This window comes from Nicotiana tabacum, chromosome 19 (assembly GCF_000715075.1).
Source record: "Nicotiana tabacum cultivar K326 chromosome 19, ASM71507v2, whole genome shotgun sequence".
NCBI lineage: Eukaryota > Viridiplantae > Streptophyta > Magnoliopsida > Solanales > Solanaceae > Nicotiana > Nicotiana tabacum.
In genome coordinates this window covers 44,348,818-44,420,485 of record NC_134098.1, presented here as the reverse complement: position 1 = coordinate 44,420,485, position 71,668 = coordinate 44,348,818, and the positions used below count along the sequence as shown (strand labels likewise).

The window sequence follows — 71,668 nt, the reverse complement described above, 5'->3', positions numbered from 1 at the left end:
GAATGTATTATCTTTATCTCATTTGGATCCTCATACAAATCAATGTGAACAAGAAGTTCAAAAGATCAATTATATGAAAAATATTACAAATCAATTGCCATATACATTTACTAACCTTCCATAGGTTACTAAATCAGATATTCTAACGGTAAATGCTCCGATTTGAGTTGATGCCCCAGTTGGACAGTATGATAATGAAAATAAGTCTACGCCACACCTTAAACGTGGTAGACCAATCGGGTCCAAGGATAAGAATCCTCGGAAAAGGAAAGGAGCAAATGATCAAGTTGATCATAACGTGGAGGCAATTGCTCAAGAGGAGCATAAAAACATAACAATTGATAAAACCTCACAGGAGGTTCTAATACCTGGAAATAATGAAAATGAAGAGATCTCAATAAGTTATGTCTCTACAGGAAAAAGGTGAAAACGAAATAATATTTTTGTTGACAACAATTTTGCATATAATGTTGCAGTTGAAGTAATGCAACAAGATGAGGATCTTGAGCCAAAATCTGTCAATGAATGTAGACAGAGAAATGACTGCCAAAATGGAAAAATGCAATTCAAGCGGAATTGGCTTCACTCGAAAAACATAAAGTTTTCGGACCATTAGTTCGAACGCCTGAAGGTGTCAAGCCAGTGAGGTACAAATGGATTTTTGTGCGAAAATGAATTGAGAAAGGTGAAGTCGTAAAAGCACAACTTGTGGCACAAGAGTTTTCGCAAAGGTCTGGCATTGATTATATAAAGACATATTCTTTGTTGGTAGATGCAATTACCTTCAGGTATCTAATAAATCTGGCAGTCCATCAAAAGCTTGATATGTTGTTGATGGATGTTGTCACATCCAACTTATATGGCTCATTGGACAATGAAAATTTTATGAAAATCCCTGAAGGATTTAATGTTCCTGAAGCACATAAAAGTTCAAGGGAAACTTGTTCAATAAAGCTTCATAAATCCTTATACGGATTGAAGCAATCACGGAGGATGTGGTACAATCGCCTTAGCGAGTATTTGCTAAAGAAAGGGTACAAAAATGACCTTATTTGCCCTTGTGTCTTTATTAAGAGGTCTGGATCTAAATTTGTCATCATAGTTGTGTATGTTGATGACTTGAATATCATTGGCACTTCGAAAAAGCTTCCAAAGGATGTAGAGTGTTTGAAGAAAGAATTTAAAATAAAAGATCTTGGTAAGACAAAATTTTGTCTTGGCCTACAAATTGAGCATGTAACAAATAAATTTTTTATCCATCAATCAACATACACTGAAAAGGTTTTAAAGCGATTTTACATGGACAATGCACATACATTGAGTACCCCAATGGTTGTGAGATCGCTTGACATAAATAAAGATCCATTTCGGCCTCAAGAAAATGATGAAGAGCTCGTTGGTGATGAAACTCCATATCTTAGTTCAATTGGGGCGCTGATGTATCTTGCCAACAATACCCGACTATATATTGCTTTTGCAGTAAGCTTATTAGCAAGATTCAACTCCTCCCCAATAAGAAGACATTGGAATGGTGTTAAGCATATATTTAGATATATTCGGGGAACTATAGATATGGGATTGTTTTATTCTAATAAATTCAAGTAAGAAATGATCAGTTATGTTGATAACAGGCTATTTATTTACATATGGAGATACAACTATATCATGGCGTTCAATGAAAAAAACAATAGCTGCCACATCTTCAAATCATGCTGAGATAATAGCCATTCATGAATCTAGTCGGGAATGTATTTGGTTGAGATCAATGACTCAGCATATTCAGAAAATGAGTGGTTTTCTTATGAAAAAATATAATCCAACTACACTATATGAAGACAATATTGCTTGCATTGCTGAACTGAAAAGAGGATACATCAAAGGAGACAGAACAACGCACATTTCACCAAAATTCTTTTTCACGCATGATCTTCAACAAAATGGTGAAATTTATATTCAATAGATTTGTTCATGTGAAAATTTGGCTAATCTGTTCACTAAGGCATTACCAGCTTTAACATTTGAGAAGTTGAGACAGAAGATTGGAATGCACCATCTTCGAGAAATAAAGTGATATTTTCATGAGGGGGAGTAAGATACGTGTTGTACTCTTTTTCCCTTAGCCTAGATTTTGTCCCACTGGGTTTCCTGATAAGGTTTTTAACGATACAACAATAAACCGTATTACAGATATGTGTTTTCTTTTTCTTTCACTAAGATTCTTTTTGGCGTGCATATATATATATAATATATTTGACATAATGCAATACTACTACCTAGTTTGTTGTTTTTTCAAGAATTGATAATGTTTTTCATACATGTAAGTTGCTAGCACATATGTTCCTACCAATAATATTGCTTTTATATACTTATGTTTTATATTGAATCAATCTTTAATATATATTACTTTGTGTTTTATACTTTAATTACATAAAAATAAAAATAATAATTAAATTCTTATATAATAAATATTAAAATTTCTCTTTTTAAAATAATGCTAATTGTAAGTAAATCTTTATTGTCCTTTATTGTAATTTGACACTCAAAAGTATTTTTAGGAAAGATTGCCAAATAAAGTTTGCTTATTCAAATATTGCAAAAAGTACTTCTCAAACTAATTGGCCAAACACAAATTGCTTAACTCTAATAGTACTTTTTCGAAAAGTACTTTTGAACAAAAGTACTTTTCAAAATAAGTATTTTTTGGCAGCTTAGCCAAACGGACTCTAAATGAAGTAAAGTTTTGTCAAATGAATACCTAGTCATACACATTGTAATAATTGATTAATATCTAGCAATGAATAATATCTATATAATTCATGTGTAAATAACCACAAATTATTTATGTATATCTGTTAGAAAAATAAACAACGAATGCGACCGGTTATTTGTACGAAAATTCCAATTATTCAATGTTAATCGTGTGTGTGTGTGTGTTCCAATTATTCAATGTTAATCGTGTGTGTATATATATATATATATTTTATCAACCGACGAAACTATATTATATTAAAGATGAGTAAGAGTACAAGGAGCACTGGGTCTGGATGGCCTTGGGTTACAAAAAAAAGTACCAAGTAAGTGGATGGGCTGATTCGTATGGGAGCACATGCTATTACATCCAATAAATTGTTCTTCTATACAAAAAGATATTGGAGCTATTGGTGCACGACTATTTATTTTTCTTAAGTATATAATGTCGTTTTGATCTGCAAGTAGTTCATTTAGCAAAAATGTTGGCAGTTGGAGGAGATTATTTGAAGTCGCTCATTGCCTTAGTTGCTCCATATTGTGCTAACTTTTCTGCAATTTGGTTCTACTCCCTATACGTATGCACTATACGTGGTCTACCCTGTTAGCGGAGTACGTACCTGCATTCAAACAGTAGAGAGGAGTAGTGCATGTTTTGGTTTTATAGCATAGATATTACCTCTATGGAGTTCACATTGATTTCCAGTGGTATTAAATTGTATCTCCAAGCAATTTGCAATCCCTCTAGTAGAGCACAGATTTCCATGTAAGTGGAGTCTCTCGCTGGCCTGTTTCCAGTATACCCTAGTATCTAGTTACCTGTTGAGCTACGGAATACTCTTCCCAATCCATTTCTAGGCGGCGTACCCTTGGAAGAGCTATCTGTATTGAGCTTAAATATGCCTCCAGTAGGATGGTGTCATTTGACGTACATGGATTTTACTGGTGCTCGTGTAACTTCCTTTTGAATAATGTAGTGATATTATGCCGCTTGAGATATGATATGTTAAAGAGTAGGAGTTCCTGCAACGTTTTCGAAAATATTTTTATTGTGGCAGTTCCAAATATGCCATAGGGCATAGGGTAAAAGTAGTTTGGCGGGGAGGTTGTATGGCAGAGGTTGTGGAATATGGATGAGGGTGTGGATGTTTTTTAATGGTGGTTCATCGTTAGCCCCAATGGTTTGTATTATACTTGTGATGCCCTTGTTATTCCAAAGAGGTTATGTATAAGGACAATTGAATAATAGATGGGCAATGGTTTCCTCGTCTTGGTGACAAATATGGCAAATTTTGGATGCAGTAATATAAAGTTTGTATAGGTATGCATCAGTTGGTAGGCGATTGTGCCCAATTAACCAAAGAAAGTATTTAAATTTGGCGGTAACTGTAAGGCTCATATCCACTTAAAATTTATAATAACTTGTGTGTTCTATAGTTTGTAGTAAGAGATTGTAGTGTAAATTTTCCGTTAGGTGTTAGTCCTCAGATAATTTGGTCATAAACTTGTGGATTTTGTAATGATGGTACATATACTTTACGCAGAAGACTAACAATAGATAGTGGTATCTCAAAGGGTAAGTTATTGATATTTATCATATTTTGAGTCAAATGTTGCCTAACCGTTGAGCTTAACTCTTGGTTTGGTAGTGGGCCTTCGATAAGGTTTATGAGTATGATGTTTGGCTCAATCCACGGTTCCATCCAAAAACGTATATGTTGTCCTTTGGCAATGTGCCACACTATGCCTTTTTGGCAATATTCCCAACCTAGTTTGATAGTTTTCCATATATTTGAATTTTGAGTTGGGGTGGGATTGCATTGTGTATTTATTAATTAGTATAGAGGCCCACAGTGTTTATGGCAAAGTGAACAGTCGCCATGCTAAGGCTCCCAGTAGAGCATCATTTTTTATAGTTAAATTTTGGATACCCAACCCCCCTTTGTCTTTTGATTTTTGTATAGTATTTCATTTTAGGAGGTATAGTTTCCTTTTTATTTGAGTAGTACCCCACAAAAGTTACGTTGGTACTGCTCCATAGAAGAGATGATATGTTTAGGAATTTTAATAATTTACATAGCGTGATTTGGTAGAGAATTTAATGTGGATTGAATTAGAGTAGTTCTCCCTGCCATAGTAAGCATGTTAATTTTTCCTAGCGAGCCTTGTTTTAAAATTATTCAGGATAAATTGGTAATCAACTTTTATGGGTCTTTGAGTGAATAGTGGGAATCCTAGATATTTACCAAATTTGACACCTTATGTCATACTAAACGAAGTAAGGACGAACTGTTTATCATATTGAGTGGTATTTACTGTTTATCATATTTAGTGGTATTTTTGGAGAAGAATATTTTTGACTTTGTGTAATTGATTTTTTATCCCGGATTATGAGTAAATTGGTTAAGTATATCGATGATTGTATGAATACTGGTAGTTGTTACACGTGAAGTCAAGGTAATATCATCAGTGAAGAATAAGTGTGATATAGGTGGACCTCTACGTGATAATTGAATTGGAGTCCATTGTTTATCATGGCAAGATAGTGTTTCCATGAATAATATAAATATGTACAGTGAGAAAGGATCACCTTGACGGATTCCTTTTGTAGATGTGAATAAGTGAGTAAGAAGTCCATTTAACATGATGGATATTATTAAGGTAGTGATACAAGACATAATTAGTTAAATTAGTGTGGTGAGAAAATTAAAATAATGCAAAGTTTTGTTAATGAATGCACATTCCATTTGATCGAAAGCTTTTTCTAAATCTAATTTTAAAAGAAAGTGGGCTTGTTTCACTTTCTTCTTTTTAAAATAATTAAGAATTTCCTCAACGATTATGGCATTGTCAGAAGCACGGCGTTCTTTGAGAAAAGCAAATCGTTCTGGACTAATAAGCTTTGGTAATAGTGGCTTAATCCTATTAATAATTATTTTTGTTATTATTTTATAGGGAGTATTACAAAAGCCAATGGGTCTATATTGGGTAATGGAAGACGGGTATGAATATTTTGGAATGAGACACAGATATATTTTGTTTACTAGGGGAGAAATGTGTTGGTTAGTAAAAACTTCTTGGCAAAAGGATGTAACAGAATTAGCAATTTGTGACCAATACTTTTGGTAGAAATATGGGTGTAGGCCATCGGGTCCTGGCGCTTTTAGTGGTTTGAAGGAGTTTATTGTGGTAGTGATTTCCTTGATACTAAGTGGCAGTAAGTGCGTGATGATCGTCAGCATTGAGTATATTGTAAGGCATTACTGAATAAGAATTTGTGGAGTAAGTGTGTGGTTGTAAATAGAGTTTTATAATATGACTCAACCAGTTCATTGATTTTGGTGTGTTCAAAAATCCAGTTATCCCCTGAATCTTTTAAAGTCGTGATACGATTTCGTCTCCTTCTTTGGAGAGTCGTTAAATGAAATCTTTTTTGTATTGGCATCTCCATCTTGTAGCCAATTAATATACGACTTAAGTTTCCAGAAATCTTCTTCTACTCGTAATGTTGCATTATATTGGTTAATAAGATCAATTTCTTAATAATGTAGGAAGGTGCTTGTGGGGTATCATGTGACACTTGAATACCTTTTAGTCTAGCTAAGATGGATTTTTTTTCTTAAAAATATTTTCAAAGGAAGATTTGTTCCATTCCTAGACATCTTCAGTGAAATCCTTTATGGCATTAATGATATGCTTATTAGGGGTCCAATTATTAGAGATTAAAGTATTGAATTATGGGTGTAATGTCCAGATTGTTTCGAAACATAATATTTGATCTCTTTTATAATTTTTGTGTAAATTAATTAATAACGGACAGTGATCGAAGTGTGTTCTAGGTAGATGTTGGACATATGCTTAATGAAACCTAGTAAGCCACTCACAATTCCCAACACATCTATCTAGACGCTCAAGAATCTAATTAGTAAACATTCTTTCGTTTGTCCATGTGTATCTACTACCTCTACACAGAGGCAGATGTAGCGTATTACCTACAGGTTCAATTGAACCCATAACTTTTGATGCAGAGTAAAAATTTGTATGTAAAAATTCATTAAAATTACAAAAATAGTAGATATGAATCCATAACTTTAAAAATATAATGGGTTCAATGTTAAAAAAATCTTAAAATTGAACCCACATGATTTAAATCCTGGATCCGCCTCTGCCTCTGCAACCTAAATCAATTAAGTTACAATAATTAAGACATCGTATAAATTTATCACATCTTGTATTGTTAATTGAATTTGCTCTAAATTTTTCCGATGCTCGTACTACTTCATTAAAATATCCTCCTACCAACCATGGCTTGTGTAGTATCATGCAGTGTTTTCATATTTTCCCAAAGAGTTGTATGTGCGCCTAAGTCATTCTTTGCATAAATGGCAGAAAAAAGCCAAGTATTGGGATTTGGTGGTACATATACTATGGAGTGTATATCCCGATGCGTGACTGCCGTTTGGTCCAAGTTGAGTAGTTCATTGTTCCAAAACAAAGTTATTCCTCCAGGTTGTCACTCCGTTGGTGCTTGAGCCATACTGTTAAAGGCATAGTCTTCTTGTAGATGAGTATGATTCTGAAGGTGTGTTTCCAGCGGTGCCACTAGTGCAGGTTGATGGTAGTTAATGAGTGAACGAAAGTTTTTGCGAAAATCTGGGGAATGTGCTCCCCTACCATTCCAAATGATAAACTGCATGGATCTATTTCACTCCACCTGCGTCTTCGTCATCTGGTTCAGTGATGGAATTATCACTATCCCATATTTCTCCTCCTCTGGATTGGTTGTTGGCCTTATATTTAGGGAACAACTCGTGCAAATAATTACCACTTTTCTTTCGTATTGTTCTTTGAGGTTGTAAGACTTGTTCTTGTTACGCGAGCATAGAATTGGCCGTGTTTCCCGTATGTCCTCCATCGTTGCAGCCACGTCTAGTTGTGGGATTTTGTCAAGTTCGTTGAGAGGGTAATGGGGTGATGGTTGATATGATGATGTTTGTGCATGCAGTGGTGTGGGCATGTCTATCACTGCTCGTGGTTGAATCCATGGAACAAGGGAGTGAGTTAGTTGTTGTGGTGGGTAAAATGAAAGTTCCATGGTCTGTTGAGCTGGTGGGTATTGACTCTGTGGGTGCAGCTGAGTTGGCTATGGGTATAATGGTGGAATGTGGGTGGTGTTGTGGTAGTTGGTTAGGGAGGATGGTGGGTACATTGCCCATAAGTATTGATTGTAGAGGTCTATCCCTATCCTCATCCTCTCCGTGACAATTTGAGCTATGTTCGCCGGAATTTGAATCATGATGGTCACGTCTTGACTGTCTATTTCCATTGTGAATGTTAATGCATGGTCTTGTGGACTCATTTTTAGCCATGACCGTGGGTATGCTTGTATGGGTGGGTACTGGGAGATGTATATGGGTGGTGGTTGTGGAGGTTGGTTTGGAGGTTGCATTATGATCGTGTTCAGGGTGATTGGGTGTTGTAGTAGGCTTGTGTTGGTGAAGGAGGTGATCCCTATAGAAGTAGAGATTGAAGTGGAGCTTAATGATGCAGGTCAGTGTAAGGATTAATCTGAGATGTCAATTTGTGCGGTTGATTTGATGTGGGTTTGGGTGGTGTATTTGGTGTTAAAGGGTGGGCACGTGACTGGTCTATAAGTGCAGCTTGTGGTGTTGGATGAGATGTAGGGTGGAGACCGGTGAGGTCATTGGAGTATTTGAGAGGTAATGTTCCATTTGCAGTAGGTGTTATTGGTGTATTGATGTGTTGTGTAGCTTAATGAAGGTATTGGTGCAATTGGGTTGTGAATGAAGTGCTTGGTCCAATTGTGAACGTGTCATTTGGATGGTGTTGTGCAAATGGAATGGCCACGTGTTTGGTAGTAACGTTTGGTTCATTTGACGTGGAGGATGACTGGTATATAGTTTGGGTATTAGGTGGATGGGCTAAGGTTAGGTCTAATGGGGTGACAGAAGAGGTTGGGCTGTCACATGGACTTACTTTGGGGCTGGGAGTGGTCGTTGGAAGTACTGGGCTCATGGGTGGCGAATTTGGTTCTAAAATGCTTATGTCCTCCGTATCTCTCAATAATTCAATGGTGGAATCATTAAAAAATTTTGGAGGGGTAGCTAGACGTTTTCTTTATTTTGTTTTAATAGGGTTAGGGGCTGAAACAGTAGAGAACTTACCTATGGGCTTCGTTGTAGTAGCCGCCATTGAATGGATGGGCATTTGATTATTCTTTAGCTGGTGTCCTCTAGAGCATGGTAGTAGTAACGTTTCTCTTCTTTTGGGAGGGCTTTAGGTTGTATGTTTTTGGGAAAATTGTATTGTTTTCCACTCCCCGTCCAATGAAGTTGTTTAGTTTTTGTCTGGTGTTTGATTAGTGCTTGTAGTAGTATTATTTGGGTTGGTGATGGAGGTAGAGGGGTGAGTAGGTATGTCCTTTGTGCTTAATGGTGGTGTGACCAAGTCTGTCATATATGGTACATAACATATTAAGTCCTTCATATAGAATTTGTTGACGGTGCATACCAATAAAATCATGTGTTTTAAGTGATTTTTCTAGAGGCACTTCAATGCATACGCGTGCGTATCGTCCCCTAGTTGTGGGTTTAATCGTGTGTTTTAGATGTGTGCCTACTTTTATCCCAACACGTTGTAAGATCTCAAAATCATAAAATTCTGTGGATAATTCTGGGAGTCTAATCCAAATAACAGAATATGTGAGTTGTGTAGCTGAAGCGATGAATTTTGGTTCCCATTTGCGAACAGAGAGAAAGTGATTAAATATAAACCAAGGACCTTCATTCAAAACCTCTTTCTGAAATTTGATAAGAAAGAAGTCTGATCCCAAATCTATGAGGGGGAGATCTTCAGTGGGTTGCCATAAGGTTCGAAGTTTTGTACATAGGGTTTGGTGGCCCACTTTACGACCAAAAACCTTAACTATCACAGAATATTTCCAAGTTGAGTATAGGCGAGTTTTATTAGAGGTAGATAATAGGATAAATGTATCTTGATTGTTGTCGTTGGTTGTTTCGTCTGAAAGGTCTATATGAGAGTTAGTTGTGTGACATGTGTTTGGGAGATGATGGAATTGGTTATAAGTAAGTAGAGTTTGCATGAAGGTTTGGGTTGTATTTAATGAATTATTTGTAGTGGGAGCGTCAATGTGCATTGAGCTTAAATCGGGTGGTTCCGGTGGTGGAGTGGTTGTATTCAGGGGCAGACTCACGTATTATCAAGCGGGTTCAGTGTCAATGTGCATCGAGTTGAATCCGCTTGATCAAAAAATAATAATGTATATTAGTAAATTTCTGAAAAATTTATATAATGAAAGTATTTGAACCCACTAGATGCATGTGTGTCCTCTATAAACGTGGTCATGCAGGTTCCATTTTTGAGTGAGGTCATGTGTTCGAACCCCATTTCCTCGTTTGTTGTATATATTGAAATTCTTTTCCCTTTTTGTATTTCAATAGACGATGTGCTAGTTTGGGCCTGGTAAGTTGGCAGGTTAGTCAAATTAACCACAACTTATTGTAAATTTATTACTTCAAATCTCCAATGTCTTCTATTTGTCATTTTCTATTTCACTTTATATTTTTCTTCTACCTAAATTTAATAAAATTACTCTCAAGTTAATTTTACTTCAAAATTAAACCCTTCCACAAAGTAAATTCTCTTTATCTCTTTCATAAAATTTGCTAAAACATGCGATTAATTTATATATATATATATATATATATATATATATATATATATATATATATATATATATTATGTTTAATTTTTTTTTATTTGTCTTATATTAAAATTTCCGGCTTAGGGTGTAAGCCCTCTTTCTTTAATTATTGGCATTAATTGATTTGTAACTCTTTCTTATTTTCTTCTATTTGTAAATAATAGTAACTTGTTATTTTTTAACACAAACAAATTTATATTCTGTCAAATTTCTTAGAGTTAATAAATTTTTAATTTGATTTATTGTTAAAATTTAAAAAAATCTTGAATTCGCTGAAGTAAGATTTTTAAAATTAAATAGATAATTTATTTTAAAAATAAAAGTAAATAGTTTTTTTGTATTTACTTAAGAATGTGTGACCTTGATTAAAAATTAAAATAGAGGCGCCGAATTTAAAATGACTTTATTTTAAGATCACGATTGAATAAAATTAACCAAAAATAAATAAAATAGAAAGAGATGCGACCAAATCTCGGTTGTCGTGCCCCACACCGCTTATACTATTGATTATCGTCGTCTTAGACTGTATCCGCTTGCATAAAATTTTGGGTCCGCCACTGATTGTGTTTGTCGTGATTTTTATGTTATTGGTGGTTATTGGCTGAGAAAGGGAAGCTTGTAGGAAGGACAGAAACAAAATTTAGAGAGAGGCGAGAGAGTCTCGCTCTAACAAATCAATAGAATAATTCTCCAAAAAAGTAACGAAATAATTCACAATTCAACAAAAAAAAACTATCTTTTTTTTAATTTCATAAAAATAAATATGTAAAACATTATTTATAATTTTATATTTTAAAAATTATATTTAAATATATTATACTTAATTTCATATATACTTCATAGGGGGTGTAAGTCCTAAATTGTGTAAGTAAATGATTTTAAAATACAAGGGTGCATCCAAAATCGAGTCATATTATAGAAGTGTTTAATGTAATTAACTATTTTTATATTAAGAATTTTACAAGAACTTACGTTTTATTATTTTTAATATTGAATAATTAAAAAGTGTTGTAAAACTATTAGTAAATGTGGATGTCCACTACTCCCACTACTTTCACCGATTATGTAAATAACCTCCCACTACTCACCACTATTATGATTGTAACTCTCACACCTCCATAACCCCTCCCCATGATCTTCTCCCATGATCTCAATTGTTAATGTCATGTTTAAGACAATTATTTTGTAACCTTCTAAGTAATAGTAAAAATATAGGCATGAAATGTGATATGGGACACACTTGAATACTTGATGAAATAAGAAAATTATCTCTTCTTCTCTTATTCTATTACTTATCTTCTTATTTTATATTGTTACTTTGAACTACATTTCTTAATACGTTAACAGCACGAAGTTGAGCTCTTTTCGTTGTTCAGGTATATTTGTTCATTCTGTTTTCTTCGTTGTATATTTTGATTTCATGATTAGTGTCTTTAATATACAGTTTTATAATTTCTCACATCTCTGGACATGTATAAAAATAAAGAATTCTATGTTTCTTTATTTTAAGTTGTTTGCATGATTGTCACGTGAAAGTTTCTAATTCTCATGTTAATAGAATTAATTGAGAGAAGAATATTTATTTTATGTTGTTCGACAGTTGAAAAAGTTAGAAGACATTTTTGTTCTAGTTAACATCAAAGATATATTAATAATTTAAAAAAATAGTATTCTTTTCTATGGAATTATCACTTTAGTGTATATAGATCACAAATTTGATATTATGTCAATCGTTTCTTTACGCTATTATCCTAATAATCTCTAATTATTTAACTTCTTTGATTGTTTTCACTATGTCGAATTTGTCAAAACTTGAGTTTGGGACACTTGACATCCTAAAAAGAATTACCTATCATGGGCTGTCGATGTTGAGATTTACTTAGCCGCTAAAGGCCCTGGTGACACCATTACTCAAGGTACTGAGGCATCAAGCTAGGACAAAGCTAAAGTCATGATTTTCCTTAGTCATCATTTGGATGAAGGTTTGAAGGTTGAATATTTGATAGTGAAAGATCCACTTGAATTGTGGACTGGCCTGAAGGAAAGGTATGATCACCTTAAGGCTACGGTATTGCCAAGGGCTCGATATGAGTGGATGCACTTACAGTTGCAAGGTTTTAAGACCGTAAGTGAGTATAACTCTATTGTATTTCGAATAACTTCCCAATTAAAACTATGTGGGGATGTTATGAATGATGATGATTTGTTGGAAAAGACTCTTACGACTTTTCATGCCTCAAATATGGTATTACAACAATAATATTATGAAAGGGATTTTAAAAAGTATTGTGAATTGATCTCATGCCTTCTGGTGGCTGAGCAACATAATACCGTTTTGATGAAAAATTATGAAGCCCGTCCCACAGGGTCAGCTTCGATTCTTGAAGCGAATATGGTAGCGAGACGTGATAAATCTGAAAAATGACAGAATAATTATCATGGCCATATGAATGTATGTGGGAATGGCAATGGTAAAAGACGATATTATAATCGTCATTGTGGTGGTCATGGCAAACGAGAGAACAATATGAGTTCTCAAAATAATCCTTCAAGAGGCAAAAGCAGTAATTGCTGACGTTGTGGCATGAAAGGTCACTGGAAAATTCAATGTCGTGCACCTACGCATTTTGTCAGGCTTTATCAAAACTCCATCAAAAGAAAGAAAAATAATGTTGGAGCATCTTCTGCTAATGCCCCAGTGGAGTCTCACTTGACCTTAAAAAATAATTTTGAGGCAGGGCTTTCAAACAAAAATGATGATAATGCCAAGGCAAATCTTGATTTGAATGATGATAATTTTGAAGGCCTTGATGATCTTACTTATTTGGAAGTTGAAGACTTCTTTCGAGATTAAAACTAAAGTTTGATCATTTTACTAGGGAATGCAATTATTTTGTTATTTTTATTTTTAGTATTTTTTTTTGTCTCGTTCTAAAGTTGTTTTTATTTTCAAGTAGTACTTAAGTTGTCTTATGTTGTTGTTGGTAATGTTAGTTTTTTCGTATTTCTTATGGTGTACTTTTATTTTTTTATGAAGAAAATAAAATTTCTCAATCTTCAATTGGATCCAAGATGAGTAATGAAGATTTATGCCTTTTTGGATAGTGTTACAACTCACACAATATTAAGAAAAAAGAATTTTTTCTCTTATTTGGTTATCAAAAAGGCCTATGTTAATACAATATCTGATAGTACAAAATTAATTGAGGGCTCTGGAAGAGCGGCCTTATTACTACCTGAAAAAACAATATTGACTATTAATAATGTATTGTATTGTAGTAAGTCTCAAAGAAACTTATTGAGTTTTAAAGTTATTTGCCAAATGGCTACCATGTTGAGACCTCTAACGAAGGAAAGGTTGAATACCTTTATATTACTACAATAAAATCAGAAAAAAAATATGTGCATGAAAAATTACCCACATTTTCTTCTGGGTTGTACCACACAAACATTAGTGTGGTTAAATCACATGCCATAGTAAACAAAAGGTTTACTACTTCTAATGATTTTATCATTTGGCATGACCGTTTGGGCCATCCCGGTTCTAACATGATGCGCAGAATAATAGAGAATTCAAATGGGCACACATTGAAGAACAACAAGATTCTTCAATTTAAGAAATTTTCTTGTGCTACTTGTTATCAAGGAAAATTGGTTATTAAACCAACAACAGCTAACATTGGAATTGAATCCCTTGCATTTATGAAACGTATACATGGTGATATATGTGGGCATATACGTACCCTCCATGTGGACCATTCAAGTATTTTATGGTCTTGCTAGACGCATCTACAAGATGGTCACATGTGTGCCTATTGTCAACTCGCAATATGGCATTTGCGAGATTGTTGGCCCAAATAATAAGGTTAAGGGCACAATTTTCAGATTATGTAATTAAGACAATTCGTCTTGATAATGATGGGGACATGCTATTTTGCATGTAGCAGCACTTGTGCGCATAAGGCCAACCAGTTATCATGAAATCTTTCCATTACAGTTGGCTTTTGGTCAGGAGCCAAATATTTCTCATCTAAGAATTTTTGGATATGCAGTATATGTTCCAATTGCTCCAGCACAACGCACAAAGATGGGTCCCCAAAGAAGGTTGGGAGTATATGTTGGTTATGAACCTCCTTCTATTATTAAATATTTGGATCCTATGACAGGAGATTTGTTTACAACCAGATTTGTTGATTATCATTTTGATGAATCAGTTTTCCCAACATTAGGGGAAAAAAATAAACAACTAGAAAAAGAGATAGATAGGAATGTATTATATTTATCTCATTTGGATCCTCTTACAAACTAATGTGAACAAGAAGTTCAAAAGATCATTTATATGAAAAATATTACAAAATAATTGCCATATGCATTTACTAGCCTTTCATAGGTTACTAAATCGCATATTCCAATGGTAAATGCTCCAATTCGAGTTGATGCCCCAGTTGGACAGTATGACAATGAAAATAAGTCTACGCCACACCTTAAACGTGGTAGACCAATCGGGGTCCAAGGATAAGAATCCTCGGAAAAGGAAAGAAACAAATGATCAAGTTGATCATAACGTTGAGGCAATTGCTCAAGAGGAACATAAAAACATAACAATGGATAAGACCTCACGGGAGGTTCTAGTACCTGGAAATGATGAAAATGAAGAGATCTCAATAAGTTATGTCTTTACAAAAAAAAGGTGAAAATAAAATAATATTTTTATTGACAACAATTTTGCATATAATATTGCAGTTGAAGTAATGCAACAAGATGAGGATCTTGAGCCAAAATCTGTCAATGAATGTAGACAGAGAAATGACTGCCAAAATGGAAAAAATACAATTCAAGCGGAATTGGCTTCACTCAAAAAACGTAAAATTTTCGGACCAATAGTCCGAACGCCTGAAGGTGTCAAGCCAGTGAGGTACAAATGAATTTTTGTGCGAAAATGAATTGAGAAAGGTGAAGTCGTAAGATATAAGGCACGACTTGTGGCACAAGAGTTTTTGCAAAGGCCTGACATTGATTATATAAAGACATATTCTTCTGTGGTAGATGCAATTACCTTCAGGTATCTAATAAATCTGGCAGTCCATGAAAATCTTGATATGATGTTGATGGATGTTGTCACATCCTACTTATATGGCTCATTGGACAATGAAATTTTTATGAAAATCCCTGTAGGATTTAATGTTCATGAAGCACATAAAAGTTCAAGAGAAACTTGTTCAATAAAGCTTCATAAATCCTTCTATGAATTAAAGCAATCATGGATGATGTGGTACAATCGCCTTAGCGAGTATTTGCTAAAGGAAGGGAACAAAAATGACCTTATTTGTCCTTGTGTCTTTATTAAGAGGTATGGATCTAAATTTGTCATCATAGTTGTGTATGTTGATGACTTGAATATCATTGGTACTTCTAAAGAGCTTCCAAAGGATGTAGAGTGTTTGAAGAAAGAATTTGAAATGAAAGATCTTGGTAAGACAAAATTTTATCTTGGCCTACAAATTGAGCATATAACAAATAAAATTTTTATCCATCAATCAATATACACTGAAAAGGTTTTAAAGCGATTTTACATGGATAATGCACATACATTGAGTACTCCAATGGTTGTGAGATCGCTTGACATAAATAAAGATCCATTTCGGCCTCAAGAAAATGATGAAGAGCTCGTTGGTAATGAAACTCCATATCTTAGTTCAATTGGGGCGCTGATGTATCTTGCCAACAATACCCGACCATATATTGCTTTTGCAGTAAGCTTATTATCAAGATTCAGCTCCTCCCCACTAAAAAGACATTGGAATTGTGTTAAGCATATATTTAGATATATTTGGGGAACTATAGATATGAGATTGTTTTATTCTAATGAATTCAAGTAAGAAATGATCAGTTATGCCGATAGCAGGCTATTTGTTTACATATGGAAATACAACTATATCATGGCGTTCAATGAAAAAAACAATAGCTGCCACATCTTCAAATCATGCTGAGATAATAGCCATTCATGAATCTAGTCGGGAATGTATTTGGTTGAGATCAATGACTCAGCATATTCAGGAAATGTGTGGTTTTCTTATGAAAAAATATAATCCAACTAAACTATATGAAGCCAATATTGCTTGCATTGCTGAACTGAAAAGAGGATACATCAAAGGAGACAGAACAAAGTACATTTTACTAAAATTCTTTTTCACGCATGATCTTTAACAAAATAGTGAAATTAATGTTCAATAGATTCGTTCATGTGAAAATTTGGCTAATCTGTTCACTAAGGCATTACCAACTTTAACATTTGAGAAGTTGAGACAGAAGATTGGAATGCACCATCTTCGAGAAATAAAGTGATGTTTTCATGAGGGGGAGTAAGATACGCTATTTTTCCCTTAGCCTAGGTTTTGTCCCACTGGATTTTCTGGTAAGGTTTTTAACGAGACAACAAATAAACCGTATTACAGATATGTGTACTCTTTTTCTTTCACTAAGATTTATTTTTTGGTAATCATCTATGAATATTACCATAACAACCAAAAGCTTTACATCCTAAGAGCATCAAGTTTACAAGGCATATCCTAGTATATCAAGACCTCAAATACATATGACTAGATATATGAATTCGAACCAAAAAAGAGACATTCTATACAAACTAACTACACAATATTTGTAGCAACATTGGACACTACCTTGCTCTTCTGGACTCTGCATGACTTCTCAGTCTTTCCGTGAGCTCTTTCTTGATTTGACCAATACAGAATTCCATGTTCAAGTTGATTTGTCTGAAAAATTTTCAGTTCCTAGCTTGCCAAATATGATATACTATTGCACCTATTATTGCTCATGCTACTTCCTTCCTAAATTGCTTTCAGTGTCTCCTTCTAATCTACTACAAAGTCTCAGGTATTTCCATGTCTGGTAGATTGGTGTCCGACCACCTTGACAGATCTCCCCTCATGGACTTCACCCAATCGCAATCAACAAACAGATGTTGGTGAGACTCTAGCACTCCCAGTTCACACATGCAACATCCAGCATCTTCTGTATAGGAATATGCACCTGCAGAAGTCTCTCCTTAGTTTGCAACTATTGCTAGTTTGCTAACCACAACACAAACATGTGCCTGGGTAGCATAACTCCACTCCATACCAAACTCATTTCCCAACATCTTGAAACATGATCAAGCATTGCATTATAACTGCTTGAAACAAAATAAGAACCATTTACAGTCAAGGTGTAAGTATTCCCATTGTATCATTAAGCCATGCTATGTTTTAGTCCATTAGTCTTCTTTCAATACCAGCTACAATCTGCATATGGTTGGTGATCCCAAATGCTCCTACATATCTTTATATAAACACCATGCACCCACCTCACCCGCATTACTTCCTTATTAGTCATTAGTTGCCATAACAATTTTTTCACAAATGCCACATTCCATAATTTACATCCCTTGATGTTTAAACCTCCACACTTCTTTGGTCTACTTATTGAGGCCCAAACTACTAGTGCCATTTTTTCTATGCCCTTCAGTGCTATCCCATAAGTACTCTATGCATTTCCTATCTACTTCCTTGATGACACTTTGTGGAAGTATAAAGACAACTCCCCAAAAATTATACACTGCAAAGAGAACAACATTTATAACTTGCAATCTACCAGCATGAGATAGCTGTTTAGAATAGCCAGAATTGATTCTATTTGTAATCTTCTCCACTAGTTGATGGCATTCAACTTTGCTCCACTTCTTTGATGTTAAAGGTAACCCCAAATATATCATAGGTAAAGTACCCACTAAGAAGCCTGTGTTACTCAAGATTGTCTGCTTTAATTCATCATCCATCCCTGCTAGAAAAATATTAGAATTTTCCATATTAGCCACCAATCTTGAGACATCACTAAAGTGATTCACTACTTCCATCATCATGTGAATGGACTAGAGATTTCTTTTACAAAACAACATCAGGTCATCTGCAAAAATGAGACGGGTAAGCTTAGTACTGTTACACATAGGGTGAAACTGAAAGTCTGGAAGATCACTCATTTTGTTCAACATTCTAGTTAGATACTCCATGACTAGAACAAACAACAATTGAGACATGGGGTCTCCTTATCTAAGACCTCTCTTCCCCTCAAAATAGACAAATCCACCACCATTCACTTTTACTGTAAATGTAGTTATTGTAACACACACCATGATCAAGTGTATAAATGGTATAGGAAATCCATAGCCTTTAAGCACGTCCTCCGAAAATTCCCATCTAACCGTGTCATGGGCTTTCTTTAGATCAATTTTCATCAAGCACCTTGGGGTAGTCTTCCTGTTGTAATGCCTCAAAATGTCATGACATATGAGCACATTATGTATTAAAGATCTTACTTCTATGAAAGATTCTTGGTTGTCTGCTACAATCATTGGAATGGCTTTCCTTAATCTCTTACAAATGATCTTAGAAATACATTTGTAGATAACATTGCAACATGAGATGGATCTTAATTGGCTAGCGTGCAGAGGATTATCCACTTTTGGAATAAGTGCAATGACTATAGAATTAATTTGCATTAGTAGTTGCCCATTCTCAAGAAATTCCAGGGATGAGGTAGTCACCTCCTCACTAATAATTGACCATGAAGCTTTATAAAAACCACTCACATACCCATCTGGGCCAGGACTCTTTGTCTCATCAATACTAAACATAGCAGACCTCACCTCAGCAGGTGTATATGGCCTTAACAGCTGCATTTGTTGAGTAGTTGACAGTGCCTTCCCATTCTTCAAAAAGCTTTGAAAAGCATGTGTCCTGTTCTTGCCCTTTGTTCCTAGCAACTCTTGGTAATAGTCCACAAAAATAGCTGCAATGTTTTCTTGATCTGATTGCATTCTCCCATGTTTGTCAGCTAACTGGATTATAGCTTCTTGTAATCTCATGTGTTTAATCACATAGAAGAAGTATCTACTATTATCATCCCCCATCTCAATCCAAGTAACTTTGCTCCTCTATTGTAAGAATACTTCAGCTAGATAAGAGGACCTTTTGAACTTGTAAAACTGCTGCAGTTCTTCTGCCTGCAGCCTAGCATCTAGTGGATTATTATGAAGTTCTGCTTGTGCTTTAGAAAGAGCCAACCTATCTGCATCAGCTGTTGCAACAATGTTATTGAAATGCCTTCTATTTAGCACTTTAAGTTTATGGTTCAGCAACTTTAATTTCTTGACAACTCTGAACATACTGCACCCTATTACTTTTTGTTCCCATCCCTCTTTAACTACATCTAGAAAGTTAGGGTCCCATACATTGCAGTATTTGAAGGCAGCTTTAGCTCTCCTAGTTGTATTTATAGTTGATAACTTGAGTGGACAGTGATCACTGATCCCATATTCTAAATATTGCTCTGTAAAGGTTGGCAAAGAATTGAGCCAATCAGTATTGATGAACACCCAGCCAATCTTGGATAAGATCCTACAATCACCATGTCTGTCATTCAATGTATACATGCTACCACTTGTTGGTAACCCAACTAGCTCACACTATTTTATACACTGATGAAACTCTGTTATTTCAGCCATAGTTATAGGATTTTCTCCCACTCTATCTTCAATGTGCAAGACAGAATTGAAGTCTCCCATAACAATCCATGGACTCCCCATTCTTATACTCCATACATCTAAATAACTCCATAGTCTTCTTCTATCTTCCTTTGTATTAAAAGCATACACTACAGTCATCATAAAAGTAACTTGCAGGTTGTTATGAGTAACATGACAAGTGACTGCTTGTGCATTCATAGATATAAGGTTCATTTTGAAATAATCTTGTCTCCATGCCAGACACATTCTCCCATTATAGTGCTCCATCAAATTTGTTATACACCCCCACTCACCAAATAGCTTACTGGCCACTTGGTCAATTTTCTCAGCCTTTATTTTTGTCCCCAATATAACTATTAATCCTATCTCTTCTTTATTACAAAGGAGTTTCACCTCCTTTTTGTTTGTTAGGGGCATTCATACCCCGAACATTCCAATATAAGATGTTATCCATGATCACGGGGAGGTGGTACTTTTCTCCCCACATTTCTAACAGCTTTAGTTGCACTACTCTCATTGATAGCATTATCATTCATCTCCAAAACTTGAAAATTATTTTGATAACTTTTATCTCCTTCTCCCTTACCCTGTTGTGACCGTCGATTTGTTGGTCTTGCAGCATTTAAAAGTGTCACCCATCCTGCAGTGTCCTGCCTTGGCTGAGTGATTGGCTGCCATGTTGCATTGTTCTTTACTATCATTTGCATGCCCTCTCCTACTACCTCCTTATAATTCTCTTTAACCACTTGTTCTGCTTCTATATCACCCTTTTTACTAGTATACTTTGTTGTTTTGGTACCAGCCGGTTGCTGTTGTTTCCTTGCTCTGCATACTTGGTCATCATGGCCATATTTCCTGCACACTTTATACAAAATTGGCTTCCAATCGTATTGCACTTTCCGTTCCATTAGCAGCCCTTTCTCATTCTTAAAGAAAATTTTGTCAGGCAATTTAGTATCCATCTGAACCTCTACCAGAAGTCGTGCAAAGCTCGGCCCCACCTTTCTTTCTGTGTGGCTGTCAACCATCAATGATATTCCTATTAAACTCCCAATTTTACTTAGGCCTTTTGGGCTCCAATACTTGAAGTCCAACCAGGCAGTTTAACCCATATAGAGACAGTGTACAATTTTTCTCTTGTGAATTCCATGTCTGCACTCTAGGCTTTCACAATGACAGGTTTGTTGTCAAAATAATATATACCCCCTTGTAATACCTCATTCTTCTCCATCTCTGAATCAAACCTCACTAACACAATCCCATTCTTTAACATAGACGCCTTATTTATACCATGTTTACCCCAGAGTCTACGCACATACGCATTAAGCACTGAGAATGTCGGGTGAGCTCCCAGAACATAACACATTATTGCTGATTTTCAGTACTCTATCTCAGAGCTTATGTCCTCTGCTTCAATTTCACAAACATGTGCCTCTTCATATATTTCAGGTTTTACAAATTCAAGTTTAAAACCAGCATTTGTTACCTTAGTTATATCAAAATTGTCCCAAATGGAACCCTTAGCATTCAACTCCGGCGATGTTTCAACTTCATCAGCCCATGACAATTTTCCTTTGCTAGCCCCAGAATTCAACACTTCCTTCCATTGTTGTGGTGTCGATGACGTTCCTTCCCCCAATTCCCTAGACTTGGGATCCTAATTGACTAACAATTGGTGCTAATTCTTCAATTTTCCCTTGTTCAATCAATTCATCCATGCATGGTACCTCCTCGAGCTGCTTTGTTGGAATTTCACTTCCTTTCAATTTATCATCCTTCTTCCTTTGATGATGGGCACCCAATGCGATGGTCTCTCGTGCTATTATTGCCTTCTGCGAGGGATTCTGAGCTCTCTTCCCCATGGAGGCGCACGTTATGCTAACATGCGCTAAGAGAGAAACGGAACCCTTCAGAATATTTTTTTCCACTAAAATTTTTTCATGCGGGGTTTTTTCTTAGTAAGGTTTTAGCGAGGCATATTATCTATTTTTGGACATCAAAGAGGGAGTGTTGTAAAATTATTAGTAAATGTAGATGTCCCCTACTCTCAATACTTTCACTCATGATGTAAATAACCTTCCACTACTCATCACTATTATGATCGTAACTACCACACTTCCATAACCACTCCCTATGATCTTTCCCTGATCTCAATTATTAATATCATGTTTAAGACAATTATTTTGTAACCTTCCAGGTAATAGTATAAATAGAGGCATGGAATGTGATATGGGATACTTGAACAATTCATGAAATAAGAAAGTTATCTCTTTTTGTCTTATTCTATAACTTATCTTCTTATTTTATATTTTTACTTTACATTTGTTAATAAAAAGATTATTTTTTAACTTAACGAGAGTTTCTTAATGACCGCGCGAAAGCGCGGGTAGATTTACCAGTGTATATAATTGCTAATAAAACATATATCTATCCTTTAATCTCTCTTCTTCACCGAATCAGCAATGGAAAAATTACCTTTGTTGCAATTCTGTGTAGGTGGTTCTACTTGTTCAAAAAGCATAATCAACGCTGACATTGCCCAGCTGAGAATCCATCTTCCCGGATACTAGTTACCTTTACCTCAAGGCTTGAGGCAAAGAATCGGCATCCCCTCTTAACTTGCAAATGGCGTTCTTCTTCTCCACTTTGTCCCTGTGCCTCAACTTCCCGAATGAATTTAATCTGCACATCAAATCGACACAAGCAGCTGAATTTCTCTTTGCCACAAAAAGGGTATGCTTCTTTTTTGTGATTTTTTTAGCCTTCATATGCTATTCCATATGTGTTAGTTATATTACTATAACAGGGTTTCGAGCTTCTACGGCCTTCTATTCTTTCCCTCTTTCACAAAATTGGAGTTCGTTTATTGTTATTTTTTCTTAGTTTCTTCAGGCAGTTTGGTCGGGTCAACTCTTCCATCCTTCTCATAGTTTACGGATTACTGTACATCGAATTTGATTTCTTTCTCTTTACCCCATTTTAGCGGCTTGACATCAATCTATACAAATTTATTATTATTGGAATGAAATGTGCCCCAATATGGTGGAATGGATATAAATGATTCATACAGCCGGCATCAACTTGTTTTGGTTTGACTAGGAGTAAGTTGATTGATTGATCGTCATCATTTTATAATCTAGATTATCTACACTCATTATATGGATATTATCAGTAACTACTAATGGTTATCTTGATTATTTGTTTTTGGCCCTCTTCCATTTATATTGCCACACTTATTTGATGCCAACACATGTTGGGTAATTTCTTTTTTTCTTTTTCCCTGTCTCATATTAAATGAATCTATGCTATTGTTTCTTGTTGTTGTAATTACTTTAGGCATTATGCAGACAACTTTTATGATAGTTGTCACATTATAAAGCACAGTCGATGATAGATGATTGTATACTCCAATTATAAGTAATGACAGTGACTGAAGAGTTGTAATTTTAAGCTATTAGGCATCTTTGAATAAATTCTGAAGTATAAAACTTGATCTTCATGATTTTCTGTGCACAAGAAATAGAGAACAATCAGGAGAAGTGAATGCATACAAAGACTTCTATATTGCCGTTTTATATCCAACCTTCTGATTGGTTACTGTCCAGTATTCTGATTTTAAAATGCCAAAAAGCATATATACATACAAGGAACGTATTGTTTTAAGTTAATTAAGCTGTGTTTTCTTCATATGTTAAATATCATTGTTGAAGAAACATTTGTTACTTCGCAGAAACGCTTCAATCTTTCTTATATCGAGAGAATTAATATCAACGATCAGAAATGGCTGCTTCTGACAGTAACAGAAGCTTGGTAAGTGAACTTGAAGCAATGGGGTTTTCAGAGGCTCGAGCCACCAAGGCTCTTCATTCTTCTGGTATGGTGATCCTTCTGGTATTAGATATATTCTAGGAAAAGATTTGCACGTATATAGCATAGGAGACAATTTTAATATAACTTTTGCTTCTGAAGTAGTATATAACTGTTAGGCTATATGGATTGTTAATCAATCTGAATTATCTAGCTAAAACATGTCATTTTGTATGGGAAAGCTACTCAGAAAAATTCATTGTGATGGAAGCCCGCAATCTCATCATGCATATACATTAACTAATTAGTTTAATCGTTTGTTTTTGTCTAACATTCTCTCCATTTTTCTATTTTATATCTTTGAGATGTAAAGGACATGCAGACAGAATTTTCTGCATGATTTCTTTTCCTTGATCCATTTTTTACTATATGAATGGTTGAAAACTACGCTCTTCACATAAAATACCTCATCATATGTCGCCATGCCTGTATCTAATGACCTGTTAGGATTTTCCTTGAAGACATGAGTAGATTTGGTTACTAGGCCACATAGATAGAGTTGATGTTGTGATTTATCCTGCAGAGGTGTTGCATCAACTAAGTGATGTGGACTTTCAACCCTCTGTTTTATGCAAGTCCATTTATCCTGCCAAATATTTGTATATTATAGAACTTCCGCTTGTTCTACTTATTTATGCAGTCTTCCTGTAGTGCAGTCTCTAGGATTGGCATCAAATCCTGAGGAGTTGCTCTCGCCGCTAAACCCCCACCCCCACTCCACCCCGAAAAAGAAAAAAAAAAGCTTATCTTTTTACTAGCATTACTTATTGTTTTGTCTTTTAGATGCTAACTTTTGTGGTTAACTGCTGTCCACTTTTATGATTGCAAATCATTACTTCTTTCAGGTAATTCAAGCCTTGAGGATGCAGTAAATTGGATTATTGATCATGAGAATGATGCAGACATTGATGAGATGCCCATGGTATCTAGCTTAACACTGATGATAGCCTTTCTTCTTGTACATCAGTGTTCATGATTAATTTGATAACTTTTGTGATTTGATTGTCACTTTTAAGATGAGAATGAGTCTACATATATATATATAATGTCCTGGGAAATTTGAGTGTTAAGTGCATTTTTTAACTAATAGTGTCATCTTCTAATGGACGTAATCTTCGGACATCCAATCAGGACACAGTTGCAACAGTATGCAAACATGTGTATCTTCAAAGAAGAACGAGTCATTACTGTAAGTATGGATAGGGTATTTGAGAGAGGTGTAGTTAAGTACTCTAGAGCATTTTTTCGCTAGCAGACTCTAGAGCATTTTTCTACTTCTCTTTCTACCAAAGATAGATGGTGAATTTACTTCTAATGGTTAGTGCTTATAGAAAAATGAATTAACTGGAGCTTTCTAGGTTGTATAGTCAAAAAGCTAAGAAGGCCATTATACACATTAGTGTAATATCGTTTCTCTAAAGTAATTTGACTAATAGGTATGAGAACAAGAATAAATGCTAGAATATATTTTTACAGAAAAACTTAATTTCAAAGTTGAATTAGTTCCTAAAATTCTAAAAATTTTAACTTGTGGTTAATTCAACTGCTACTACGCCTCAATCCCAAACAAGTTAGAGTCGGCTATATGAATCTTCACTAACCCGCTTCTCTATATAGATTCATCTCAAGCCAACACTATACTAAATATTATGAAAATAAAAAATTCGTGAATTTTATGTAATTTATTTCTATATGTTTATATTTGCTAAATTTAACTTCTTGCTAAAAAAAAGGATTGGCCAAATTTATGAATTGTGTAAAATATACGGTGTATCAAGTTAAAGTATGTTTAAAAAGTTTCTTTCAACTTTTCTTAAGTCTCTGTTTTTCATGTCATGCAAGCCTTGGACTTAGTGGGTACTAGGAATGAAGAAGAAAAGGCTATTCTAGAGTTTGTCTTATTATTTAATTCATCTAACACATATTTTAAAAAGAATACATCACACCTTTATAAGTGGAGGTAACTTTAGTCAAATAGTCGTTATCCTTTGCAAAAGTCAAAAGACAAGATAGAGTTGCATGTAAGGATTGCAAGATTATACCAGGGAAGCCCCGACTAACTAACATGAACGGGTGTTTCTGGATGTGAAACGGAAGAGTAGAGAAGATCAGATGAGTTGCAAGAAATTGACATTCGGTGGTAGGCACTAAAGGGCATAAACCAATTAGCAATTCAGGAAAACATATGGAAGGAGGAAGGAGCAGGGAAATAGAAGGGAAAACAGCTACCTAGTGGAAGGAAGTTATAATGTTGTATTAAGAAAGGAGCAAATGAAGTGCTAGACTGCTAGTTGTGTCTAAAGGCCTAGATTCTCGACCAAGAATCATAGTGGTGGAATGAGGTGGTGCAAAGGGCTAGTAAAGCAAGTGAGATAGAGTGTCCATTTTGATCAATTGTTCAACTCAAATCACGATGATAACTTTACAGATCTCCATACATCTGTGCAGGATAGAAGATTTAGTTACACTCATAGAATTAGGCCTTCAGAAATAAAGGGTGCAATAAAAATATGAGGTCCAGATGGTATCCCTCTACAGGTACGGAAGTGTCTTAGAGAGGTTCAAGTAATATGGCTTTCCTAGTTATTTAATGTTGCAGTACTAAGGAGTAGAAGGATGCAAACAAGAGGAGAAAAGTATTTTGATTCTGACATATCAAAACAAAGGAGATATTCAAAATTGAGCCAACTATTTTGATATAAACAAAAATAGTTTAGGAAAGAGCAATAGAGCGTAAACTTAGGAATACTACTAGAGTGACAGAGAACCAGCTTGGATTTTTTTCTGTTAAAACTACAACAGAGGTTATATTTTTATAAGATTGATGAAAATTCATAGGGAGAGAGAATGATATACACATGATATTCATTGACTTAGGGATGTCGTATGATAGAGTGCCAACAATTGTCATTTGGCGGGTGTTAGAGAAGAAAGTAACTCATATTACATATAGAAATGCCATAAAAGGATATGTACGAAGGAGCTATCACATGTGTGAGAACGTTGGTAGGGGATACAGAGGATTTTACATGATTGTGAGTATATTACAAGGATCTACATTGAGCCAGTACTTGTTTACCCTAGTTATGGATGAGCTAACTTAATGTATACAAAATGAGGGCCTATAGCGTATTCCACTTGCAGGCAATGTAATGTTAATTAGCAAAATTAGCAATATTGTCAACCAAAAGCTTGAATTGTGCAGAAGAGAATTAAGGGTTTTGGGATAGTAGAAGTAAGACTAAATATACGCGGTGTGAGTTTAGTCAACATAAGATGAGTGAAGCTGATATAGATTAGATGAGATTGTGGTGCTAAATGTAGACATTTCAGATATGTAAGCTCGATATTTCAGGAGAATGCTGTGATAGATGAATATGTAACACAGTCAAAGTAGGAGTGGTTGAAAAGGAATTGCTACTGAAGTATTATGAGATATGAGGATATGTAACAAAGTGTAAGGCAAGTTCTATAAAATGGCTGTGTCATCAACCATGTTTTATGGGAGAGAATGTTGTGTCTCTAGGTCCAACATATCCACAAAATTAGTGTCGTAGGAATGCAGAAGTTAAGAAGGATGTGCAGTTATACAAGATTAGATAAGTTTCAGAAATGACTACATTTAATAGAAGGTCCAAGTAGCAGAGGTAGAGTACAAAATAAGAGTAGGTCGCTTGATATAGATTGGTCATGTCCTAAGTAGACCTATGGATGCATATGTGTTTATGCAATGCTTGCTAAATTGATGTAAATTATCTGATTTTGCATCTTTTAATTCTTTGTTTATAGGGTTTCCATTTATTTACAGATTCTATTAATGTCTCTTCGAGACAGGAGTTGCCCTTTCAGGCCAAGTGATCTTTGATGTTTAATTGTTTGCGTTTCCTATCTTTTATAACTGTCCTATTGTACAACTCAGTCCTAAAAATTCTGATGAGAGAATGGCATACAGGTTCATGTGGACATTATTGAAACTCCTAGTGCTGCTTTTGATTCGGAACAAGTAAAGTTGAAAGCACAAGAGCTAAGGTTCGATTTTCCAGTAAAGTTTCATGAGGAAGTTCCGTGTTTAATCCTAAAATTGGAAACTGCCAATAGACATTCTATTTCCTTGGATCATGTTTTGCCTTTTGAAACTGCTTCGCTGTGATTAGTGTATGGTTTATTTTTAGTCCCTATTATTTATTTTTTCTTTTCTGATATTGGGGAATGGAAATTCTGCTTCTTTAGGGAACGAGCACGCAAGAGGAGAGAAGAGGAAGAGAAAAAGCTGGAAAGGGAAAGGGAGAAGGTATGCAGTATTTTCCTTTTTCTCTTACTTTCTGCAGTGTAAGTTCTGATTCATTTGGGAATGTGGCAAGTTAATTGTCAATATATTAAATGTGGGAGATCTAATGGTTGTGATAGAATGATTTGATGAACTTTTGGTGCATGATTTGAATAAATTTCTATACGTGAACAACTGTACAGTTGCAAACCTATGCGAGGATTCTAGTCGATGTCACTGTTTGAAAGATGGAATCATCTTCTCAGCTTTAAACGTCAAATTCCAATGATTGGCTATTACAACAACTACGTCTCAGTCCCAAACAAGTTGGGGTCCGCGATATGAATCTTCATTTCTTTCAATTAGCTCACAAATTCCAATGATTGGCTAGTGTATTAAAAAAAAGTAGACATGATTGACTAACAGATGTCAGATGGTAATGCAAAGATGTTAAATCCATGAATTCTTAGCCTTGAAGCAATTTTGGAAAAGATTTCCGGCAATACCTAGATAGAGATCATTTGTAATACATTGATCCAAAAACCCTATACTTTAGAACGAAGGACCGAAACTAATATTTGTAGATCCCTCCATAATAAAATCAAATTGTTAACCTGGAGTAAGTTGCTGAGAAATGCAGAGTTAGTTATTGTTCTACTTTTCTTTTGATTTCCAGATTCTATTTGCTCTCTAAAATGCTTATATTGAAAGTTTGAAACTAGTGCGTATGATCTCACAGAAGTAATAATGATCTGATGTTATATATGTAGGTATATATTTACTTATCAAATTCAAATGTTTCGGTTTATTTGTAGGAAAGGATACGTGCTGGCAAAGAACTGCTTGCAACAAAGCGACTGGCTGAGGAAAATGAGAGGAAACGGTGTGTTCCTTCGTTGAAGCTGTGTTACTTCATAAAAATACCTTGTGCTTATTTGGCTGAAAATCCTCATTTTAGGTTTCTGCACTTTGCTCACGTTTCAGCTTTGAAGCACAATGGAAGGCCGAAAAAAAAGAAGAGAGAAGGGCATGGGAGAGAATTCGTCAAAAACTGCAGCAGGACATGGTATTACTAGTATTTTTTAGTGAAATTTAGTTGGTACTTGTCCAAATAGTACTATTCAGATGATTAGATGTGTGTAGCTGCATCTTTTAGTAAGTTGCTTAGGTATTATACTACTGCAAATGCTGTTATATGTACCTTGAAACGTTCTGTCATGCTCTTATAACTGTTTCAGTTATTCATTTTTTTATTTAACTGAGAAATACTCGGGGGCCAGTTGGCACAAGGTTTGAAACTCAGTGGATAATGGACCCGCTCCTCTACCCTCCTCGACATGAATATCAAGCTTTTGTCTGCGGCAGGGTCCGGACTCGTGAGTTGTGCGCCTGCACATGAGCTAGCTCTTACTACTAGACCAAAGCCCTGAGGGTGTTTGTGTTATTCTTTTTTTCATTTTGAGTAAATCATAATCCAACTCTATACTCTGGTGTAAACTGAAACTATAGCATATTGACATGCTATTAAACTTTTGTTTGCTTTTTAATTATGCACCATATATCCCCAACTTCATATCTAGTTGGGATTAAGATAAGTTGCAAATTCATGTACTGACAGGTAGAAAGGAGGGCTAGCCTTGGTTCTTCTATGAATAGCTCTACATCTTCAAAATTCATCGAAACCTCAAGGCGGGAATTAAAGGTATTGCGTTTTACAATTGTATTGACAGTTTATGAGATTGATTGGATTCATCAGTTTGGCTGCAATTAATTTTTCTCCCTAAAATCAATCTCAGAAGCCATTGAAAGTTGACTCTCCCGCATCATCTGGCAACTCCACTACAAAGAAAGAGGTTTTGATGGAATGCTTAAGATCTCTCAGGCGTCAGCATGAGGTATCTGAATCCCGGGTCACTTCTGTTTCACTATTTAATTCTGATTAAAAATTTCCAGTCTCTTACAAGTTTATGCAAATTAGCTTTTAGCTTCTTGCCCTTTTGCTTGCTGCGGGAAAATAAAAAACTCTGTCCAGGAAAGTAATTGGAACAGTATATGCATATTTAAATATCAAGTTACACTGAGTTATCAGATATCAACTTCGAAAGCCATATTCGATCCAGTATAACAATATTGTTAAATGTTCATGTGTCAGGAGGAGGATGCCAAAGTGCAACGGGCCTTCAATGCTCTGTTAGTTTATGTTAGAAATGTTGTTAGCAATCCTGATGAAGGAAAGTTCAGGAAGATCCGGCTCAGTAATCCAGCTTTCCAGGTGAATACTTTTTAAGCACATGCCGAAAGAATGAAATTTACCTCATTTTTTGGATATTGTAAGGATCGAGACAAAATTATCATGATGAGGAGAGAGGCTGGGAGCAGGATCTCTCACCCTGCCCCTCCTTTCTCCCCACCGGTTTTTGCATGTATATCTGATGGTGGGGACATGTTGTAACTGTTGGCCATGTAATGGTGTAGATGTAGATTAGGGTCTTAATTTTGTATAATCTTTCCCATTTCATCCATGGCATCGTATCCATGTCCGCCTAGTGAAATTGTTTCTTAGAATCATCCCTTTTTTTACTAAGGTATAGGTTGATGTGTTACTTATGATAAAGTCTAAAATGATGTGTTGCTATATTAGCTTCTTGTGTCTGCTTCTGTTCCAGTCACTATATCTTTTGCAATGAAGAATGTAATCTACTGTTTGCAGAAATACCCTTGTACTGTTCTTTGTTTCTAAATTGCCGTATATGTTCTAGTGTCACGTTCTTTGTTTAACCAAGCCGAAATAGTGAATCAGAAAAGGTCGGGATAGCTTATTTTTGTAATGATGACATTTCCATTTGTTTGGATGAAGTGAATTTTGGATTCAAGTTAATGTTACTTCACTCCTCATGGATGGCAGGCTAGAGTTGGAATTTTCAAAGAAGGCGTGCAGTTTCTGGAGCTCTGTGGGTTTGAAAGAGTTGAAGGAAGTAGTTTTTTGGTGTTGCCTAGAAACAAGGTCGATATGGCGCTACTGAGATCAGCTGGCATGGTTTTGCACTCTGCCATTACAAATCCCTTCTTTGGGCTACTCTCAAAGTAAGGTGGTTTCTCAGGATCAGGGATTAGGGACTTGATGTTTGAAAATCAACAGAGCACTAGCTTCTAGCTGGATTTCAATACTTCTACCGGACTTGCATTTGTATAGTAGCCTAAATTGGATATTCAATTTGTTTCAACTTTAATTTCTCCTGTAAACGTGCTTATATATATTATATGTATTTTAATCTTCCATCCCATTGATCACCCCTCATATATAAAAGTGTGGTATAACCTACCCTTATGAACTCTTTTTTAAAAGGATGCAGTAAGTATATAGTAAGCTGTTTTTATTGGGTGAAAGTCTTGCATATTTTAAACTGTAAATATCTAACTGGGAATCTTGATTTCGAATTAGACTATTGATTCAATCTATTACAATGAATTGAGTTGGAGTGGATTGCAGGCGAAAGTGGGGATTTAGGAGAGGATTTTTTTGGGGTGGTTTTGGAGAGATAAATAAATTAAAATGCTTACGGAAATAACAACAACAACCCAGTATAATCTCACTAGTGGGGTCTGGGAAGGGTAGTATGTACGCAACCCAGTATAATACCACTAGTGGAGTCTGGGGAGGGTAGTGTGTACGCAGACCTTACCCTTATCCTGGGATAGAGAGACTGTTTCCGATAAATCCTCGGCTCCCTCCCTTCAAGAACTCTCCACCTTGTTTTTGGATGACTCGAAATCACAACCTCTTGGTTGGAAGTGGATGGTGCTTACCACCAGAGACCATTCGATTTAGGAGCCGAGAGAGAGACTTTACTTACACTACGATGTGGCGCCATTTTATCACGGCAAATTGCAACTTACACCTTTTTTATATATTATATGCATTTTCGAGAAAGAATACTCCTACTTTTCAGTAAATTGAATTAAATTTGCATTTGATTTTTTTTTAATTTGCACTTGATTCGCATTTAAATATTTTAGAAGTTATTAAAGCTAATTAGAAGTTTCTTATAGTTAGAGAGTGTAAAGGGGGATAATTTTTGAAGAAAGATGTTGAAAAGTAAAATAAGTATAAATTTCAACCTTGAGAAACTTTGCTGTTTATAAGTTGAAATTAGTTCAAGAGTTAATGCCTTAAAACCTTCTTAAACTATCATTTTTTTTTAATTTCCTGCTTAAACTATTCAGTGTCCTCAAAACCTCTGAATTATATTGCCCTTCATATTTAAACTCTCTTGTTGCTTACCTAGCATCACGTGTATACACACTCGCTTGGGAGCGCGTGGCAGCAGAAAAAAATCAATAAAATGGCCACAGAATGTAAGGGCTAATTAGCCTAATCCTCTTTCAACTTTATTTTTTAATAAATAATCTCCTTATTTCCTTTATATCCACCTTTCTTCTTCTTCTTTTTTCACCATTCTTCCTTATTTTTCACCTTTCTTTTTTATTTTTTCATCTTCTTCATTTTTTTCACTTTCGTGTGGATTACCTCTGGAAAAATTTCTCCCTCTCTTGTTTTCTCTGAAGTAAGTTATTTTCTTCCCTTTTTTAGTCTTCTTTCATGTCTTACACATATTGTTGAAAGAACACACATTTAAATCTTTTATTAAACCAACACATTGTTGTAAAGAATAAAGTTGAATCTCTTAAATCTTTTTTGTATAATTTAGAATTAGAGAATGTAGTTGTTGGTTGATAAGTTTCTTATTTGCGAAATTTTATTTTGGGTAATCTAGTTTATGTAATATAAGATAATTTTTCATAAATGCAATACTATATGCCTTTATTTTTTTTTTATTGTGCTGCAACGTGAGTGTAAATAAGGAATTATTTAATTTGAGTCTAGTATAAAGCACAACCACAGTTAAACATAAATTTAACCCGTTACATTTGATACTATTTTGGCCAAAACTCCTAGAATTAATCGGTTATCCGAGAGTATTACATCATGAGTAAACTACATAAAAAATTTAGTACAAACGATAAGTTAATTTAGTTAGACAGACACACCTCTAAGAATTCAATATAAGGTTTTATTATATAAGGGAATATAGTTCAGGGAGGTTTTGGGGGCACTAGATAGTTTAAGTAGGTAACTGACAAAAAAAGTTATAGTTTACGGGGGTTTTAGGCTGGGTTAAATAGCCATGTACAGTGCTGCATAACACGTTTTTTTAGATAATTAGGAGCGTGTACTAGACGCACCTCTAAGAATGCAACGAAGGGGTTCTAGTATGAAAGACAATGTAGTTTAGAGTTGTTTTTGAAGATATCAAATAGTTTAAGTAGGAAACTAACAAAAAAATGATAATTTAGGAGGATTTTAGGGTATTAACTCTTAATTTAAAGGTCAACTAAAAAGAGGAGCATTCATTTAGTAGCAAAGGTAATGACCACATTATTTTAAAATCCAAATGACATGTCATAATGTGTGTATACGTCAAAATCGGGCTTGCCCTTCATATGACTGATCGAGACTAGAACATGCTAAGCCAAGGTTCGAGCTCGTGTTATATCAAGCCATGGTGCGAAGTTAGATTGCCGAGCCCGTGACCCAGATATCGACCAAGATCGAGACCGAACCAAATAACGGAAAGCCGAAATATCCACAATCGGGCGAGGATCGCGGCAGAAATCTCGACACGTATCAACAAGAGGCCGATTAATTAGCCTATCAAGAGATTCCTTAATGTATTTAGAATTATATCAAGAGTAGGACTCCCCTACTATATAAATGGGGTCTGATCATTTGTAAGACGATCACATTCACGCAATACAAAGCAATATACTGCCTTCTTTTAGCTTTCAATATCTTGCTACCATGTTCTTATATCAGTTGAATCTTCACTTGGTTTGAGGATGATCGAACTTGAAGGCCAAGGTTATTCGATTCGTTTGGTTTGCATTTATTTCTTTCACGGTTAATTTTAACATTAATATATATATTTTCTCAATTTGTGCCAAGTTATATCACGTATCCTTAAAACCGCGTATAAATTCAATTGTTATCCGTTTTTGGGATAAACAATGTGATTATTAGGACACAATTCCTTTTTTTTTGTTAGAAAGTAGAAACAATTGAATATAAGTTACCTATCATCCAAAAGCAATTCAACTATTCTACCAAGTTTGTTGGTACTTTAACTTTGTGACTTAAACTAGGACATAGAACTTGATAAACCAAGTAAATGTGTTCCACAAGTTTTAAAGCCCTATAGCTAGCTTTCACAAAGATATCATTTCTTTGCCTGGAATCAATTATTATAACCAATTTCTGGAGGCACTACTACGCTATCTTTCCTCTGCTTAATAGCGATAGCAGGAGAAAGAAAATTACTCTAGGCCATAATCCTTGTGAAGCGTCGATGCCAATCTGAATTGCAGCATTTTGAGTTTGCAAAGCATTTAATGTGTTGGCTTCCACTGTGATCAAGCCTAATTGAATGCAGATCAAAAGCACACCAATCAAGCCTCTAGCTTGTCAATCTGTTGAGCTTGACATTAACATTTGCATCAAGCATCACACGACAATGAAATTATCCAATGACTACAAAGTAATAAAATGCGAAGGTCAAACAAATGGAAAGAGAACTATCCAATGACTGAAAATGGTTACCTTTCTGTCTCTGTCGAGCAAATAAATAGCTTCCTTTACTCCATTTTCCAGTAACGTGCTCTTTCTTTTCCTCTCATCTGAGATTGTAGCTGATATATCCATAATTATGTTACGATTTTGCCTTGAATTTTTAATCTATTAGGATTTTCTTTCTTGAAATAAGGGGAAAAAGATTCCTAAAAGGAATAATTTTTTTTATATGATTTATCCTTGTCTTGTAGGAAAAGTATTGAACATCTATAAATTGAGTATATTTGTTTCTCACAACAACAACAAATATCCACAATATAGTCATTAAAAAAAATTTTTTAGAGAGAAATTTTTCTTTCAATAGTTTTTTTATTTTAGTTTTATCATAAGTAGGTCAATTGACAAAACCATATTAAGTATTACAATTTTTTAGTATAATTCTCTATGTTGTTTGATTTACCGTCCATCAAGCTTTGTATTGTTAGCTTCTACATGCACCATGTTATTTCGATCCCAACAAATTAGTCGATTGAAGCATCATAAAACTCTGATGCTAATCTTATTCACGTACAGAATGACTTAAGAAGTTGGTTTCATAAAAAGAAATATTAAAAAGAGGCAGAAGAAATGATACGTTGTTTATCGAAAACATATCAGCATTGCTAGAAGAGTGGGTTTTGATTTAATTTTATAAAATATATATGTGTTTCGATTTGGATTTGGAAAAACTAAGTTTCAAACAAACAAATTGAGAACTGTTTTTAGAAAAACGAGGGGAGAATCTAAAACAACATTAATAATTCGCTATTTTCCAAAAAAATCAGCAATGCCAGTTATTAGATATGGAGTTAACCAAAATTTATTTTCTAAAAACCATAACCAACAATCTGCTTCTTTATCTTTCTCTTTTAAATTATATGCTTGTTTGGGTTTGAGTTACAGGTTATACTATCCGGGATAAATGCACAAATATCTACAGAAGTAAAAAATAATTGTATTCCCTATTACAAAGAAATCAACCTCTTTACCTTGCTCTACCCATAAAGAATCCTACTCATTAAATAATTACGATTATACCTATTTTAATTCCGTTTTTTCCTTTTTTTCTTCTTCTTATTTTTTCTTCTTTTCTGATTCTATTCATGTTTCCCCAAATTATATTTTTTATTTTCTTATTTCTCCTTTTGATTCCTTTCATTTCGTTCATTTTTTGATCGTCTTCAAATGAATATCGTTTACTTTTTACTCTTTTTATGTAAACTATAGTATATCTTTTATTTCCTTTTTTTAAAACTTATATATATATATATATATATATATATATATATTTTTAAATGTGTGTATTAAATATTTCTAGCATATTGTATTTGAAAATAGTAAATTAGTATAACAAAATAACATATCAGTATAATAAAATAATATATTAGTGTTTAATATTATTATAAAATATTTTACATAGTAGTATACTAGTAGGGTATATAGATATACCAAATATGTATATTATTAATTATATCTATTCCTACACCTCCTTCTAATACACTGTTAGAAAATGAGCAAATTCTGATCGAAATTTTCTGACTAAAAATAATTGTCGGAATTTTCCGGCGGTTTCAGTCTGAAAATGTAAAGAAACTTGTTTAATTATTTTTAATATTTCAGCAACATTCCGAAGCACTATTTGCAATATTTTTGCACAAAAATTCGGACTGATTTGGTCGGTCCAGGAAAGTCAATTTTCTTATGTTTGATCAGTTTTGGCGTTTCGACTGAAATGGTCGGAACATTAAAAATAAATAATTAACTTTTTATTTAATATCTGACCGATTCGATTGAATTTTTTTTAAAAATATTTCTGTGAGTGCTTTGGAATTTTTCTCTCGCTCTCTCTCCCTCCTCCCTTTTTCGGCCAGCTTTGGAATTTTTTTACCCCAACTAATTTTTTTGTTTTGTTTTAGGCAGCAAGTCGGGCGACCGACGTATTTTTTTTCGGACTAAGTTCACCGTTCATCTTTTCTGTGGACTTGAATCTTGTTCTTTTTTTTATTGCAATTCAAATTATTAGTTTTACACTATCATATGCCATTGAATCTTGAGAAGTCATTGTTACAAAAGCTCTAGAATGATATTTTTTAGGAAATTGAAGTAGATACTTCACTTTCTTTCTAAGGCATCTATAAGTATTTTTTTTAACTAGCTAGTTGTTCTCTATGACTTTTTAGCTTGGACTAGTAATAATTAATCTCTAGACTTTTAATTTTCTTGATTCCTCTTTCTAGTACTATGTACAAGTGAACCATATATACTTTTGTGCTAATTTTGCTTTATATATGGTATTGATCAAGAAACCTACTTCTTAGTAATGGCAAAAAAAGATTCCTTTGCCTTTATTTAAATTGACAACAAGCCCAATTAGTTGCGTCAAGATGTCTGGCTTCAGCTTTTGCAGGAGTGGAATACGATGAATGGAAGCAGAAGAATAAAAAAGGAAAGGCAAATAGAGCCTCTAGTAAGGGTGGATCGTTACACACCATAGGTTCAATTAGTTTTGCGGCCCATCAATTCAGAATGGTATTTATTTATAAAAAATTTCCTTAATTTTACTTATATATGATTGAACATATATTAACTCTTATTTTTAATTTTGCAGGAAAAGACACATGGAGGAAATGTGTCTCATGCTCATGTCTTTGAGGAGACACATAATAATAATAATGATGATGATGATGACGACGACGACGACGACGACGATGATGATGATGATGACGGCGATGACGACGATGATGATAATGAGGAGGAGGAGAAGGAGGAGGAGGATGGTACACGAGAAGGATGAGTCGAACCACGTGCATTAGAAACATATGTAAGATTCTAAATTCAATACTACTTTATTTTTTGCTTAAGTTTAGTTTGTTTATATAGTATTTAAGATTTTTATTTCAAGAACGGTATCAAAGAAGATTGGAGGAATGTCAACAAACTAAGCCTAATTCCCCACCATCGCCCGATGGTTTAATAGAATTTATGAGGAGCCAACCCTAGTACGAGAGGAGTTGGTTGGGCTAACCTATAGTGTACCGTTTGTTATGTCAATAGTAGCGCCGAGCAGCTAAGTTGGTATGGAAGAGCTGTTGCATGAAAAGGACAAGGACATTGTCAATAGGGCATGGTTTTTTTTAATCACCCCGGATGACGTTAGGGTGGTACGACTTTGCATGACATATTTCACTTTCACGGACCTAGATTTCTTAGATCTGATTAAAATACATGTCCTTTTTTTTAGTCCAAAAAACTACTGGTTATATTATGTTAAAGTTGGGCAGTACAAGGAGCAATAAATAGAATAGGCATTGCCCTAAGAGGGCGACCTCGTGATGGGTTATGACAAAAAAGGGGATCCAGGGGGGAAGCTAGTACTAGTGGCTCCCGCATCCCGAAAATTACAAAAAAAGTCTTCCAAGTGAACGTGGCACACAGTTGATTGGGGGCAAAGTAGATAGTACAACACGTCTAACAAAAGGTGTTCCTGAGCAATCATCCGCCAAAGTCATTTGAACAAAAGATGAAAGTTGTGCAAAAACAATGATGCCTGCAAATCTATCCAGGTGGCAACCAAATTTTGCTAGTAGGTCTGCGACTTTGTTTTGCTCTCTATATGTGTAAAGGAGGACGTGATTATCCAGCTGCTCGACGAGGAACCCGCAATCATGTAAAATATTAGCATATAATGGATGTGAGCTTTATAAGATAGTAATACCTGCTTGCGCATCTAAGTTCACTTCAAGTGATTTGTAGGCATGAGTAAATGCGAATTGCATACCGTTCACAGTGAATATTATAATTTTTGTAACTCTATATCAAAATTCTCTCTTACACCAAATCACCTTGGCCAAATGTTTTAGTAATGTACTAAAAGAAACTAAAAGGATCTTTTCTATATATAAGTATATAAATGAGAGAAATGCAATTAATTATTAAGTAATTATTGGATTCAATCATTCAACTCATAACTCATAATTTGAATTGCAACGCCTTTGATCATCGGACTATCTTCGTAGGAACCTAAATGATACGATTTCAATACAAACTTTTTAATTGAATCAATTATGTAGCAAGAATTATTATAAAAAATATGTTTTACAAATATATTAAATAATTACTCATTTTTAATAATCTTAATTTATAGGCATTTTTATTTTTAGAACACAAATCAAACACTGAATTATCCATTTATATAAGTTCTAACCCGTTCACTGCCCATTAACCCGAATCTGTATCCGATATCCAGGAAACTAGAGAGAGTAAGCTACATCGCGGTTCATTTGATTACTATTATTAGCAACGCAGAATAATATCTTGCCCAAAAGCTCACTCGTGAATCAGTTCCCCCAAATCCCTGCCCTCTCTATTTCCAGTTCTCAAATTCATCCAATTCGTGTCTGTAAGTGGAGTATAATTAGGGTTAGGGTTAGGGTTAGGGTTCGGTGCTAAGAATCGAGTGCGGGGGCCCATTGGGAGCATACGCACAATGTACTCTGATCGGGTGGAGGCAGTAACAAAGAGGTCAATAAAGGATAGGCTTAACGGCAACAGTGCTGAGGATTTTTCTCGCCGGAGACAAATTGCCGGCAAGAGGTGTTAGCTTTTTCTCGCCTTTTTCTACTTACACTTATCATTCACTTCTGTTGGCTTCAGATTTTTGTGATTTTTCATTTTTCTTCCTGTGCTACTGCTATCTTTGTACATTTGTGAATATGCATTTGTGTTAGATGTATTGTTTAGTCATTTAAGTTTGTTTTGTTCTTCAATCCAGTAGAAAATTTGTATTAAGAGGACCAAAATCCCGCATCTGCTTAGCGCAAAGAGTGCTGTCTTGGTTATTATAGTACCATCTGAGATGCGTGGAAGAGCAGTTTTAAAGCTTTTTTCTCTTTTTTGCTATATATAGTAGCAGTTTAAACTTATATTGGCTCACTTTTTATTGCGATTCTAATTCCTTTGGGTGCAATTCGTTTAATTAAACGTGGTCTAGCCAGTTGAGTTCTTGTAATAACTCATACCATCTGTTAAACAGAGGTATTGAAAGCGTGCTTCCCTTGTAATGGTTAATATTCTTCCTGGAAAGTATGTTGTAGCCTTTCTACTTGTTGTTGTCTTTCTCCTTGTTGTTGCATACTGCCTATTGCAATTCGAAACCAAATAAATGTGTTTTGGGGCTCTAGGCCATTGTAGATAGGACTATTTGCTTGATGTTCAAAAGCATAAAAGGACTAGCCAATCTAATGATTAGGATTGGGAAGAATGCCAAATGAAAGACTTGAACTTAGTTCACACAGTCAAGAAGCAAAGACCTTTTTATCTTCGAGAGCGTTTGTGACGGCTATAAATACTGGATCTTTCCCCTCGTGAAAGGCTATTGGGATCAATCCTTTCAACCCTTCTTGTATTCTTTGTGTGAGGATTGAACAAATGAAAGACCTGGACTTGGTTCACATAGTCAAGCAACAACAACCTGTTCTCTTCGGGAGCTTTCATGACAGCTATAAAGAACAGGTCTTTCCCTCGCGAAAGGCTATTAGGATCAATCCCTTTAACCCTTCTTGTATTCGTTGAATGAGGATTGAACAAAATAGCAAAAAATTGTTATTTACCATCTTGTCAAAGACTCATTCAAGGCGCGCTTAAGCCTTAAAGCTAAAAAAGCTCGGGGAGGGTGCTTCGCCTCGCTTAAGCTGCAACTCAGTGTAGGCAAATCACTAAGGTGTGCAAACTCATTGCGCATGAATTCTATCTTGAATTGAATGGTACTAAACGATAAATATAATCGGCAAATAAGTGTATTAGTTGTTAAGGAAAATATCATAAATGAATTTATTACTTTTTTTTTAATCTACATATATATTTTTATTTTTTTCCTTCATTGGAACTTTTTTTTTATACTAAAACTCACACTTAAATTGTTCTTTGTGCTTAAAGCCCCAACAGACCTAGAACTCTTTTCAGAGCTTTTCGCCTTTGACAACACATGTTATTTATAAGTACTAGTGGTGATAAATAAGTATATGAGATTAATCATACTTATCTTTGCACCTTTTGAGCTCCATTTGGTGGAATCCTATTAATCTTCTGGTTCAATTATTGTTATCTATTTTGCAGGCACAGAGAAGATGATGACAAATGGGAGCATGATCTTTACGAGCCTGATGAAGTTCCGGGATCAAGTATGGCGTTGTTTGATACCATTAGTTTATATATTACTTATTCATTAGGCAATATACATGTGATTGCTCCACTAATATTTATTATATCTTTTATGGGCTTTCATAGGCCAGCGAATTGGTACTAAGGATCTTCGTCTAAAACTCCAAAAGAAAAGTATCCAACAAGCTCAAAGTGTTAAGGGTTCTGTCTCTGGAGGTATGAGGGATCTGCGCGAAAAGCTCTCTGGTACTCTTTACTCGCAAACAGTCGAAAATGTTCCCCCCAAAGCAAAGCTGAAAGTGGCTCCTGAGATAAGCAAACCTGTCAGGAGAAGTGTCATAGCTGAAGCTCCGGCCGTGGAGACAAAAAATGTTGCCAGCACAGTTTCAAAGAAGAAGTCCCAACAAAAGGCAAGAATATCCCTTGCTCAGATTAATTTCACCAATGAGCTCCTTTTCAATAGTATTACTTCTTTAGCATATAGTGATATTGCCAATAAAACCTGAAAATGCACACCCTGAGCATCAGTAGAAAATGGAGATTAACTACCAGATACCTCCCACACAGAAGGGTAATAGAGTGCTCTAGATGAAAATAGCACGTGGCATGCTTTAAATGTTACCATCTTCCTTACTTTCAGTTCTTTAGATATTAGCTCCTTAAATTGCTGCTGGTGCTGTTTTTTTTTAATGTTTGTTGGGTCAGTTTCTTGCTTGAAACAGTGTAATGCCAGTAGGATTATAGTACTAGGATACTGAACAATGTGATACAAGACCAATATAAACCTTCTTTTATTTGTACCAAGGCCTCGCAAAAGATTTTGACAGGAGAAGTTTCCAAGAAACAAACCTTTGTGTAAGCCAGTTATCGTCTGCGTAACCGCAAACTTCCTTTCTTCAAGGAGAGTGAAGCGAAGTCCCTCCCCGAAAGGAAAGAGGGGCGAGCGGAATGACATCGGTATCAGTAAGCATCCCCCGTCAAGCTCAGTTTGGGCTTTCTAAGTTCATTTCATATTCAATTTATTTGGTATCGCTCATAGCTATGTCCGCTCCCCTGCTACTAGTTAAATGTTTCTGGGTTATAGAATCCAACCAGTGAAGAAACTCTCAGAAGCAAACATCTTTGCCTCTGCACTGTTAAAAATAAAGACTACTAAGAATCAGACAAGGTCATGCACACAGTTGCTTGGAAGATTGACACCTACTGGTTGTATATTTCCAGGGTTGAGCCTGGGAAAGTTGAGAAATTCTTTTTCCAAGCGCTTCTTGGTTGGCCTTTATTGCCTTAAGCACCTGTATAGAAATTTCTTTATTCCAGTTTGATAAAAGGAGCTTTTCTGGGCATACGTCTTTGATTTTGTTGTGTATGCATGTGCTGTGGGTAGGACGCGGTTCTGCACGCTGGACTCTAAAATGCTGCTGGAGTAACTGTGTCCCTGCAACATATGCATAGGGAAAATCAACAACCATACTGAATATCAATCAGCTGGGACATCTCTTCCTTTGTGCTAGCTGATCCTTTTATAGTGAGCTATCCTTACTCCAACTAGCCAATTGAATGGAAGCAGGAAAGATTCTTGGTAATATAGATGAATACAGGAATATGCTTGGTCGACATAAGGTAAGATCCTTTAAGTAGTGCCTTGATGCCCATGGATGATATATGCTTATCCACATGCTACTTTGCCTCAACTTTTAGTGTTTATAGAGTGTTTACCGCATGAGAGTTACTTGCTCTTCAACATCTGATTAGGGATTGATGGTTGAAAGAGAGGTAGGCAAACTTCTTACTTCGATACTTCAAAAGCAGAGGCCATTAATTTTTTGAATGATACGACATATAGGCCACAAGCAAGGATTAAGGAAACTTTATGCTTTATACATGAGTGGAAATTCTGGCTACTAGATTAGGGTTGATGTCAGGCTGGAGCGCCAAAAATGAGTTGTGCTTCTCTAGAATCAAGCCCCTATGTGTAGGGAAAGGAAAGAGAGAAGATATGGGAAACCAAACCAGCTTGCATATGGTGGGTGCATATGGTCTAGTTTGGAGACAAAGAAACTGAAGATGTTTTGAAGCAAGAAAGAGCACATACTCAAGCTGAAATACAATAGTATTTCTCTTTTGAATTTTTGGTGTAAGATGCAGGATGTTTTTGATGTAAATAGACTTGTAGATTTTCTCAGTGTCCTCACCGATTAGAGGTGTAACTCAGTTTTGTGTAAGTACCACAACATACTCCAACACTATCTTAGTGCCTTGACGCATAATATAAAAATTTGATTTGCTTAACATTTCCCAAAAAAAATAAAAAAATCAGGGGTCTATGCTTTTAACACTATGGTTTATGGCAAAGGTGGGTTGATGCAGGTGGCATCCTCAAGCTAGGGATTGACCTAGTACTTTTATGAAGTGAAAAAAGTACTACTGAAATGAAAAAAATAAAAAAAGAAAGAAAAACCTATCATAATGTGAAATGAGCAATATAAGGATTGACCTAGGGGTGACAAAATCAGCCCATGAAGTATAACCTTGCCCAAATTTGGGCGGGTTGGGCTGTATATATTTTCATGGGTTGCATTGTGCATATTTTCATGGGCTAATTTTACCTCCCTAGGTCAATTTATATACTCTTTTCATGGCCAGGTCAATTTGGTTACAACCCAAGTTAAATATGTAGCCCAAATTGACCCATTGGAGAACTTGTCAAAATATTAAATTTTTTTTTTCTTGTTAGATATAGCTGTAATAGAAAACTTACTTTTATTAGTTTGGGCTAGCGACAAATCATTCTTTAGCGCATCTTGACCCAGCTCATCTCACCCCAAGTAACGGGTCCAATTTATTGATTCAAACCCATTTTGTCTCACTCAAATTCAGCCCAATCAGTCCATCTCACATGGTTTTCACTCATTTCATTGACCGCTTGGCACACCCTTGGGTGCTTAGCTAGTTATACTTGTCAAGTGAGCATCTGGGCGCACGACTTGGGCCTACATAAAACCGTTGTCTAACGATGAAGTGCTCAAACTACATTACACTTACCTTCAAGGTTTAAGTTTCCTCCACCAGACTTTTAACAACATTGTGGCATGTACCATATCTCTGCACCCATGTCCAAAGTTTTATCCTCGACTACTTTGTCAATTTCACGGTCTAGGCAAATCCAACACCTTTCATGCTTGGATTTGACATCTCAACTGTCATCTATGTTGGTTTACAGTAAAAGCAGTAATGGAACTAAAACCTGCTGTAGTGACTATGCATGTCAGTTTTAAACTTGGTCTTTGCGTAATCTTACTGTTACCTAAAAGACATCATAGAGATCTTATGTTTCTTTCTAGTCTTACCATTCAACAATGTCTTACAACACACTTTCACATGTTTCGCCGCATTGTCATTATTACCTTATTCTTCCTAAATGACATCTTTTGTGGTGAGTATATTGCATTTGATCCTTATTTTTTAAGCTTTCTCGATTGTGCATGTGCAATTAGCCCCTCTGCTTTGCCTTTTTTACTACTGTATAATCACTGGTTGTGGCTCTCGATGTTCATTCTACTTGTCTCATGACTTTGGTATTTTTCCTTGATTTTGTCATCTCACATAATATACTAAAAAGGTTGAAATTTACGTAAGTATGCTCGTGCGCTGTTCCAGAGTACACTACATGAGGCTGCTCTTATATTTTCGATTGTACATTTGGTGCAGGCGGAATCAGTGGATAGTTTTCTACAACCATTGGGTCTTGAGAAGTATGCAATTACATTTCAAGCTGAAGAAGTATGTAAATTATTGCTGCTCATTCTCTTTTTAATTTAGTTTTTAAGTGCTGCAAAAAATTACCTTCTCCCTGTGCTTTTCCTGCAGGTTGATATGACTGCTCTTGTGCACATGACAGATGAAGATCTTAAAGCTATGGGAATACCAATGGTAAGTATCGTGATTTTGTATGAGAATTCTTTTGAAGATTGTGACTTCCTGTTTTTCATTCTCTTCTTAGTTATTTTGCTTATGAATGGGAGAGAAATCATAATGGAAAAGCATCAAATTAGTCGGTGTTGAGTCACATCTGGATCATTTGTCTTCGTATATGGTTTTGGGCAATCCTCATCTCTTGAGCTAGCTTTTGGGTTGGGTTAGGCCCAACGTCCATTTTCTTAACATGGTATTATAGCGCAGGTTCATCCCAATTCATTGTTTACCTATGTTGGGCCCCATCTTATATTGTCCACTCTCCAAATGTCTAGTCTTGGCGTGCGGGGTGTTGAGTCCCACATAAGTTGGGAATTAAGAAATGGGTCGTCTTGGACAATCCTCACCTCATGAGCTAGCTTTTGGGATTGAGTTAGACTCAATGTCCATTTTCTTAAAATGTATTAGAGCCAGCTCTTCATGATTTACCCGACGTTGGACCTCATCTTATAATATTCACGTTCCAAATGTCCAGTCCTAAGCGTGCAAAGGTATTGAGTTTCACATCGTTGGGAGCTTGGATCATTTGTTTCTTTATATGGTTTTGGGCAATCCTCACCTATAAATCTAGCTTTTGTGGTTGAGTTAGTCTCAATGTCCATTTTCTTATAGTAGGCATTGTTTGTCATAAGAAGAGAAATTTTACTATAAATGTTTCTAGAGAATTGTTTTTTTTTGGGTTTCACAATCTTGAAAATCACGTTGATTCGAGAGATTAGACTTTTCAGTGCTTACGGCCAAAGGATTCTTGAGTAGCACATCTTTGGATACAAATTTCAAAGTAAACCCTGACCACATGCTGATAGCTTGGACTTTCAGCCGAGATCATTCAGCTGATACAATTATACAAATTTCAAACTTCTATAACCATTTGTTCCGTCCATTTCTTTGTTTTGAAGCTACTTTAGTGATCTTTTTTTTGTCATCTTTAGGAGAAATCAAATGAACAATGATAGCGTTGAAACTATGTTAGTGAAATGATATGGATAGCATAGTGTCATTTATTCCATGCTGATTGAAAGCTTTGTCCCTTTTGGTTGTTTCAGGGTCCGAGGAAGAAGATAATATTAGCACTGGAGACTAGAGTCTGATAATTTTGGGTTGCATCTTCCTTGCTGGCTTGGGTTTATTCATTGGTCTGCCATCCAACAAGTCAGCAGGCTTGTGGTTTAACTGTACAAGTCTGTTTCTGATATTTATTTCTTATAATTTTTGGTTTTATCAAGTCGGCGTGGTTAACAAGAGCTCGCAGTGTATCAGTACTACAACATTTAATGGTGGGCTGAGCCCTTAAGGGCATATAATTTAATGGCTTTTTGGTTGCTTGTCATGTTACTTTCGGATGCCAAATTTTTGCTGCTTTGTCCAGCATCTAGTTCTCTATACTTTCAATTCATTACAACTGTTATTATTTGTCCACTTCTCATGACGATAAATCAAGGAGAGACCATGCTTCATTAACGGTGAAGTCTGCCTTTTTTTACTCGCTGGAAAGGTCAATTTGTTCGACGGTAGTCCCAACCTGTACCGTCATAATATTCTCTAATATTTTATTACTAATCTGTGCTTGCCGTTGTCAATGGTGAACACAGTGTGTAAGCTCCAATTCGTTTGTAATTTTCCTCTGACCTAAAAATATTAAATGGGGAGATTGGTGTACTTGTTCTTTCATAGCAAAAATCCACTTATTTAACTTCTAAAAATAAAGCCAGAATGATTTCTTTCTGCACCATCACTATGGCAGAGAACGTGGATACCGACAATTTATAGCTCACCGTTTTGAGGTTAGAGTATCCTGTGCAAGGTGAATTATGTTGATAGTTCCCAAAGCTGGCACCAAAATAGATACCCGTGACTGTATCTAATCATTGTGAAACCTTTTGTACAAAATCTTCAGGCTGTAGTACCTATCTCAACTATGGATCCAAAACTTCTCCAGAACTTGTACACTACCATAGGAGTCATTTCCAATCAAACCTCAACCTTTTTAATGTGGCCGCCTTTGCATTTGTCCATTTCATACCAGTTTTTGTTCTACTCTTCAAGATTTGGATGCAAGCCAGCTGAAGTTGATCTGTAACTCCAACATGCTATTCAAGTTTGGCTTTCCATGCAAGGTACTTTCTGTTTTCTACTTTATATCTTCTCCATTCTCTAATGACTGCAAGAAGCACATGCAGTGAAACTGGCAGAAAGAATGGCTGCAGAACAGAATAAAACACAAGTATAAACATTTATTTCCTCCATCCAGACTAATCTCCTTGTTGGACTAAATAATGGAATGACAATAAAATGCAAACTATCAATTACTATTTCGTAGAGAAAGAATGCTGATGCCCTAGTTGCTTTTTCAAAGGAAAGAAACAGAAGTGGTACTGAGAATTGCAAAATGAGTCTGATGCAGCATTTCTCATTGGAAATTATATCAATGCAAACAGCAAGTAAAACACAACAACTTATTATGATGCTTCCCAGGATAAATTGGGAATCGACTTGCAGAAGGTATATAAGAGTTCAGTTTTTCAGATTTTTCACTATGGCGACGCAGATGGAGCGCCTAAAGATAATTGCAAGTTAGAATTTTAATATTCAATTAAAAGAGTATAGAGGCAAGCTATGTGTTCACAAGCCATTCACAGATTATAGACATGATCCGAAATATTTCTTCAGATCAAGGATACATATAAAAATCCTTCTTATCACATCCCTCTCTTCAGCAGTCAACACACATTAAATGTTACTTCCAAAAGGGTCGTGCTTTTAATAATTGCAATGAGAAATAGCCAATTGAGTGGTGATATGTTGGTTGTCTTTGTTGTGTTGAGTGTAGACATAATCAAAACAGAAGACATGCAGAAGCATTGTCTGCTTCACGTGCACTTAAGCCCTACTAAATTGTATATTTAATTGTAGACGATTAACCTATGAAGATGAACACTGAGCCAATGAAAGTGGGGTTGTATAGTTGTTTGTTAACAGGTATAACCTACTAAAAGCAAATGAATGCCGAGTTATATTATATTTCAGTGTCATGAAGCATACCGAATACACAGCAAAACAGTGCTCAAATGAGTAGTAGCTCACGGACATCATTGATGGATGATAGAAGGCATCCTCTGCTAAGGCTCTTGCTTTTCTTGAGGAAACTGATAATAAAGGGAACAATTTTTAGTTTTTTTTTTTTAAAGAGAAGTCCATAAAATAATTACAAGTTGAAGTCATGTTGTATTACTAATGCAAAGGTGAAGGTAGCATACCAGCAGAAGCATCAGAATATCCTAAAGACACATTGCTTAGGGATAATTTTGCAGCTTCAAGAGAATATTTTACCTGCTCAATTACTCAGAATTGTGAGTGCTGAGAATTCACCAATAAGTTAAACCAAAATCCACAACACATAGCAGACATCTTTTCTTCGGAAAAGAAAATCCATTTTAGTTTCATTAACTCAGGAGAAAGCTAGATAAATAATTAGGGGTCAAATAAATATTTCATATGGGAAACAAGAAGTTACATTTAAATTTCGAAATTAGATATTTACAACTGAAAGTATGAAGCTACTAAAAAGTCATGGATTGAAACTCTAACCTGTTTCCCTATTTCATCCATGATGATCATCCTGGGAAGGGATTGAACCTGGATAGAGAAAATTGTCAAAACCAAGTATAAAGTACGCAAAAAGGGCTAGCAGCTGATGACCTACCAATCGAGAGAGAGATCCAAGGGTGGTGCCACACTGAAGAAGATTGAAGCATGTGTGATGCCTAGATAACACATCCAACTCCCTAAAACAAGAGTTTTTAGAATACGTATCATCAAATACATGTCCACAGGATATGTACATCTAAATAAAAAGCAAGTTAAACTAAAAGTGTCATCGTCGAAATCAAACAATTGTTTTGCAAACAGACATTTATATAAAACACATACTGACATTTGCAAAGAAAAAAAAAGGATTACACAAGTGGTCAATATCCGAATGATTTCTAAGAACCAAAATATGCAACTAGGAGATTCTGAGACAAAACGAGGAAAGGCTGATTCTTTTTGCGACTTGATACACTATTATCCAATAGAACATGAAAATGGGAATGTTTCTTATCATATATGAATCTACTTAGATCAGTGGTTTAGTTTTATTTAAGCAAGCATGCAATATCTTTAAGCTGTTTCATCCATTCCATCTTTTTCATCCTAACCAGTATCTTACCATTCTGCAAAGCCTTTTGCACTGGTTAAAAGTACAGATGTGGCAAATGCACCAACATAATGGTTCTCAGACTTTAGACCAAATAGCTGGCGCAGCTGTCCCATGAAAACTTCAGATATCTTCTTCAAGTCCTGTTTCAGGACATGCATTTCTCAGTCTTAAGTTGTTAAAAACCATCCAAAAGAAACAAAGACATGGACATGATCCTACTGCTTTCTTTATTTAAAGTATAAAGGGCTTCATTCTTGGCCGTTCAAGTAGAGACTATACCATAGAATGTAAAAAGTTGCCGTATATCCTTTTTATATCAGATAAACACACAAAATAATAACTCAAAAGGAAAGAAATATGAGACAGGGAAGCATCATTATAGAAATTGGCAGTGCCACTAATCATTTGATGAGAATTATCTGTATCTCACTTTCTCATTTTAGATTCATGATCCAGGTAAACGTATCATGTAAAATTCACACATGTAGACAAACACAAATAAGTAACATATGCATAAATGCCTATGCAAGCTACATCAACACGCCTACATGCTCAGGTAGCCAAAACAACAACGATTTAAAGTGGAATAGAATACATGATTGTAGGTGCAGAAGACACTTCAGTAACAACACAGCAAATTAAAATTCATGTGAAGAATGCATAGAAATATGTAAAGCATAGCAACACTCCTCTTCCTTTTCAGAAAGTGAAAAGCAGAAGACCTCAAAGTAAAAGGTCTCTATACTTGTGAACAAAAAAGATCTCCACGTAAAAGTTTATCTTACTTCTCAAAAAAAAAGGAGATTCAAAGTAAAAGATTCTCATGTCGAGGAACTGTATATCCTTAAACTTTTCTCAATGAGGCTCATTCTTCTCGACTTTTTAACTGTTAGACACCATAAAGAGAGGCTTCTTACCTCAGAGGAAATTTTGTGCTTGGGAAGATGTTGAATTTGTAAATTCTCTGAACAGGCCGGTGGATTCCAGACAATAATACCTCCCCACATCTGGAATCGACTGTATTAGACCGCATGATATATGAAATGGCTAACAGAGTCTTAAACATGTCTACAATAAATTTGATACTCACTGGAGATATAAAGCCATTTGTCATGGATATCTCTCCATTTGGAAACTGCAACTTTAGAGGGCACTCTTTTGCAGATGGCACATATCTGGCATTGAGAAAGCAAGCCAAAATGTCACTATATAATGCTGAATTTAACCAGCTTAAATTTGAAAGAACAAACAGTTAATGTGACTGGGTTTTGCAATACATAGTGCTCAAGCATCTCATTTTCTTCTTTTTCAGCATACATATAAGAGGTTTGACCTTAATCAGTAGCGTTGCACAAGATTTGGCAGAAAAATTTCCTCAAAGACTTATCAGATGCAGAGCACAGTGCTGTTTCTCTGCCTATACAAGTTTATTCAAGTCAACAAGTTCCGTTGAAAAAAAAGGGGGAAAATACTTTAGCAAGTAAATGCTAATGATATTCCACATACTATAATGTCAGTCCATGCATATTAATATCAGTGCAAAAGCTCCTGCATGTTATTCATTGAATGATATATCCACTAAGAAAAAGGGGTAATGAAATCAAAAGCATACAGCACAAAATGCAGGACTTTTGACCGCCCTCCAGCTGCTGTTGAAGTATCCAAGTGCCATTCATTTGAATTTACCTACAAAAACTCAGATAATATACAAATTAGAATAATATTTGAATTTCTGTCCTTTTATTTGGATTTTTTTTGTGGCTAATCCATCATGTTGACCATCAATAAGAATATCAGATTCATAGTAATTGCGTTAACTTACAAAGAAAGGAAGATCTTTTGTACTGAAAATATAGCTACCCTGCTTGTCATCCCAATACGAGTATGAAACCTTTGGAGTATGATACAGAACCTGCATACAAAAGAGCTCAATAAGTATAAGTTCAAAGGAACCAAAGAAAAGACAGACTTTAAGTGATATAAGAATATAAAGGCTAGACAGCTAACCTGGCTTTCCACACTAATATCAGCCACTGGTCTTAAAGCATCGACAACAGGAGCCAGCAGAATCTCATCTAACTCCTGAAAATCCCTGCAGATAGATGATAATATTTTAGACAGGGACGGCTGTAGGCTTTAAGATTTGGGTTCAGTAGAACCCAATAGCTTTGGCCTACACAAATTATATTCAGAACCCAGTTGTGCACTTGAGATCATTGTCCTAGAATCTACAGCCCATAAAATTCAAATCCTGATCCGCCTCTGATTTTAGATGAGTAAAGAGATACTAATATATTTGATTGGGTATTAGTTCAAACAAGGATAAACATACATTTGTGAAATATGAACTTTAGCTACCCAAGTAGGCTACAAACACATTAATCAATACACACTACATTTTAATTCATAGAAGTAACAGAAACACTGTACAATGACACGAAGAAAAACAATTACTGGCAATGAGACACAATGTCATAAGTAAATTAGGATCTAGCTAAAAAAGAGAGAGCGGGGAGATTACCAGTCATAAACCCAATCATGCGGATCAGAATTCAAAAGACTGAATGAAAGCACGACCTTGCCATCTGCACCTACTGGCATGAATTCCCCACGAATTGATCCTTCTTCCTTCCCACCATTCACAAACACTTTGACAAAAATCTCCGCCATCTTCTCAACAGCTTTCTCCACAGAATCTTTTCCTACAATCCAAGCATGCCTATATTTTCCAACAACAACTCTCATCTCCTCCTCATCCGCATTCCTCTTCACCACCACAACCGTATAAAGTTTCCTATTCTTACTATCCAACACAGACTCCAAATACTCATCAAAATCCTCGTCATCGTTCAGCTTATCAAATCCATTCAACGCTCCGCATTGCCATTTACCTACATTTTCCCTTTCACTATGAATACAGTTGGAACTGGAATCAACTGTTACTGCCACGGTATAATTGTTTCCGCACGTGCCACAAGCTGGAGTAATTTTCGTAGTCAACTTTTGCATATTAGAATTGATCAAAAGCCCTAGCTCATTTATATCAGTAATGTCATCGAAGTTTATAAAAACTGCTCGAAATTGGCAAGGATATTGCAATGGATTCTTCTCCATTGCTGATGATAGTAAATCGATGTCTTCAAATGGCAATGGCGCTCGGTAAATTTCGATTGATTTTAGTAAGAAAGGCAAAGCTGTATTATACATGAGAAATAGAAGAAAAAATTGTTACTAGTTTTGAAAATGAAGTTTAAATATAACAAAAAAGGATATGTAAGAGTGTTAGGGTTACCGATGAGGAAAGAGAAGAAGACGGTGAGAGTGAGAAATAGACGCTTCAATCCAGGCTTAGTTTTACGCATGGTTTTAGGGTCGAAATCTGATGCCTCTTCCGACATAGTGTTAGGTGGATCAGAGGAGGAAGTTGGCGCTTCGGAGATCTCCGCCATGGTTGAATCCTTAGGAGCTCCCTCAACCGGCATCACAGTGTAAATATGGCGAAGAAGAAAAGTGAGGAAAGATTTTACTTATTAGTTGTAGCAAAATGTTGTAATTGTCATATCAATGTGCCGTCTTAGCTCAGCTGGTAGAGCGCATGGCTTTTAACCATGTGGTCGTGGGTTCGATTCCCACAGACGGCGTTTTCTCCTATGGCCTTTCAACCTTTTATTCGTTTTTTGTTTCGGGAAACAATTATATTTGGATTCTCCTTTCACTTGTTGTACCGGTGGATTTAATTTTGGAAAAGAATAATTGGTTTTAGAAAGTTCTTGTGTTTAGATTTGGATAAAGATTATTGATACAGTATCAGTCATTCAGTATCACTAAAATATTTAAACGTGAAAAACGCATGCAGTTTCAGAAGTATTTGTTCTGAAAATTTGTGATGTTAAGGTTTAAATATAATCTTTTAAAGGAATTTCGAGGTATATAGGCTAAAAAAGGATCCCAACTAATTTGGGACTGAGACACAGTTGTTGTATGTTTCCCTCCAACACGCTTACCTGCTTATACAGGCAGTTGTAGCAAAGACAAGGACTAAAGAGGTGAACTTAGATTCCCAGTGGGCATAAATGCGCTTAAAGAACTTGTCACCACAAGACCTCAAACCTCTCCTATTGGGATGCAGAGATAGTGCATTGATTTCTCAAATCCATGCTGTTATGGTATCATCTGGGTTGTTTTCCAGTGGAAACTCCAATGCCCAATTAATATCATCCTATGGTAGAGCGGGTGATCTTGAATCTGCCCACAAACTGTTCGGTAAAATTTCCCTAAGGAGAGTAGATTCTTGGAATGCGATGATCATTGCCTATTCGAGGAATGAGTGCCCCGTTGAGGCGGTAAATGTTTATAAACAAATGGTTCTCGAAGGGGTCAAACCTGATAGCTCAACTTTCACCGTGGCACTTAAGGCGTGTACGATTTTGCAGGATTTGGAGGAGGGTGAAGAGATTTGGGAAAAGGTGGTCGAGTGTGGTTATGAGAGTGATGTCTTTGTTGGGTCCTCTGTTTTGAACTTGTATGCAAAATGTGGTAAGATGGACAAAGCAGCAATTGTATTTGAAAAGATGCAGAAGAGGGATACTGTTTGTTGGACTACGATGATCACGGGTTATGTACAGAGTGGGAAAGGGAGAGAGGTTGTGCATTTGTATCGGAGGATGCAAAAGGAAGGCATGGTAGGTGATGGTGTTGTTATGCTGGGTTTGATGCAGGCTTGTGCTAATATTGCAGACACGAAATTGGGTTTGTCAATTCATGGTTATATGATCCGCAGAGCTCTTCCTATGGATGTGAATATGCTGACTAGCCTAGTTGATATGTATGCCAAGAATGGAGAGTTGGAGCTAGCTACTCGTGTATTTCGGAAAATGCCCTATAGGAATACTGTTTCTTGGAGTGCTTTGATTTCTGGCTTTGCTCAAAATGGCTTTGCTGCTAATGCTCTTCAGCTGTTGATAGAGATGCAAGTGTCGGGGTTCACACCTGATGTAGCTTCACTCGTAAGTGCACTTCTAGCATGTTCTCAGGTTGGCTGTTTAAAATTGGGTAGGTCGATTCATGGTTATGTTGTAAGGAAAGTCATTATGGACCAAGTCCTAAGTACTGCATTGGTTGACATGTACGCTAAATGTGGGCTCATTTCTTGTGCCCATGCCCTTTTTGACCACATCAGTTCGAAGGACTTGATATGTTGGAATACGATCATAGCGTGCTATGGGATCCATGGGCATGGAAGAGAGGCACTTAATCTTTTCCACCAGATGAAGGACAAGATAGAACCAGATCATGCAACTTTTGCTGCTCTTCTTTCAGCTTTGAGTCACTCGGGATTGGTGGTGGAAGGACGGCATTGGTTTGATGTCATGGTCAATGAATACAATATTAAACCTTCTGAGAAGCACTATGCTTGTTTGGTTGATCTTTTGTCTCGAGCTGGTGAAGTTGAAGAAGCTAAAGATATCATCATTTCTATGGAAATGAAACCTGGGCTTGCTGTTTGGGTTGCCCTTCTATCTGGTTGCCACAAGCATAAGAAGTTTTTGATTGGAGAATTGGCAGCAAATAGGGTACTTGAATTAATTCCGGAGAACACAGGTACTTTAGTATTAGTAGCAAATTTCTTTGCGGCAGCAAAAATGTGGGATAAAGCAGCTGCTGTGAGGAAGGTTATGAAAAAGGCAGGGATGAAAAAAGTGCCTGGCTACAGTGCTGTGGAGGTAAATGGAAGACTTCATGCTTTTCTTATGGGTGATACAAGTCACCCTCAATATGAACAAATAATTGGACTTCTGCGCAATCTGGAGAATGAGATGAAAGCTATGGGCTATGTGCCAAAGACTGAATTTGTGTTGCAGAATCTTGAAGAAGAGGCCAAAGTGAAAGTATTGTGTTATCATAGTGAGAGACTTGCCATTGCTTTTGGACTCTTAAACACTGCACCTGGAACCAGGTTGCTTATCACAAAGAACCTGAGGGTCTGTGGTGACTGCCATGAAGTAACAAAGTTTATCTCTGTTATAGTAAAAAGAGAGATTATTGTAAGGGATGTTAAACGATTTCATCACTTTAAGGATGGAATATGCTCCTGTGATGATTACTGGTGAATCATGTCTAGACACGCAAAGATATTTCAGGCTGTGTGACTACTGGATATAAACTAATATATGGGGAAAAGTTATTTGTTGCTGCCTTGGCCTTCAATAAGAGGCCCTTCACCTGATAGCTGTGTTATGATCTGTAGAATTTATAGACTGCTATCGTCTTGTGAGAAGCAGGATACTTTTCCCGCCTGTTCACCGTACTCCTGGAAATCTTTTAGCTGCATTAAAGATTAGGAGTCGTCTGGACTTACTTCCTAAAGTATCTCTTGTTAGTGAACTGACCCATTGCATGATGTTCGTGCACCTCTTGAGTGACCACTATTTGTCAGATTTGAATGGGATTTCAGGACATCCTATAGCTTCGATCACATTCTAACAGAGGAACCACTTCTAGCAGGAAATAAGTTGCTTCCACTTCTTCTGAGAGAGGGAAGCAAATGTTTAACAAGCTCCCAATAAGGCAGAGTGGTGTCTTGAGGACTTGACTTAGCTGCTGATTTCACTCTCATGCAAGCCCTATCAAAATGGCAAATTAAAATGCATCAGCATCAGCGGCTAACAAAAGATAGACTGCATTAAATGGATTTTATCATGGAACATCAGCGGATAACTAGCATAGTTTTTAAAGTCTGATTGCTCGCCAACTGTGAAGATTGCTTTGTATTTCTGCAGAGTTGACAGATTGATTCACTGCATGATTAATAGATGAACTGGAGTTTGCAGTTTGACCTCCAACGAAAGAGTGGGTAATTTTCTATTTTCAGTTGCAGCAACTAAAATGCAGTAAAGCACTCATGACACAGTTAATTGGGCTTACTCCTAAAGATTTCCTGCTTTTCTTCACTCTTCCATTTTTTCAGCACAGAACTAGCCAGGCATTCTAGACTTTGTCCTTGGTGGTTACTGCTACTATTGAGTCTGAGCAAGATGACTTACATTGTCAAAAGTCACAATCAAATACATTTTTATTCCTAATCTAGCTAAGTTGAGTACTCTTTTAGCATTTAGTTTTTGCTGTAATTTAATATCTTTTTCTGTGTTTGAGCAGGCAACTAAGACTTTGTATACGTTACTGGAATTTGTTGAAGCAATTAGATGGCTGCAAAGGCACCTTGCATAACTTTTATTTTGTGGAGGAGCAGAACTAGAGTTCACAACCAATTCTTGAAGTAATTGGTATGCTTGGAAAGGAACTCTCAGGGAAGAAAGAATTGTTTACAAGGGGAATGCTCTCTATCTCTTCAAGCCTATTTTGCTGGATTCTGGTTCAAATGAATTGAGAAGTTACTGAACAACTGCCTATCGTTTTTCAGTAGCCCAGATGTTCACAATGAAGAGCAAAAGATTTCTATGACAAAGCTCATGATCTAGTATGAGCCTCCAATAGCTTTTTAATCATCCATTTATTGGCTGAAGGAATGATATTTTTTCCCCTGTGAGCCAATTATGTTTGGCTGCTCTTAAAAGGACAATTGTTATTAGTTTTGGGGCCTTTTGGCCTAAGCTTCTTCGTTTCTTGGGTCTTAAACTGTGCAGATGTATGAAAAATTGAGCATATAGTTGCCCTACATACTATTAACATTATACAGTTACATTTGTTTCAAGTTGTTTAAAACACAAAGCAAAACTCATGGATAGCTTTTGCTCACATCTTTCAGATTTAACTTTCAATTGAGTTAAGAACAGAGATAACACACCTTACAAGGCATTTGGATTTTAGCAATGTCTATATCGGAAAAACAATACTACAAGATTCTCAATGATTAACAACAATTCCCAAACTCCCTTCTGCTAATTCAAGGGTCAAGGCGTACAGGCACAAAATGTTCAGTCAACACAGCCAGTTTTAGAAACGTTTCAAAATTTGAACCAATGGGTTCTGTCTATTTTCTCAACTCCGATATCCATGTGCTTGGTTCTGAAGATTTTGATTGTCTTCTAACAGACGGTCATATTCTAAAAGTAGATCTGCAGCTTGTTTTTGGAGGGCAGCAACATGAGCTTCTGCAGTTTCCACACGCTTGTCTTTCTCCTCCATCTGCAACTTAACCTTCTTCAATGACTCTGTTAAACTAGAGATTTCTTTCTGCGACTGTTTCATTTCCTCGGCAGCTTTATCTGCCTTCTCCTTAAACTGCAGCTTTTCTTTCTCAAGCCTTTCAAATTCTTTCTTTGACGATCCCGCAGAATTGCGCAATACAATCAGTTTCCGAAGGTAGTGGTGCATACGATCAATTAAGAATCCAAGAAACAGAGAAAACCCTGTGCGATAAATGTCATTCAGATGCAGATAAATTAGCATAAAAGGAAATGAATAATAACTAAATATGATGCTGAACAATTCAACATTTCAGCTGCATGCTTAAATTTAGCTACCTGAACAATTTACCCATTTATAATGGTTTTTTCTCAGTGGTCGGCAGTAGATTTAAACTTCAGGCTTATCGTTGCAAGACCTAAAAGTATGTTTGCAGATTAACTGCTGCCTAGGTTGGATACCAACTCTTATGCTTTCTCCATCTCAAAACATAATATTTCAGAATCAGATCTATATACTACATTAAGCACTTGTAAAAGTAGGCAGGCATATCCTTCATCACGCAATCAGCTGTAAATCTGGATATGTATATATGTAGTGCTGATTGTTTGTGCATTCTTACTCCATAATCATGTCACATCAAATGGAATATACCAAACAGCTTCATGAAAGAACCAAGGAACGACTTGAACAGAGAGTGACTCCAAACATTTCATTTACTAAGATGAACATTTTGAAACAGTGACAGAAACATCAACTGAATATCAACAACAATTGTTGAGAAATGACTCAATGTCAAACGTTTGCTGGACAAACTACTCTCTCCATATCCCAAGATGTTTCAGAAAACTGTTTTCTTACACTTGAATGTTGTTTGACATTAAAAACAATAAAGCTCTTCCAACGGCTGGTATTAAAGCAGCTGCTTGTCAAGTGTGTAAAACTTCTTCTGACAGCTAGGAGAAAAGAATTCCTCCCCGCTCTTTCCCCAAAACCACCCCAAAAAAATTAAAAGGGTTAGCTTTTCTATAAACTTTTGCTTCATTTTCTTGTTCCTCATCAAATCTCAAAGATGATTTCCTCATACCTCAATTCTAGAAGCATTTCCTTTCAGACCAGTTGTTAGCTTGTTTACTTTTAGTAGCACAAACAATTCAAATTATGTTCAGTTCCAACAAATTCAAGCTAACTCATCAAAAGTGCTTGAGAACAAGCTTCTTCATGCATGGGAATTTGCTAAAAATGAAAACATGAATTAAGAAAATTCAATAATCTACTAGTTAATCTGACCAAACATATGTATATCAATTGAAATGCAAAAATGCAATAGGCAAGGCTTGGTTACATGTGCCTCCTAATTCTCTTCATCCGCATTCAAACCTAAAATATTAGGTTTTAGAGGTATATAATACAAATTGAACACCCTTTGTCGGAAATTTTTTTCACTTCTTTCAAATCAGAGGCAGTATATAATAAATTCTAATGCTTACCCCCCTTGTAAAACAGAATATAATCATCAACAAAAACAACTGAACCAAGAATCTGCACATCATTTGCAATGCCACAATAACATCAAATTCTCTCAAGTAGAGTTGCTTTATTATCAGAAACCAACAACAAATGAACTGAACTCACTATTTGCATTTTATAGAAGAAAAGGTAAGGGTTAGGATCATACCCATGAGAGTAGCCTCTAGCAAGTTGGTTCTCCACAAAACTTGATCCATTGGTGTCATAGTACCAAGCTTAGCTCCCTTGTTCTGAATCTTGATAATACTAATAAAGTTGGAAAATAATATAGCTGCTATTGTACCAGCAATGGTTAAGACAGTACCCTTTCTCATCTTCACCTGATCTAAACACTTCATCACCAGTTCCCTCAGTGGCCCAATCTTCACCATTAGAAGAAATGCCACCATACCCTCCAAACATAGAACCATAAACAACAACTGAATCATCTTTACACTTTCTTTTTTTTAATAAAAAAATCACCTTTTTTTGAAGCTTCAAACTTCCTTTAACTAAAACCCCCACTTTGAAAATTGAAAAGAATTTGGCAACAAAAAAAAAAACCTTTTATAATAACAAGATTATTCAAAAACAAAACTACAAGTGAAAGATGCCTAATAATATTTTCGAGCCCATTTATAAAGAACTGTAGAAGGAAGAACCAAATCCTATAAAGCTAGTGACTTTAGTAGAAAATGTTAAGGGTTTTGAGCTGCAGATCTATGGAATTATAGTCAGCTAATAGAAAAAAGATTTTTAAGCAAAACCCATTTTAGTTCTACTTTCACCTTTTGCTTTCTCTAAGCAAATGGTGTGTTGGGTTTTTTGGGGATTAGTGGGATGAGGTTTTCACTCTACCTTGGGTTGGGAAAAGGAATAGTAGCAATGAGAAAGCAAGAAGAAAAAAGGAAGAACAAAGAAAATAAATAGGTGAATTACTAATTTTATTTTGGATTATTTTGAGAAGAGTTTTTTCAAAATTACTTTTCAAAAACGTGTTTGTGATGAGAAGCAATTTGTGTTTGGTTAATTAATTTGAAAAGTATTTTTGAGCAGTAATTAATATTTAGCCAAACTTTTAAAAACTACTTTTAAATATATTTTTCTCAAAAGTGTTTATCAGATAAGTGATTTTTGATAAATTATTTTTTTCTGCTTCTAAATTTTTTTATTTTTTTTAATCTAAAAGTTTGATCAAATAACTTAATTTTTACCCAAACTAAAGTAAAAGCTTTGGCCAAACAAGCTATTAGTGTCTCGGTTCGGACATTAGAAGTGGGTTTACGGGAGTTGGAAGGACGATTGCGCTTCGTCTTCATGTGTACTTGTTGCTGAATCTGCCCTCTGTTCTCATTTAAATTGAGTTCTTCTGTACAAATTGCAAATAAGCCCTCGTAATTTTGAACTTTGCTTGTAGACCCCCCACTTATTTTGACTGGTTATTATTATTATTATTGTTATTGTTATTGTTATTGTTATTGTTGTTGTTATTGTAATTGACTGGTTTGGATTTTAAAGATTAAATTTTTGAATAAATGTTTACAATAAAAATCAGAATTAAAAGGTAGAGCTATTATTGAAGTATTTAAAACCTAATATGAAATAATATGAATTAATTATTTTCTTATTATAGCAGTCACATAAGGTCAGCTATTTGATAGAAAACTCTTAAATTTGCCTAGAAATTATATGAGAAGTTGAGAACGTAGGAATATGTGATGGATTTAGAAAATCTCTATTTTAGCTAAATTGAGTGACGGATTTAAATTTCCTAATGTGTAGTAAAAAATAAATGATTGAATGGCGCGACGAAACATGCCAAAATTAAACATAACAAATTCATGTAACCAAGCGTAATTATTTTAGAACTGAGGCAAATTGTTATTGTTGTTGTGTTAGCTTTTTATAGGAAACATATTTCCTCTAAGGAAATGGGAAGGTTTTTTGGATGCAAAAGAATAAATGCCAAGTTTTTCTTTTCTCGAGTAGGGTGTAAAAGTAAACTACATGAATTATTAGATAGCAGAATATATTAAGTAACTCATTAGATGAAACCTAGCTTGAATAAAAGCAATGGCTCAGGGACTGTTGAGTTATAGAGCCAACCAAAACCTACTAGGCATGGACTGAACCAGGTTGAATAAATGAAAGCAGCACTAGTAGTATATGCTTAAGGTAATATAAGAAAGAACAAAAGTACGTAGACTTACTCCAAAACTTGAGGAATTATTTGAGTTAACTCGTGTTGTTTGTTGATATTACTTCTTTAACTAGGAAAGTTAAAAAAAAATGGTCTATTGTTAAGTCACTCTCACAGTCACATCAAGTAGATAAAAAAAAAATCACCAGCGAAAGACATCTTATTATTAGTATCAACCAATATGGATCCATACGTTTACTTTGCAGGGTAGTTATACCTATAAATAATTATAAGGTACAAGAGAAACACAAGACATAATACCACATGAAATTCGAAGAGCATTTTCCACTACCTCTTTCATTTGTTCTTCCAAATTAAATTACTCATATTCACGATTGAGAATGTAATTTGGTGATCAATGAAGTGAGGTAATAATCATAGAATTTCAAGTTTAAATTTTAGTGGAGGCAAAATTAATTATTCACATCTAACTAATACGGAAGAAATCAGTATTTGAGGAGTTGTAATAGTCAAGTTCTTCCATCTTCCCCTTTTATTAAGGAATTCGATTAGGAAACTAAGACTTCTAAGTCCAATGACATTTGAAATGTATGTTTTTCTTTTTGGTGTGTTTTGGTACAAAGGAAAAAGTTTTTCACAAAAAATTATTCCTAAAAAATATTTTTCTTGAAAACAAATGGTTTTCTTACTTATTTTCTGATGTTCGGTTAGTAAGCAGAAAATATTGTCCAATGAATATTTATATATAATCTAGGCAAAAATATAGGGGACATGGCAGGGGGGATTCCTTACCCCGAGCCCGACTCCCGAGCCTGACCCACAACTCCAACCACCGACACCTAAGCCTGACCCCAACCCCATCTCTAACCTTGACCCCAAACTCGAACTCCGACCTTAGACCCAACCTTAGACACGACCTCCAAGCCTCGACCCTCGAGCTCGAGTCCCGACCTCGAGGCTCGAAACTAGAGCCTCGACCTCGACCTCGAGTCTTGAGACCTGAACCTGACTTGAACCACAACCCCACCCGAAGATCTGACACTCAATCCCGACCTCGACTTTGACACAACATCTTACCCTCGACCAGACATGACCCCAAACCCCGACTTGACCTCGACTTTGACACAACATCTGACCCTCGACCAGACATGATCCCAACCCTGACTTGACCTCGACCTAACACTTAACCCTCAGTCCTCAACCCCGGAGCAGAGCTCAAACCTGATCCCGGCCTTAACTCCTAAGCTCAACCCTCGAATCCCGACCCTCACCCCGATCCCTAAGCCTCAACTCTAACTCCAACCTTGATACTCGACACCTAACTCAGACCCTAACCCGACCCCGAAACCTGACACTCGACTGAAACCCCAACTCATTCCCTGATCTCAACCCTGACCCAAACTCTTGAATTGAGATCATAACGATCAGGGGTTGATTGTAGGGGTCGAGGATTAGGGTCAAAGGTAGGGTGTCTGAAGCTGAGGCAGGTAGGGGGTGGGCGAAGGGGTGGGTGGAGGTACCGAGGTGAAGGGTGGATATGGTGGTGTTAGGGGCAAGAGGTGCCGAGAGCGTGGGAGGTTGGTGCGAGATTTCAGGGTCCGATACCAGAGGGACTAAGGGTTGAGGTGTTGGGGCGGCTGGGCGAGGTGTCGTTATAGTTAGGCAGGCGGTAAGGGAATGTCAATGGCGAGGCGCAGGGGTGGGGAGGTTGGGCTAGGGGTGTGTGTGGGCTAGGTGCTCGGGGTTGGGGGTCGAGCGGGTAAGTTAGGGAGGTTTGGAGTGGCAAAGGTGTATTGGTGGGGTAGGGATGGGGTGAGGATGATTAAAAGAGAATTTTAGATAAAAACAATTCTCCTCCTTACATGGAAGTGATCATTTTCCTTAAATTGAAGGAAATTGAGTTCACAGGAAAAATATATTTTCAATTAAAAAATTAGAAGAAAAAAATTTTAGAAAATATTTTTCTCCGTACCAACGCACTCTTTATGTCAAAAGTTGTAAGTAATACTGTACCATATTATGTTAGTGTATGTGATGGATTTTAGGCTTTAACAAATAAGATTAAAAGTTAATTAAATTCTCTTCCCTCAGCTTATATGTGATTGTAATTAATTTTGTCTTAATTTACTTGGAGATTGTGAGATGCCCAAATAGCATGACATGTTTACTATTCCCTTTGTCCCATTTTAATATTCACTTAGGCTTTTTCATGCCCCTTAAGAAAAATAACAAATACAAGGTGTAATTTATTAAGTTTTACCCTTATTAAATACTTTTTGAGAATTGAGTAGCATTAAAAAGAACTATTATTTTTTAACATTAAGGATATAGTTGAAAACAATTAATAAATTTAGTCTTGAATTCTCATTTTTGAAGTATTATTTTGGGATAAACTTTTTTATGATAAATTGACGGTTAAAATGGGACGGAAGGAGTAGTTCATACATATGAGATATCAAGTTTCTTTATCAGTGTAATCATTAGTAAAGCGAGAAATTTCTATAGTTGGTAAAAACATGTAACAAAATTGAAGTTTTTGAAAAAGTTAGTCACGTTAAAATTGATTTTATATTACTCCTATAGGAGGATTAAAATAATTCAAAGTGAAAATTGAAAATACACTTTCTCGTAATGAACTTCTACGAATACCAAAACGACTGAGTCTTAGTGGTCAAGTAAAACTGTATGATTTGTTGTTTTGAAAAGGTTCTATGAGTATAAAATATTCCAAAAAAATTTAAGAACTAACCTAGTCGAAGAAAAAGTACAAACAAATAGGTTTCTTAAAAAGTGTTAGCTTTTTCTCCAGTGAGAAAATCAGCGTAGCTAACCCAGTTGGAGTAATTTGACAATCTCTAATCTCTATACATGATGTGGTGGCAAATGCTAATTATTGTCTTAAAACCTTCAAAACTAGAATACATTAGGCCAAGTTCCAACTAGTAACAAGGTTTGGTTTTTGAAAACAGACTCTATTGTCTCCGGTATTGATACAATATAGTTTCCGATAATTAAACAATTACACAAATATTCTCCTATAACATTTTCTCAAAGAGATGTTGGAGGTCATATCATGGCCTCTTCGGCTCAAATTGGAAAATTCATGACATGTGTTTACCCGTAAGACGGTACAATTGAATTTGTAATATAATTTATAGTCACGTGGATTAAATTGATCTGAGTAAATAAAATAATGAAGAACAGAAACGAATAAAATAAAAATAATTGAAGAAAAGACAAGTTTGGGCCGTGAATTGAACTTCTCTCGAAACAAGAGCAATGTTGAAAACTTTGTATAAGAAAGGTAAGATTTTACGGAATAAGAGTTACTCTTAGCCTTTTTTCAGATAAGTTCATTTTCTATGAGTATAAATTTCTCTATTTATAGCTAAATTAGGGGAGACAAGATCCCCAAATCAAGCTCCTCTTTAAGATGAATAAAGATCCTTCTTGATAACTATATAACAGTTGAATGTAAATATGATTCTCTGTAATGACTGCTCCTTTAATGCTATCTTCTTCAACCGGTACCTTGCTTTCAAATTTTCCTCTTCGATTTTGATGTCTTCGGAGCTCATATAATACCGGTCACATGCTTGTACCCGGTGTCAGCTATTTGCTAAGTCATCTCCTACCCGTCTTTACTGCCACTCGACGAACGTCTACCTGTCACTTGCTAATTTTACCCCATACAAATAGTCCCTCTACTTTTCGGTGACTCAACTTGATATGACTGGAAAGTAGATAAAACCTTCTCTTTTCTTGACGAGAAAGTTCTTGAACGGTTTCTGACACTTGAAAGGATGCATGTCTCTTTGCATTTAATGAGCCGAACACGTGTTGTCCTGTGATTCGACAAGTATTTTTGCCAGTTACCTAGGTAATGATAAGCTTGCATTGTGCCGCCTATAAACTTCTTCCCCTTTCAGTCTTTCACCACATTCGTCTTTTACTTTTACAACTTTCTTCTCCGAGTCTTCTTAAAGTTTTTCTACAACTTCCCTTTTCTCAGCAACATTTACAAATTCATACTTCTCATCACTATGTTTTTTGTTATTTCTTCTTCCAGTTACACATGGACTTGCATCGGCAGCGGCCCATCCAACAAGAACAAGTCTAAGAAACCCGACACTGATCCTCCCTCTACAACCACCATCACCCCTTCTTAGTTGTCTTGCGAAAAGGATCTCCATGTTCAAAAGGAATCTCTTGACCCCGATAACAACAGAAACAGAGCTATTGGTGAATATCCATCTTCTATTAGCCCACCCAGTATTTCTGTTGTAAAAGAAGACTGTGGCTGGAAGAGTATTAAGGCTTTAGCCCCTCGTGAAGTGGAGAGTTTTACATTTAGCAAGCCAGTGTACATTTATGTTTACAGGTACCCTTTTACTTTAGGACATGGCAAGGAAATAGACCCAATCATCTTGGAGTTTTGCCAGAACTACCAAGTTTGTTTGGCTCAAGTGGGGCTGGCAATATGGCGCACGGTGGCTTGCCTCCGATACCTATATTCTTGAGCTTAGGAAGACCTTGCTCTTGCACATATGATCAACTTTTATGCCCCTAAAATTTTCCGTGGATGCGCGATCAAACTCAGCAAATACAGTCACCATGCCATCGTTACCAATGTTGATGACGACAACGACATGGTTGGATGGAGAGATTCATTGTTGTCGCTCCCAGGGTCATTTTACCAGTGTCAATATCTCCTATTCCCGAATCTTTGAACTACACTCGTAAGCTTTCTTAAAATCCCTCTTTTACTGTGTTAAAGGAATTTCCCCTCTTTACTAAACTTTCTTTCCACTTATTTCAACGAACCCTTGAGTTTATCCAACAGTTGAGAACCTAACTTAATGGGTTTGGAAAATTCTAGATACTTCCACATCGAATTTCCGTTTGTGGAAGGAAATTTCAAGTAGGTTCAACTAGAAGGAAAAGAACCATGGTGAGAAAAACTTCCCCTTTCCTTTCTTAACTTTTTTCTCTATACAATAGAAATTTTTTGACTTTTTACAACATCATGTTAGGCCTCCTGAAGGGATCTTCCGTCTGTCCCACCGTCGTGATTTCACATGACCCAAAGGTGGCACAACAACGAATTCAAGAATCACTTGACCATAAAAGGGCTCGTGATGCCGCTCTTGCTTCTGGTGAAGCCGCATCTTCTCAGAGTCCCCAACCCAAGGGAAAAAGCCGAAAAGAAGACATACTTCTAAGGTTGAGGCTAAGGAGAAGCCCCCAGTCACCGAAGATATCCCGGAAGGACTGCCACAGTGGTCTTTGATGAAGATAAAATCGAGGACGATAATGAAACGGTTTCTCATCAGAGAAGAAGAAAAAAGATGCAACAGAGACTTCTATCCTTCAGACTTTGCTAAAAAAGTTAATCACGTTAAAATTGATTTTATATTACTCCTATAGGAGGATTAAAATAATTCAAAGTGAAAATTAAAAATACACTTTCTCGTAATGAACTTCTACGAATACCAAAATGACTGAGTCTTAGTGGTCAAGTAAAACTGTATGATTTGTTGTTTTGAAAAGGTTCTATGAGAATAAAGTATTCCAAAAAAATTTAAGAACTAACCTAGTCGAAGAAAAAGTACAAACAAATAGGTTTCTTAAAAAATATTAGCTTTTCTCCAGTGAGAAAATCAGCGTAGCTAACCCAGTTGGAGTAATTTGACAATCTCTAATCTCTATACATGATGTGATGGCAAATACTAATTATTGTCTTAAAACCTTCATAACTAGAATACATTAGGCCAAGTTCCAACTAGTAACAAGGTTTGGTTTTTGAAAACAGACTTTATCGCTCCGGTATTGATACAATATAGTTTCTGATAATTAAAAAATTACACAAATATTCTCCTATAACATTTTCTCAAAGAGATGTTGGAGGTCATATCATGGCCACTGTGGCTCAAATTGAAAAATTCATGGAATGTGTTTACCCGTAAAATAATATAGTTAAATTTATAATATAGTTTATAGTCACGTGGATTAAATTCATCTGAGTAAATAAAATAATGAAGAACAGAAATGAATAAAATAAGAATAATTGAAGAAAAGACAAGTTTGGGCCGTGAATTGAACTTCTCTGAAAACAAGAGCAATGTTGAAAACTTTGAATAAGAAAGGTAATATTTTACAGAATAAGAGAGTAATCTTTGCCTTTTTTCAGATAAGTTCATTTTCTATGAGTACAAATTTCTCTATTTATAGCTAAATTAGGGGAGACAAGATCCCCAAATCAAGCTCCTCTTTAAGATGAATAAAGATCCCTCTTGATAACTACATAACGGTTGAATGTAAATATGATTATCTGTAACGACTGCTCCTTTAATGCTATCTTCTTCAACCGGTACCTTGCTTTCAAATTTTCCTCTTCGATTTTGATGTCTCTGGAGCTCATATAATACGGGTCACATGCTTGTACCCGGTATCAGCTATTTGCTAAGTCATCTCCTACCCGTCTTTACTGCCACGTACGAACTCGACGAACGTCTACCTGTCACTTGTTAATTTTACCCCATACAGATAGTCCCTCTACTTTTCGGTGACTCAACTTGATATGACTTGAAAGTAGATAAAACCTTCTCTTTTCTTGGCGGGAAAGTTCTTGAACGGTTTCTGACGCTTGAAAGGATGCATGTCTCTTTGCATCTAATGAGCCGAACACGTGTTGTCCTGTGATTCGACAAGTATTTTCGCTAGTTACCTAGTTAATGATAAGCTTGCATTGTGCTCTTTTACTTTTACAACTTTCTTCTCTAAGTCTTCTTAATGTTTTTCTGCGACTCCCTTTTTCTTAGCAAAATTTACAAATTCGTACTTCCCATCACTATGTTTTCTGCTATTTCTTCTTCCAGTTACAAAGGGACTTGCATCGGCAGTGGCCCATCCAACAAGGACAAGTCTAAGAAACCCGATGTTGATCCTCCCTCTACAACCACCACCATCCCTTCTTAGTTGTCTTGCGGAAAGGATCTCCATGTTCAAAAGGAATCTTCTTACCCCGATAATAACAGAAATAGAGCTATTGGTGAATATCCCTTTTCTATTCGCCCACTCAGTATTTCTATTGTAAAATAGGATTGTAGCTGGAAGAATATTGAGGTTATAGCCTCTCGTGAAGTGGGGAGTTTTACATTTAGCAAGCCAGTGTACATTTATGTTTACAGGTACCATTTTACTTTAGGACTTGGCAAGTAAATAGACCCAATCATTTTGGAGTTTTATCGGAACTACCAAGTTTGTTTGGCTCAAGTGGGGCTGGCAATATGGTGAACAATGGCTTGCCTCCGATACCTATATTCTCGATCTTAAGAAAACCTTACTCTTGCACATATGATCAACTTTTATGCCCCTAAAATTTTCCGTGGATGCGTGATCAAACTCAAAAAACGCAGTCAGCATGCCATCATTACCAGTGTTGATGACGACAACAATATGGTTGGATGGAGAGGTTCGTTGTTGTCGCTCCCGGGGTCATTTTACCGGTGTCAATATCTCCTATTCCCGAATCTTGAAACTACATTCGTAAGTTTTCTTAAAATCCCTCTTTTACTGTGTTAAAGGAATTTCCCCTCTTTACTAAACTTTCTTTCCTCTTATTTCAGCGACCCCTTGAGTTCCTCCAATAGTTGAGAACCTAACTCAATGGGTTTAGAAAATTCTAGATACTTCCACATCGAATTTTCGTTTGTGGAAGGAAATTTCAAGCAGGTTCAACTGGAAGGAAAAGAACCATGGTGAGAAAAACTTCTCCTTTCCTTTCTTAACTTTCATCTCTATACCATAGATAATTTTTGACTTTTTATAACAGCATAATAGGCCTCCTGAATGGATCTTCTGTCTATCCCACCCTCGTGATTTCATATGACCCAAAGGTGGCACAACAACGAATTCATGAATCCCTTGACCAAAAAAAGGCTCGTGATGCCACTCTTGCTTCTTGGGAAGCCGCATCTTTTCAGAGTCCCCAACCCAAGGGGAAAAGCCGAAAAGAAGACATATCTCTAAGGTTGAGGCTAAGGAGAAGCCCCCAGTCACCGAAGAGATCTCGGAAGGACCACCACAGTGGTCTTTGATGAAGATAAAATCAAAGACGATGATAAAAATGATTTCTCATCAGAGAAGGGAAAAAAATGAATTCCCATAGCTCAACCGGAGGACATAGAAGAACTCTTTCAAGCATTCAATTTAGTTGAAAATGCTGAATCCCGCTTCCGAGTTCAGGTTGTCGCCTTCGGTCAGAAGGGTTCCGCTTCTGATGCTCCTTCAACTTCTATTCCATCACCAACTTCTGCCTAACCACCGGTCCCATTTGAACAAGAGGAAGATGTGTGTTCCCCATGATCACCCTATCAAGAGAACATAGAAAATGCCTTCCCGACATCCATCAAGAACCCTAATGGTAAACGCAGCATTACCCTTTCGATTTTAGATGAATTTTGCTTTCCAAGACGGTGGAGGTAGCCAACTACTTGAAGCCTTTGGCTTCAGATAACGACTTAAGGTAAATGAATGATCTTTTTGTTAAATGTCTGATTAATAACTGCATGCATCTTGCTGCTCAGGTACACTTCATCCTTCTTTCCTTATTTTACATTTGATAAACACTACCTTTGATAACTTCAAATTTTGTCTTTACAGGCTAACCTCCTTGTCTCATAAGGCTTATAGAAGATTATCTTGGATAAAGTATCACTTAAGGCTTAGCAGGATCAACTTGTTGTTGAACGAGATCAACTTGCTGAGCGCCTCCCAGCTCTAGAGCAAGGGTTGCTCACATGGGCGAACGCGAAGCCCGATTGGAGCAAACTTAGCAAGAAAAGATGGCTCATAGTCAAGAGGCCACTCAGTTGCATGCTGAGCTGCTGAATTGAAGATCAAGTGGGCAGAGCTGCAGGATGCCGTAACTTTAGTAGCCGAACGCGAGTCTACTTCCATGAAAAGAATCAACAACCTGGAAGCGAACTTACGTTCTAAAACCGAGAAAGCTACTGCATCCAAAGAGAAGAGGGAGAGAATGGAAGAAAGGATCAAAAGGGTCATGGAGAAAAACCGCTAACATGCAAAGACTAATACTAACCTTTCCAGGACCTATGACATCTTGAAGGTTGATAATGTGCAGTTGCAGTAGAAAATCCAAATACTCCAAGCCAAACTTAGAGATTAAGAAGATTCTTTCTTGCTTGAGAAAACTCATGCAGTTTATCACATGAGGAGGAAAACTCTAGGAGATACCAAAGAAGGCATTGCAAATATAGATGACTGCATCAATGAAGCCCTCGCCTTAGAGAAAACTGCCTTCGAGAACATTTCCTGCCCAACCCACTGCTTCAAGCTCCTCGAGCACTTGCTCTGAGTCCTCGAAAACTGAGGAAGAAGTTGAAGATGATGAAGAAGATAAGGACGTATGCAAAAGTTTCACCGGCTGATGTACCAGTTGAGCCTGACGTTGGCACTTATCATATTTTTGTACAAATGCCTTTTGCATCTTGTTTCATTCGGTGCCAACTGTAACCAACTCTCATCAATTTGAGCACTTATGAATCTGCATCGCAGTGATTGACACAAACTCCTTCGTGAACTTCCCTCATCACATAATCAGCTTTTGATGGTCCTAAACACCAAGCCAACGGACCCTGAAAAGACCTTCAGTATAATTGTCCATCTAGAAGACAATATCGAGCAGCTTTTGTTTGTAATGCCTGGGAGGCTTTTGAATCATCTGGAAGTTTTCCATGCCTTAAATACTCAATGGACTCATTTCTCCAATCCCAAAATAGGTTTGTTGAGTTCACTTCGCAATAGCCATCTACGTCTAGGACCGAATGCAACAGCTGAACAACTGCACCAGAATCAGCTCCTTTTATTTTTGTGGATGAACCTAAGTTAGCCAACATATCCGCTTCTATATTCTCTTCTCTTGGAATATGGATCACTGACCACTCCCTCAACCGGGAAAGTAAAATTTGAACTTTATTCAAATACGACTGCATGCGCTCTTCTTTGGTATCAAAGATAACATATATATGAGGATTTCTCCTGAAGCAGTGATTAGTACTACCAGAACCTTTTATGTTAGAGGCACCGTCCATAAATAAGGTCCATACACCAGAAGTAGTTTCTGATACCAGAACTACTTGCAGATAAATGCATCATTTCCGGACTAAAATCAGCCACAAAGTCAGCCAAAACTTGTGACTTAATCGTAGACTGTGGTTTATACTCAATATCAAGTTCACTAATTTCAACTGCCCATTTAACCAATAAACCCTATAATTAAGGTTTATGAAGGATGTTCCTCAGGGTAAAAGTCATCCCAAACGGCTATTGGGTGACACTAAAAGTAGGATCTAAGCTTTCAAAAGGCGACTACGAGAGCTAGAGCCAACTTTTCCATGTGCGGATATCATGTTTTTGCACCTGATAATATTTTACTAATATAATATATAGTAAATTGCGTACCTTCTTCTTTTCGGACGAGGTTTGCACTCACCGCAACATCTGATATCATTAAATAAATTAACAATTGTTCTCCCTCCTTTGGTTTAGACATTAACGGAGGTCTAGAGAAATACCTCTTCAGGTCTCCCACCTCTTGTTGACATTCCGGAGTTCACAAGAAATCATT

The 71,668-nt window shown here is 36.1% G+C and overlaps 5 protein-coding genes and 1 non-coding gene across 8 annotated transcripts; 4 read left to right on the top strand and 2 right to left on the bottom strand.

Moving 5' to 3' along the window:
* Positions 1–22,466: 22,466 nt before the first annotated feature.
* LOC107816495 (uncharacterized) lies at positions 22,467–31,485 on the top strand. Of its 2 annotated transcripts, none has more exons than XM_016642224.2 (11): positions 22,467–22,805; positions 23,803–23,946; positions 24,785–24,861; positions 27,892–27,968; positions 28,170–28,230; positions 29,022–29,089; positions 29,191–29,272; positions 29,825–29,908; positions 30,006–30,101; positions 30,359–30,478; positions 31,112–31,485. In XM_016642224.2, the coding sequence occupies exons 2-11, from the start codon at positions 23,853–23,855 to the stop codon at positions 31,292–31,294; spliced, it is 942 nt and encodes a 313-aa protein (XP_016497710.1). In that variant the 5' UTR covers positions 22,467–22,805; positions 23,803–23,852; the 3' UTR covers positions 31,295–31,485. The 2 variants fall into 2 exon arrangements, with proteins under 2 accessions (XP_016497710.1, XP_016497704.1); XM_016642218.2 differs by having other exon boundaries at positions 22,473–22,805; positions 30,003–30,101.
* A 7,650-nt stretch (positions 31,486–39,135) lies between these two features.
* On the top strand, positions 39,136–46,331 carry LOC107816486 (uncharacterized). Its single transcript, XM_016642209.2, has 6 exons — positions 39,136–39,463; positions 40,985–41,049; positions 41,156–41,439; positions 44,738–44,809; positions 44,897–44,959; positions 46,048–46,331. Exons 1-6 carry the CDS (start codon positions 39,357–39,359, stop codon positions 46,090–46,092), a joined length of 636 nt encoding a protein of 211 aa, XP_016497695.1. The 5' UTR covers positions 39,136–39,356; the 3' UTR covers positions 46,093–46,331.
* A 336-nt stretch (positions 46,332–46,667) lies between these two features.
* Positions 46,668–52,732, bottom strand: LOC107816459 (uncharacterized). 2 transcript variants are annotated; one of them, XM_016642185.2, is made up of 13 exons: positions 52,495–52,729; positions 51,724–52,396; positions 51,210–51,294; positions 51,025–51,114; positions 50,815–50,888; positions 50,293–50,377; positions 50,120–50,209; positions 49,212–49,342; positions 48,705–48,786; positions 48,590–48,637; positions 48,259–48,331; positions 48,044–48,147; positions 46,668–47,202 (listed from the first exon to the last, which is right to left on the bottom strand). In XM_016642185.2, the coding sequence occupies exons 1-13, from the start codon at positions 52,682–52,684 to the stop codon at positions 47,092–47,094; spliced, it is 1,836 nt and encodes a 611-aa protein (XP_016497671.1). In that variant the 5' UTR covers positions 52,685–52,729; the 3' UTR covers positions 46,668–47,091. The 2 variants fall into 2 exon arrangements, with proteins under 2 accessions (XP_016497671.1, XP_016497679.1); XM_016642193.2 differs by lacking the exons at positions 48,044–48,147; positions 48,259–48,331 and having other exon boundaries at positions 46,960–47,202; positions 52,495–52,732.
* A 38-nt stretch (positions 52,733–52,770) lies between these two features.
* On the top strand, positions 52,771–52,843 carry TRNAK-UUU (transfer RNA lysine (anticodon UUU)). Its single transcript has one exon. It is a non-coding gene; the product is annotated as a tRNA-Lys (tRNA).
* Positions 52,844–52,934: 91 nt separating this feature from the next.
* LOC107816444 (putative pentatricopeptide repeat-containing protein At3g25060, mitochondrial) lies at positions 52,935–56,722 on the top strand. Its single transcript, XM_016642169.2, has 2 exons — positions 52,935–56,055; positions 56,358–56,722. The coding sequence occupies exon 1, from the start codon at positions 53,276–53,278 to the stop codon at positions 55,310–55,312; it is 2,037 nt and encodes a 678-aa protein (XP_016497655.1). The 5' UTR covers positions 52,935–53,275; the 3' UTR covers positions 55,313–56,055; positions 56,358–56,722.
* Positions 56,723–56,961: 239 nt separating this feature from the next.
* LOC107816477 (uncharacterized) lies at positions 56,962–59,743 on the bottom strand. The gene is made up of 2 exons (XM_016642204.2): positions 59,026–59,743; positions 56,962–57,571 (listed from the first exon to the last, which is right to left on the bottom strand). The coding sequence occupies exons 1-2, from the start codon at positions 59,303–59,305 to the stop codon at positions 57,201–57,203; spliced, it is 651 nt and encodes a 216-aa protein (XP_016497690.1). The 5' UTR covers positions 59,306–59,743; the 3' UTR covers positions 56,962–57,200.
* Positions 59,744–71,668: the final 11,925 nt, after the last annotated feature.

Coding starts and splice junctions, on each gene's coding strand:
- LOC107816495 (XM_016642218.2), top strand. CDS start 23,853: ATGGCTGCTTCTGACAGTAACAGAAGCTTGGTAAGTGAACTTGAAGCA. Junction 24,862..27,891: donor ACATTGATGAGATGCCCATG/GTATCTAGCTTA, acceptor AATGGCATACAG/GTTCATGTGGACATTATTGA. Junction 29,909..30,002: donor CCTCAAGGCGGGAATTAAAG/GTATTGCGTTTT, acceptor AATCAATCTCAG/AAGCCATTGAAAGTTGACTC.
- LOC107816486 (XM_016642209.2), top strand. CDS start 39,357: ATGTACTCTGATCGGGTGGAGGCAGTAACAAAGAGGTCAATAAAGGAT. Junction 41,050..41,155: donor TGATGAAGTTCCGGGATCAA/GTATGGCGTTGT, acceptor GGGCTTTCATAG/GCCAGCGAATTGGTACTAAG. Junction 44,960..46,047: donor AAGCTATGGGAATACCAATG/GTAAGTATCGTG, acceptor TGGTTGTTTCAG/GGTCCGAGGAAGAAGATAAT.
- LOC107816459 (XM_016642185.2), bottom strand. CDS start 52,684: ATGCCGGTTGAGGGAGCTCCTAAGGATTCAACCATGGCGGAGATCTCC. Junction 52,397..52,494: donor CTTCTTCTCTTTCCTCATCG/GTAACCCTAACA, acceptor TGTATAATACAG/CTTTGCCTTTCTTACTAAAA. Junction 48,787..49,211: donor GCAAAAGGCTTTGCAGAATG/GTAAGATACTGG, acceptor CTCTTGTTTTAG/GGAGTTGGATGTGTTATCTA.
- LOC107816444 (XM_016642169.2), top strand. CDS start 53,276: ATGCGCTTAAAGAACTTGTCACCACAAGACCTCAAACCTCTCCTATTG.
- LOC107816477 (XM_016642204.2), bottom strand. CDS start 59,305: ATGATTCAGTTGTTGTTTATGGTTCTATGTTTGGAGGGTATGGTGGCA. Junction 57,572..59,025: donor GCTAGAGGCTACTCTCATGG/GTATGATCCTAA, acceptor TTTATCGCACAG/GGTTTTCTCTGTTTCTTGGA.